The sequence below is a fragment of the Excalfactoria chinensis genome, chromosome 9 (assembly GCF_039878825.1).
Source record: "Excalfactoria chinensis isolate bCotChi1 chromosome 9, bCotChi1.hap2, whole genome shotgun sequence".
In the NCBI taxonomy this organism is placed as follows: Eukaryota; Metazoa; Chordata; class Aves; order Galliformes; family Phasianidae; genus Excalfactoria; species Excalfactoria chinensis.
In genome coordinates, this window is record NC_092833.1 from 2,671,227 (window position 1) to 2,737,288 (window position 66,062).

General features: G+C 37.5%; 2 protein-coding genes across 3 annotated transcripts; both read right to left on the minus strand.

Moving 5' to 3' along the window:
- Positions 1-10,613: 10,613 nt before the first annotated feature.
- RBP1 (retinol binding protein 1) lies at positions 10,614-26,380 on the minus strand. The gene is made up of 4 exons (XM_072344650.1): positions 26,308-26,380; positions 25,620-25,798; positions 14,297-14,398; positions 10,614-10,738 (listed from the first exon to the last, which is right to left on the minus strand). The coding sequence occupies exons 1-4, from the start codon at positions 26,378-26,380 to the stop codon at positions 10,685-10,687; spliced, it is 408 nt and encodes a 135-aa protein (XP_072200751.1). The 3' UTR covers positions 10,614-10,684.
- A 3,670-nt stretch (positions 26,381-30,050) lies between these two features.
- On the minus strand, positions 30,051-46,785 carry NMNAT3 (nicotinamide nucleotide adenylyltransferase 3). 2 transcript variants are annotated; one of them, XM_072344561.1, is made up of 5 exons: positions 46,663-46,785; positions 37,132-37,311; positions 33,870-33,979; positions 31,022-31,081; positions 30,051-30,838 (listed from the first exon to the last, which is right to left on the minus strand). In XM_072344561.1, exons 2-5 carry the CDS (start codon positions 37,287-37,289, stop codon positions 30,420-30,422), a joined length of 747 nt encoding a protein of 248 aa, XP_072200662.1. In that variant the 5' UTR covers positions 37,290-37,311; positions 46,663-46,785; the 3' UTR covers positions 30,051-30,419. The 2 variants fall into 2 exon arrangements, with proteins under 2 accessions (XP_072200662.1, XP_072200663.1); XM_072344562.1 differs by lacking the exon at positions 31,022-31,081.
- Between the last annotated feature and the right edge of the window lie 19,277 nt (positions 46,786-66,062).

Here is a 66,062-nt window from a genome sequence, read left to right on the forward strand (position 1 = left end):
TTATGGAAATTAATCACTTGAAATGTATTCAGTAATGACTACTTTTGCAAAAGTGGTCAAAAGTACTATCTCACCAGGTCTGGGGTTCTGTTTAGAACCAGCCGGAGCAGTCACATTATAACAATTAAAGCAAGTTGAAGGGAGGCAGTCTATTTCTTATCAACATGCAAAATGGCTTGAAGGTCTTGAGGATTCAACTGAGTAAAAACAGTCATCAGCTGTGGGGCAGAAAACTTTCTAAGAAATAATAGAAGCAGTAGGAGAGAGAAGTACAGTAGAAGAGGATTAAATCACAGGTATTTGCAAAGTGGGCTCAGCAAAACAGTATTTAATTGGCTAATTTTTAGTGGTTGTTGTCCCCAAATAATGGATGGCACTAGCCTTCTTGCATAATACTAGCTTAAAAGCTTTCTTGCCAAGTCCAATGCAACCAACTGTAACCAAACCTACCTCATCTTCCTTGGGTTAGTTAGAGTCTTGGCTTCCGACTTTTAAGTTTGTTTGTCCAGGAGACTAAAGAGATATGAAGCAAGTTTGTTCAGTTGCACGTGTGGTTGTTGTCTAATTATTATTAATTGTTTAACATTCGTTTTTAGCGTCCAAAATAGAAACCTGCAGTAAAAAAAGATTTGTTGAAGCCAAAAAGAAGGGAGACGAAGCAACATTCACATCTGACACCTATTTGACAGAACAGTAAGCAACTATAAGGAACAATAAGGCTTGCTTGCAAATGCTGTGGTAGGGTGGGAACACGCACAGCTTTCAGTAATGCCAGTTTGATGCATTTTGTCAGTGTCTACCTAAACTGAAATCTAAACAAAGAAGTGCAAAAATCCATTTCTAACCAATCTTCCAGAAATAGAATAATAGACCCTTGGATATTTTTTCTTCTCTGGTCAGTGACTGTCTGTCTTCTGTCTGTCTTCAGTCAGTCTCATCTCTCCTAGTCCTTCTGCTCCATAATTTAGAATACTAGAGTTTTGCTCTTTATTAATCAGAAACCTTCATCCTCTCTTATTAAGGACTTTGGCTTGGTCATAGAGACTTCATAGAGACTTCATAGAGACTTCACTAGTGATCATGAGACTAAGTTTGGTAGTAAGAAGAAATCATCCAGTGAATGCTACCTGCTTGAAAACTCACTTCACTAAAAAATTGCATGCATCATGAAATAGTATGTCACAGAGCAAAAATAGCCAACCTTAAAGCTTACCTTGATTTTCAAAACAAATGAGAAATACTGACTTATTTTCTGCTTAAATTCTACTTAGCAGTTATTCGATGTTGTCTACCCACAGGTCTCAAGGGAGGAGGTAAAAATCATTAGCTGTTATAAAATCAGAGAAACTTAAGGAACAATGTGGTATGGTCAAGGTCATGTAATGAGCCACTAGTCAGAGCAAGTTATAGAGCACAATCATTTGTTTTATCCATTAAAGCATGCTTCTTCCTGAGCTAAGTTTAATGTAGATTGAAAGCGTGTACCCAGTCTGAGTGCTTTGTCATTGACATTAAGGCTGCCTAAATCTTTTCTTGAAAGATTTTTTCAAGATCTGAATTCCTTGCATGAACAGTGCATTAATATATCTAACTGTAATCTATTACTTAATTGCATTTATTCTATGGTGAAGTTTTGTAATTGCAACTGCCGCTTCTTATCTTCATCAGATAAAGATTGCATTACTGAGACATTGAACTGGAATACTGATTGATGGCTTTTGAATTGAAAGAATCTATAGATAGCAGTGTGCTTTATTTTTCTTTGATTCTTCTGTGAGCATAACTCAGATGAGAAACTGTCTATCTCCTTTAGCTTGTTCATTTTAATGCAGGGCCTCATCTATTAGCATAACATTTTGCCAAGCAGAAATATTCATATTACCTCATCTGGAGAGCACTTTAGAGAGATACTTTCAAATACCTTAAACACCAACTTTTCACATACCTCATAACTGGTATAATCTCATGCTGGGAAGATTTGTAGTATATAATCCCATTTTGCTTAAAGTTCTAGAGTCCACATGAACAGATAAAACCATGTCAGATGTTGCAGTTAGTATACAAGTTTGAATTCATGGTAGCCATTTAAAACAAGATTAAAACCATTCTTTCATAATCATCAGAATGAAAGTCACTAAAGGTAAATTAAATCAAGATATATTAATAAAAATATGTAATTCTGTTAGTTTGCTTCCTTTTTTAATTTTTTTTTCTTTTCTTTTTTTGCTACCAGCATATAGTGTTTACAGAACTGTTATCCTAGTCCTATAAACATTACTAGAAAGCTGAATCTGCCTGCTTCCTGAATGCTTTCTGACACATCTTTGCCGTAAATCAGTTTAATGGCTTCAGTGAAGTAGAAAAAAAAGTGCCAGCAACCCAGAAGGAAAACTCTCTTCCAGGGAACTGAGCGTTATTACCCTGTGTTGTCACATATCTCTTAGAATTTTGGCGTAAGTCTTTATTCCCTGTTGGTTAAGGGATTTTCTGTGTTGTAAATCTCATACATTTTGTTTGGAGTGCTGTGTGGTTACTCTTTTCTACTTGCATCTCTGGCTCCACAGCAGCACTCCTGCTGAGGCAAAGACTCGGGCTTCGTTCTAGCATATCGTGTTTGAGAAATGAAGGCAGCGTGTAATTCCCTGATGAATGAATTCCCTGATGAGTTCCAGAATTAATTTTAAAATAATCCAGCTTAGTAATAGAGGTGTTTACTGCCTGCCTGTCCTTGTGATGATTTTCTGGCTTTAGGTTGTGGACATTTGACAGAAACGGTATTTAAGCTGGAAATTTTTAGTCATAATTAAAAAATACCCAAAACATGTCATTTATGAAATCAAAATATTGTCTGATGTAGTTAAATGAATTAGTTACTCTGTGCTAATAAGATGCAAGTGCAACGTACTTGAGACTGCAAGATGGATCTCTAAGCATGTATATAGTCAACTTAAGACCACTAATGGTATGCCACAGAATATGCCTTGTATGGTATATGAAAGTTAATTTTTCAAATTTCCATTAAAAGCGTCTTAGTAATGGTACGAAGCATACCAGTGAGGTTTTTAATGTACTAACTGGGTTTAGCCTGGAAAGAAAGAAAGCAGAAAGAATCCTTATTGATGGACATAGCAATTTATTTTATCTGTCATCCATTATATAATTTGTGTAACAGCTTGTCTAGAATGCTGCCAAAAAGATAGCTTAAGGAAGCTGAATGAAGAAGGCAGAACAGCCATACCTTCCCAAAACTGTGCAATACTTTGTGATTAACAGCAAAATGAAAGTATATGCACCAGTTTTCAAAGATTTTACTCACTTGACCCTTTTGGACTGTATTTGAAATTTTCATTATTAGTTGTTTGGCTTCACGCTGTTTGCATACCTAATGGGAATTTCCACATGGTCTGAGATTATAGCACAGAAAGGACAGAATGGAAACGAATCTATCTGTTCCATGAACATAGATGAGAGTGGTGTCAGTACCACACCAGTTTTGTCCTCCATGGCGACAACACTGAAAAAAAAGAGCTTGAGCTGGGAAATATTTCCACAAGACCCTCACGCTCTGGAGTGTACTGCTGTTCATTTCCTGTAAGTTCAGGTTTCCATACACAAAATCTCTGCAATTGTAAGCTATTGTGTCTATTCATAGGAAACTTGAAGTAAGTGGGATTCAGTCCCATGAGACAGAAGTCCTTACATCATTCAGATTATGCTGAGCATTCCAGTGAGCTTAATGATCTCTCTTACAAATACAAAGGGATGGATGTTGTTACAATACAGATATTTTTTAACTTACAAAGCATAAATAAGACTACATCTTCAGCAAGCGGTGTTAAAGATTCAAATAGCGCTGTGATGTAACGCAGACAGTAGCAAAGTACAAAGTGATTGGAAGGCAGCAGAGGCCTACTAATGGGCAATTGTAAATTGCTTTATGCCTGTCCTTCTCTTGGAATACGCTCAGTGCCTTTGAAGGCTAATTTGCTATCTCTGTTCAACAACTTATCCTTCCATCATGTGAGTAAAGGTTACATTACTGCGTGGCATTCAGATATGTCTGCAGTTTCAAGGAAACATATTGTAACAGCTTTTTATATAGTGTCTGTTAAACAAATTCTCATTAGACTGAGTCTGTAATGGGATGCTTTAAAAGTTCAGATTTAAGGAAAGCAGCCCCAAATTGTTCCTCTTTTCCACACTGATACATCTTTCATTCGTCTGACCATGCAGGCTGCTGAGCAATCTGCCTTTTGTTTAGCCAGCACATCTGCGTGACTTTTTCTGCTTTTTGTCTGCTGTTTTCATTGTGTTTGATACCAAGGTAGAAAGCTCAGTATCTTGCAGATCTCTTTTCAGGTTTATTTGTGATGTGTGATTTATGTACAATGAACTTAGGTATGTAATTAGAGTAAGTAAGTGTTTGTATTAAACCTGAACATGCAGATATCTACTTTTAAAATCTGAAGTGTAATTACAGGGAGTTTTGCTGTCTTTTCAAGGAAAAAAAATAATGGAAAAAATGTTATTTCAGAAAGTGCTTTTTTTTGCAAAGAGATAAAATCATTAGTAAATAAGCGCTTAACTGGCTCATGGCTACAGCATTACATGGATGAACTTTCTGGAAAAAGGGAATACTTGAACCAGAAAGGAAAAGAATATGAAGAAAAGGAAAATTTTTTGCTTTGCTTTTCACAAACAGGGTTTTTTATTTTTTGTCCTGTGTAATGCAGGAGTTGCACAACAACTCATAATAGACCCCCAAAAGGTTGAAGTCAGTCCAGGAAGAGCTACACAGAGAAACACGTCCTACAATAAGAGCCCTTTACTGTGGTATCTATTACCTTTATTTTTAATATTGAATTATACAGGCATTTTTAAAGGGAAGAGTGATCAGGTGAGAAGTCTGCCATCTTGTGTTTGGCAAGAGACTCTGCAGAGAAGGCAGAAATTTTCAGACTGAATGTTTGAGCTGCATCCCTTTTTCCATTACAGACAAAATTCTGGTGTTTTCCTATAATCTCAAGATGACATGGTCCTTAGCATTCCTCTCAATACTAATCAGTGTAAATAAGCCTTTGATGTTCCATTAATGGAATACATACATCAAGCAGGTACATCTTCTGAATTATACCAGGAATACTTCTTGGGATTCATTTACCAGAAAAAAAATAAAATGTATCAATGGAAAGCAGCTTACTTGATTCTGAACTATCTAGTCTCAGCATCATGCTAGTGATTTCTTTAGCCAGCTCCCTGCCACTTGCTGCAGCAATCCCAAATTAGAATTCTGCAAAACCTCTTGTCCATTAGTCTATCCAGATGCAGTGGATGTGCTCCATCTGTGGGCCATTAATTGCCTTACATGTGTCTTCCCCAGTGCAGGGAAAAGGCTGATAGTTGCTGTGCAGCAGGTAAGCAACATCTTATAAGACAGCTTGCTTGAAAGAATCTTGCTAAAGCCCACTTGTTAGTAGTAGCTTTTTTTTTTAGTTATAGTTTCTCCTTGTTATACAAGCAGCCCAGTGTCTTCAGCCTTTATGCTTCTCTGAAGAGAAGAACTGTGGAGAACCTTTGGTCAGCTGTGTTACTGAAAACTGTTCTTGGTCACGATAAGATGGAGATGATTATTTTGTTGTGATGAAGATTTTTAAAATTCTCACCGTGAAGGTGGGGAAGAACTGTGTTATTTGTTTTAATTGAGGATGTACTTTTCACTTGCTTCCACTTCTCCAAAATTATGTCATTCCTTCAGATCTGTAATGTCTGATGAGAGAATGTGGTTAACCCCAAATCAATGGTTTTTGTGCTAAATCACATTGACTTAGGGGGAATATACAACTGAGAAGGCATTTAGCTTTTCTTCAAGTTACACAAGCTGAATTGGGAGGTGCTGCATTTTTCAGAGCGTTAGTATGGTTGAAGAGGGAAAAAGGCTGCCCTAAAATATCCATGTGTCATTTAAACAAATTAGGTACTTATTATCCAGTAACTTCAACTTACAGTTAAGCACCTGGCAGGATTTTTGAGCAGTATTTAGCAGATTAAATGCCTATCTGCCTCTGTAGTCACCAAAATGCTTTTGGAAATACTGTCAAAAATATCTGACATCATGTTGGGAACTGGAAACGGAAATGGAACTTGGTGTCAGGTGATGCTTCAAATGTTTATGAGGCAGACATTGTATGAGAAAAATATGTCACAAAGCATTGTACATATGTTGAAAAAACCCATTCTGTGAAATGATCCTGCTTGTAGGTTCTTGGGATGGAGACACCTTGCTTTTCATTACTCCAAAAATGCCAAAGATTTTTTATTTCTTTTTGGTGTGATGATGATTAAAGAGCTGGAGCTGCGGTACTTGGAGATTTTTTATTTATTTATTGCTGAAAAATTCTGGTATTCTACTTATTTTCTGTTTTGCAGGGAATGAGTCATCCGCTTCTGCATCATTTAGGGCAGCGTGAAACGTAGCTTGCAGATCTTATTTGTCTAGCTCCTAAGTCAACCCCCGTGTCTGAGACTGGTTTCAACAAACCTAACCAAATTAGCACAGTGTGTCACTGCTGTGGTGTTGTGAAAGTCTGTTATGAGTTTTGTGCTGATTCTTAGGTACAAAAAGTCTAAAACTCATGAGTAAATCTTTCAGAATTCTTTCAGAGAGTGATCTGTGAGCAGCTCTTGGAACCTGAGAATGTCTCTGTGTTTATGTCTGAACTACTTGAACATACGTGTCAGAAAAGAAGACTAGCGATGACTAGTTTTGTAGCTAGTGGCATTTTAACACCACAGTGGCTTTAAGGATTGTCCTGAGTGACTGGCTGTTTCTAATGAATGCTGGCATCAGTGAGACAGTGGAGAGGACTAACTGCATTACGGTGAGCTACATTGTTGTACCTGAAATTGGTGTCTGGAGGAGCTGCTGTGTTTGAATAAGTGCTTTGCTATGTTACTGTAAAATATATAAAAGGTGATGTTCTCCCCCTTTCCTCTCCAGAAATAAACTTAGAAATGTCAGCATCAAGAATGGCAGCATATTTCTTGACAGGATGAGTGAAAGACCACAGTTATTTCACAGAAGTATTACTGAAATGTGTTAACTTCTTTAACATGCCCAGCTGGAGAGAAGTGTTAAAAGCTGTAATGGTTATGGATAGTAAGCATCAGTGTCTTGGTAAGAAAAGATAAATTGAATCATGCTGATTTTAAATTAGAGAAGGGAAGTGATGAACTGATGTAAGTCTCGTTGCATTTGATTTAATGTGAAATTTCAGCTTGTCCCGTATGCAATGCTTCTAAACCCTAAAAAATGTAAATAGTGACTCCATAGCATTATAAGTATCTCTTTTTATGTAGCAAGGACACTGACTAGCAATTGTGAAAAAATGACTGGGAACATCAGGATCCTCCTGAGGGACCTTTCATTATAAATTCCAGTACAATTTTGCATTACTTTCTTTGCTTTTCTTATATTTAATCTTTGCACTTCTGAAATACTGCTTTGTGCAGCCTGGGGAGGGGAAAGGGGAGGGGAAAGAAAGGAAGTGATGTTGTTGCATAAAAGTTGTTCATATGATCCTACAATGCTGATAAAAACATTTTTAAGAACTGCACATATTTGCAGATTACTACTGATATAATGCTAGATGTATTGCTACAGATGCACAAACAAGTTCTAAATGTTACCTGCTCTATAATGATTGTGCACCCAATAACTGTGCACCCTAACTGCTGTGCTACATGCTTCTGCTACAATCTTGAGCTCTCAATTAACAGAACATCTAAATGAAGTATTTTAAATTTGAAATATTCTTATCACAATATTGACTTTTTAATTGGCTGAGCATTAGAGCAGTGTTGTATGAACCTGCACAATTAGATAAGTGCTCTCTTGTTATGTAAATTACTGTTGAATCAATAACCACATACTGTTTTCTTTCTTCTTTCTTTACCTACTATAAAAAGAATGTGGTTCTTGAAATAGACTTTAATTCTTTGGAATAGAAACTTAATCTTTAGGCAGACTGGTTGAAGGTACTAAAAAGTTATGTTGCTTAACCATTCAGTGTGGATACTTCTGGCTGTTTATGCAGAGAAGAGTGCATGTGTTGTTGATAAATCACAGGATACTGAAGGAATTCCACTGTTTTGTGCATTTTTGATAGACAGAAGTCAATTACTTCAATAAACATTTGCCTTGAGGGTGAAAATGTTCTTGAAGTACAAATAGCAGTAGCACATAGGTACTAAGAGGAAATGTTTTACTAATAGAAAATGAATGGCCATAAAATATTTACATGATTACAGATGATACTGTCCAAGAAACAGCACAATATGATACATGCTAGGAAAGTTTTGTCAATGTTCTGCTGAAGAACTCTTTTGCTTTACTATCCACTTACAAAATTTAATATAGTGGAGTCAGTCAAATGATAGACATTGATGAAAGGGGATGTATTTCCTGGAATGCACCTTTCAGGCCATCCTAGTGAATTGTTACTCTCTACTGCTCCATCTCATATAAGAGGCTCTAGAAATCTAACACTCCTTCTTGTTACATGATATTTGCCATTCAGACTGCTCCTTCTAGGAATTAAAACATTCAAATTTATACTCTGGAATCAACCTAGTGAATCTGATTCTGCTAGAGTGATTATCTCACCAAGGGTACAGAAATCTGAGCGTCATGGCAGAAATAGGGGATGGTGATTTCATATCTCTTGCAGTACAAGAATTAGAAGTAATTACTTGATAACAGAAGGCAGCAGGTTCAAGCAAACAGAAGGAGATATTTATTAAACAACTGTTTGCTAAATATTTGCATTGATCTCAAAAATGACTTGAGATTTTTATGAAAGAAAAAGATGGTGAAGGTTATTAAATACTGAGATAGCATCTTCTGGCTTGAGCCAGAGATTAGAAAAGACTGGGAGAACACAGTGGTATAGTCTCAAAGTACGTGGAAATCACAAGGGTTGATGTACTTCATTTGCATCACTGCAGAAATATTTGAAGATTAAACTCTTTACTGACATTATAGGTGTTTCACAATACCATACATTTCATATTATTAATTAATATTAAAACTACCTCTTCAGGTAATGCAGTCTGATTTGTATTCCTTTGTCTGTGTAAAGCATTTCGTTAACAATTAAGAAATCCTGGATTTCTAGAATAAAAATATAAAATATTTAATATGTATAAAATAAAAAATTAACAGCCCTTCTTAGGCTTACATATATTACATGTATTTTGTATAGGTCTGATTAGATTTTTTTTTTCTCACATCAATTATTTAAACTTCAAATACTGAGATAATTATTTTACACTCATTTTCACCCACTAAAATTAATGTGTATATTTTGACTTGTTAATGTCAAACAGAAAAAAACACAACAATTTGCAAATGAAAATATCATCTATACAGGTCACACCATTAGATACTACATCATCAACTTGTTCAAAAAATATTTTCCTGCTCTTAAGAGAGTATCCTGTTTTCTCTCTAGATCATGTTACTATGAAGTGGTTCAATTCTCTACCCAATCCTCTGCATTTGCTGTATGCCTTAGGGTCCTTCTGAATCTTCTTTGGTCTTATGCAAGTCTTATTCCTTAATCATTTGAGGTTCTAATCCTGTATGCTGACTTAGTACTTTTCTCTTTTTTCTTCTGTAATGGCAGGGGTAGATCAGGTGGTGAATAATCACAGAAACCATGAATAAAACAGTTGAGGATCACACTAAATGATTATTGCTAAATTAAGTTGAAAACAGGTGAAAAGAAGGAAATGTATGACTCAGAAGTGCCGTTTCCTTGAGGGGCCTCCTAAATTAGTGGACATCTTACTTAAACCCGTAAGAACGTTTAGTACAATGTACGAGGTTAGTGCTTTTCTGTATGTTGCACGAGAGTATGAGCACAATGATGAGTCCTAATAAAATCTGAAAATTGTGTTGTACAAAGCACTGTTAGCTATCTCTTTTGTACGGTGTGAGTACAATTATGTAGCTACTAGCTATAACCTTACTGTTTGTTTCATCAGAATAAGAAAGAAAACGAATAGTCAGTCATTGGCTAAGGCATTTAGAAAGGAATTGCCTCTTGGCCATAATTCTGTAATTGCTGTTTTTCCAGATTATTGATCCATGGCCTTACTTAATTTAAGAAATCAAATCTTCTGTTTTGGTGGAATACTTTCAGTGAAGTACTGATCCATTGGAGCTGGTGGTAAAATTCTCACTGGCTTCAGTAGGATGAGAGTTTCCCATTGGTCACACACTGCAGTTCTCATTCACTTCCCTATGACAATTCATTGCCTGGAAACAATATTAAATTAAGGACCCTTGTTAAGGCTATAGAGAGGTTATTTTCATTGTAAGTAAAATATGTGCCCATGTGTCCTTTAACTACAGTATCTTGCTTTTTACCAAACAGCCTCAGTTTTGGTGTAGTCAAGAATTATGGTACACACCCATTTATAGTGTTTAGTAACTTTAATGGGGTTTTATTTGCAATTATTTATTCAAAATAATTTGTTAAAAATAGTTTTGGCTATACAGTTCTAATTTAATCTTCGTCTCTGTATTAATTCTCATTGCTGATGATGTTCATTACTAGTGCTTGGAGATTTGGTGGCAAGTCTGTACATTCTACAGTTCTTCACTTCTGTATCAGCAGTAGGCTCACTGCACCTTCTTAAAGACCTGCTTACATTTGACTCCACACACTCTTATTTCCTAGGAAGAGAAAATAATTTTAAAATTACATCTTTTACATAGGACATGTGCATTATATATTCTTGGGTATGTTGAGATTAATTTCAATATGGAATTTCTTATCAAATTAGATTGTATAGATTGTACATAATTTAGCCTGGTTTTAATCCTAATAGTACCACTTGGTTTGGGCTTATTTCCTGGAGAAAGGTGGAGTAAGAGAAGTTATTTGAGTATCTCAGATCTTAGAAGACCAAATGTGTTCCAGGGGCATTATTGATTATTTGTGTGTGCAACTGCTTAGGTCTTTGAAATGAGAATTCTATATTTTGGACATATAAACAAGGTATTTGGGATGGATCTAAGTAACAAATTCTGAGCCTATATGTTTATGATCAGTAGTTCAAACTTACAAACCCAGAAAAGTGCCAACAGCCCATTCTAGCAAACCAGTGGTCATGGGTAGGATGGGACAGGTAACTGCATACAAGAGCTGAACTACGTCTATAAACCACAGCACAGCAGTGAGCTTTAACTGTACTTGGCCATGTTAGATGCCTAACGCTGCCCTCTGGTCTTTTGTGTTCCAAAATAGCTTTTAAGAAATCTTTGCTTGCTAATAATTGTTATATTTAACTGCTTATAAAAATGTACATTGATTTATGAGACCTACTGTTGTTCACCTATCACTGAAGATGCAGTTTAATCGTACTTTAATATTACTGAAACTGTTGACGTTACACTTGTTTTGCACAGATTTTGTGGGAGTTTGTGGAGCTGCTGACTGGTTTTCCTGGAAGAAGAAAATTAAGGAATGCATAGAGAAAGATTATATATGATGCAGCAGAAAGGCTGTACTTCCTATTTTAAGATAAGACTTAAATAAAGTTGTCAGGATATTTTGAGGGAATAGGAGGTACAGTTAACTGGGAAGTTGTGCACATTTCCTTGTATTTCTTTATAAGTGTTAAAATGACTTATTAAGAAGAACTTACACTAGCTCAATAACCTTATTGGCATGTGTTACCAGGCAGTAGTAAAAGGAAGGTGCTTCATGATGAATTGATGAAACAAGCAGACTGGTACCGTGATTTTAGTTGAGACTGGTTTTGTTCACTGTATATATAGGGAACCCAAAAGAAAGACTGTGCAGTAAGTGCAAAGAGATCTGCTGACAGAGATAAAAACCTGCAGAGCAGAAGCAATCAATACAATAGAAAATGGCAATAAAACTCAAAAGGAAATGGAGAATGGTCAAATAAGTCACTCACATAAAGCAGAATCCAAGGAGGAAAAAGAACTACAAAGTGCAGATCATAGATTGAAATGGTAAAAATAGGAAGTGATAAACTACTAAAGGATGTGGTACTACTTTCTACAGAACCGTGGAAGGAATTAAATTAACACTTGGCTCATTGTGTAAAGTTCAATAGCATCATAAAACTATTGAACTGCCCATTGTATCAAAGTACTCTCAGGAGTACAAAGCCCAGTAATCTTGGCTGATCAAAAGTAAGATACTAAATGGAACTATTTCACTGCATGTGTAATGGAGAGAATTATATTAATGAGGATTCAGAGGAATAAAGAGGACATCATTTTAAGTTCATGAAATATAAAATGTGATAAAACATTGAGGACTGGCTTCTAAAATATTTGGGTACTTCTTTTGCATGAAGTAACTGTACTGGCTTTTGGGAGCATGATGGACAGGATCACTGTGAATTGTACAAGTGTTAGTGCATGGATACCTGTATGTGCTGGCAGGTATGACATAGTTCTCTTCACAGCCTTTTGAAGCAAAAGCATCAGATCAGTCAGGTTATGTTAGGGTACCTAAAGTAGCACTAGGCAACAGTGGCACCAGAATCTGAATTTATGACTTCTCAGATATGACTCTTGACAGGTTTAAGCATAGAAAATGGTCTGGCCTGCAGGTTCATGGCCAGGTTGCATGGCTAGTGCATGAGTCAGAGTAAAGACAGCAGAAGTCTAGACTGAAAAAACAAAAAGTGTTGGGAGTAGTAAATGGAATGAGAGAAAGATTGCAGGGGGACAAGAACCTGGACTTCCCAAAATGGAGGCCAAGGAAATCTGAGAGCAACTGGTGCCATCACTTCATGTGGGTTAAGTGCAGCAAGGAATAAGCTGAGCTTCAAGGTCAGACACAGCGTGGCTAATTGCAACCTGTTTGCTTGCAGAGATTCTGAAATGGCTTGGGGTCACAGCACCAAGTGCTGTTAATCTGGGAGGTAGTGTGGAACTGCTCTAGTGTTTACATGCAGATTGAGGGAATGTTTTGTCCTGGTTTTATCCGTATTCCATTTTATGTCATCTCGCAGCAGGCTGTTAGTTGCAGAGGCATGGTGCACTGTGGAGCTGTACTCCTGACCCTATGCTCTTTAGCAGTTTCTTATGAGTTCCAACTCTGAGAAAACTGCTATTCCCAAGAACTTCCATAGTTCCCCACATGATCTCTAATTCCAGGTGACAGGGGTGAGGCACTTCCAGGTTCCAGCAGTGATGGTAGCCTTCCTCTCTCTCCAATTTGGGCTATTAATTGAAACCACACATTCCTTTACCATTTGTAGTAAATTTGTAATCTCTCCTTTCTTCGTTGGATCATTTTTCTTTCCTTTTCCTTGAAAGGAGGAGGAAAGGGCTCCCTTCTGCTGTTGCACTTGAAACCATGACACAGAAAATTCTGCAGTCTCATTTTCATTGCTTCACCTCTACTTCTGTTGAGGCCATGACCGCAGCTATAAATTTACTTCCATCCCTACCTGCATTACATCAAGTATGTAGTCCAGATGGCAAGGTCCATCACATACATTCCTTCTCCATACTTGTTTCTGGGACCTTTACTATTTCTTATTTAGTATTAAGAGGCTTAGGGTACTTTTGCAAAGATTTCATTTATAACATTTTCTGATTTGGATATTTAGAGAATATTAATTTAGAATGTAGAATGCTAACAGTACTGAGCACAGGAATGAAATTAAAGTTGGATTTATTATCTCAGCAGGAAGAGTGCATTTTATCCTATATGATGAGTATGCTATGAAGAGCTATGTAAAAAAAGAATAGGCGTCTTCTTTCAGATCCTGTTAACTTGGAAAGATGGGAATGGTGATCAGAGAGAGCATGACATTTCAAAAGCTTAATTGCTTTTTTATTTCTCTGGGCTATAATGCAGTTTGGGCTGTAACTATTTTAAAAGAACAATGGTATATTTTCCCCTTGCAGCTTAGTGTTGGGTGTGTAATTTTACAAGCTCCCATACTGTGTATTTCACTGAGTGTACAAGGAGCATTCTGTTAAATGGTTTCCTCAGCATAAACATTTCAAACTGGTATGTCTGAACTGACAATTATCAGAAACAGTACTGTTTAGAAATGAGGCAGTCTTTGTAAGGAACATGAAAGAATAATGGTGTCAAATTAAATTGTTACTTTAGAAGCAAGTCAAATACAGCACCAGTACTTAATTATGTCAAAGAATGCCAAGATAACACAGCACTAAATCTATCCATTTCAGTAAATAAAAGGATGGCACTTAGGACCCATTATATGATCTTACCAGGTGCATTTCATCTCCTTCAATCCACTGAGTCCAACCACGATCTTCTTTTTCTCCTTTCTGTACACAAAGTAACTTATCTCCATCCCAAGAAACTGTGGTCTAAGAAAATGGGCATGTTCAGCATTACTGTGGTATGTCATGATATTTTGATTAGTTTCCTTAAAGAAAAACTACTCTCTAATGTAATAGACTAATGAATCTCATAAGAATAATAATTGTGGAGTATTGTAGTACTTAGGATAATTAGAAAAGAAATTTGCTTAAAGAGCAAGTTGCTTCCCAACTGCCTGTCAAAACCTGTGAGGGTGAGATAAAGCTGTTTAAGTGCAAGAAAAAAAATCACACAAAAACCATTATGTAACAGTGCACTTCTTTTTCCCTGCTGACAAATACAACAGCAGAAGGGATATACAGTCTAATACTGTATTTGTAAGAAGAGCTAAAATCCTGAGATTCAGGTCTTTTTCTACCACAAGGACAGCTGATCTAACTGAACACAGCGCCCACTTACTGGTAGCCCCAGTTATACAAGAAAGAATTGTAAATACTGGCTTTTTTCCCCACCCCATATCTTCATCTGTCTTCTGTCATTGAGCAGAGTCATTTAGAAGTATTAGTAAAGTGATAACATTGCCAGCATCCTGCTTTGTTTAGCTGGAGTAGTAGTTGAGCCAGGACTGGTAGAATACAAGTAAGGTGTTCAAGATGTAGCACAGCACTTTCATGAATACCTGCACTACCTTGAGTAGTTCAGTAGAACTTATTAAATTACTTAAATGTATGAGAGTGCATCCTTCCACTTGTTACTGTGGCTAGTCTTTATTAACAGTATGTTTTAACTTCTCTTTAAGATACAAAGAGCAACATTCTGTAAAGTTTTTTTGAGGGAAAGGAAAGATTAGTGGCAATTTGTGCTGCATTAGGATAGCTTAGCACAGATATTAGCACACTGCTTTAAAACCAGCTTGAATGAAATTAATCTGAGGAATAGCTACAGAATTACTGTCTACCTTGTGTAAATCGTCAGGCCACTACCTGTATAAGCAGCCAGATATGGATAAATTCTGATCTATTATTAAAGGAAAACTTAATGCATCCATCCTGTGTGTCTTCTAAGGAAAGAAGCCACCCTATGTTTTTCAGCTATGAATTAAATTAAGTTCAACATTGAAGAACTATGCTGACCTATTTATTTAATTTGTGCATATCACAAGCGATTAATTCTGAAATGATAACCATGATAACCACCATCTATAAATGAGTACAGCCAGCATTCTCCACCCATGGGAAGCTTTAGGGTAGACAAGCATGGAAAATGAATCACCGGAAAGAGTGCCAGCAAAGATGATTGTAGGCAAGGCATTGTGAGTGATCCAATATAGTCTGTTTGCACCATACAGGGTTTCTTAAGAATCACAAAATCATAGCATGACCTGGATTGAAAAGAACCACAATGATCATCCAGTTTCAACCCCCTGCTGTGTGCAGGGTCACCAACCAGCAGACCAGTCTGCCCAGAGCCACATCCAGCCTGGCCTTGAATGCCTCCAAGGATGGGGCATCCACAACTCCTTGGGCAACCTGTTCCAGTGCGTCACCATCCTCTGTGTGAAAAGCTTCCTCCTAAGATCCAACCTAAACCTCTCCTGTCTCAGTTTCAAATGATTCCACCTTGTCTTATCACTATCCATCCTTGTAAGCAGCCATTCCCCCTTCTGTTTATACGCTCCTTTCAAATATTGGAAGGCCACAATGAGGTCTCCCTGCAGCCTTCTCTTCTCCAAGCTAAACAAGCCCAGTTCCCTCCACCATTCTTCATAGGAGAGATGCTTCAGCCTCTGATCATCTTAGTGGCCCTCCCCTGGACCCGTTCCAAGAGCTCCATGAAAGCCAGACTTATTTGTCCTCACTAAAAATCTCTCTGATCTGTAAAATGAATTGGCATTTTTTCTGTTCAGTCATATAAAATGATGCATATAAACCTAGTAGCAGATAACACTTAAAAAAAATGCTATCTCCTTTCAATGTTTAAAATGCTAATGCAAGGAGGGACAACACATTGTGACAAAGCTGTAGTTAAGAGGGTTAATGTAATTGCCATTGTTCATATCCTTTTACATATCTATTTTGAATCTATGGATATCCAGGTGGAGAGTAGAAGATAACAAATAACACTAAGTATCTCAAAGGATTTCTGATGATTCTAAACCATGAATATATCAGAAAGTGAACTTTATTTCTGCCAGTGACTTACAGATGCAAGAGATACTGGGGGATAAGTCATTTGTATATGCAGATTTTCTTAGTAGAAGTACTTATTTCTATCCATTAAGCACTAGCTTAATCATAGATAAATTGTTAGATTAGCTGTAAAGTTAAATTTCGCACCATTACATGTGAGTTCCAAGGCAATAAACCATGATAAAATCAGATCCAACATTATTAGAACTACTCACATGCAAAGTCAGTTACTGTGGAAGTTACTAGTTGTGATATTTCACCTGTTCACAGTATATTGGGGACAATAGAGAAATGTTTGTAGCAACACAAAGAACTTTTTCAGCCTCTGAGAGTTTTAAAAACATTTTCATCTCAGGAAACGCACTATTTTTTTTCTCTTTGTTGTTTGTTTTTTCTATTCAAGATTAGATATTGCTTTTGGTGATTCAGTGACAACCACAGAGAATAAAATGTCACAGACTGTTAACCATGCCATTTCATCAGAATTCCCAGATGTTATCCTTTGGCTTCCTTTTCAGAAATATAACTACTGATGGGGTGGAGGACATCGTAGAGTTTCTGATTTTTGTATTTGCTATGAAGGTTATAAAGGATAGAATATATTATATTGCAAAGGAACGTAATGTTATCTTCTTGTTATCAGAAACAACTGCTTCATAACAATAAGATTAATTGGTAGCATTTTTATATTTTCTTTCTGTAGGTCATATTCTAAATTCTGATGTAAGGCCCAAATAACACAAAAGATAGAAATTTCTCTTTTAAGTCAGATCAAAGAGGAACAGTAAGTTCTTCAGTTCCTAATAACTCTACCGAGACAGTGAAGTATTAGTTGAGATTGGAATTGTTATGGCTGTTGTAAGCGCACCGGTTGCTGCTCATAATCTACCCTTTCCCAGAAGCAAGACAGCAATACTTGCCTTATAGCATTTCCAAATATTTGAGCCAGAACATAATAACATTCCAAAACTATCGGTACATATTTGTCCTTTTGTTGTAAAGAAGAAGAAGAATTGTTGTAGAGTTCTCCTTTTGGCATAGACACTCTCCTTGCTCCTTTCTTTGTTTATATGGAATGTTTTTTTCAGTGACTATTGACTGGGAGACACTGTAGCTCCAAAAAAGTAGACTTTCTTTTGCATGCATAACTGCTAATGCTGTTCATATTTTAAGTGGAAAATAAACTATTTATGTATTCCTTACCACTTTTCACATTCTCCAGAGAGTCCCTTTAAATTCCCACGTTAACTTAACAACAACATAATGGCAGCATAAAGAAAAAAAAATGTCTGGAAGAAACAAAAAATGGTGGGGAAATAATACAGGCAATTAAGAACTTGAAACAGGTGGTGCTTGAATTCTCTAAGGTCTTCAAATTCTGTATTATGCTGATTTTCTATTAAAGCTGTATTCTTGCAGCTTAAGTTCTTCCCTTGCATCACCCAAAGATGAACAGTGTGATAGAACTTGTTAGAAATGTACTACGTGTCATTAATCAGTATATATCATTTCAATGAGCTATAAAAACACTAGCACCATGCAGTCAGCAATTAGAGGAGAATACTGATCAAGGATTTCTTGCTTATGTTCTTTACCTCATTGCTTGCTTATTAGATCAAACTGAAACCTAGGACTGATATATCTTGAGAGAAATATATGTAATTCTATAGGAAACATCTGCAGAAAATGTTGATTAATGTGATTAGTGGACAGTGTGATTAATGGTCTTTCTTCAATTTGACTTATCTCAAAAATTCTAACCAACAATATTGTACCTCTTTTGTATTAAATGAGTTGTTCCTGACATATAACTACACGCTGTAATTAAGAAAGAGAGAGAAGAGGCCGATATTGTATCTTTTTCCAGAAGTCCTAAAGACTGATAGTATTTCTGCCTGCTAGAAAGAGATGGATTATTTTACAAAGAACTATACTGTATACAAGCTGATGGAAGAACTCCTTGAGAGTAGCCCTGCTGAGAAGGACTTAAGGGTTCAGGCTGGTGAAAAAGTGAACATGAGCCAGCAGTGTGTGCTCACAGTCCAGAAGGCCAAGGTTATCCTGGTTTCCATCATTAGAAGGGTGGCCAGCAAGGTAAGGGAGATGATTGTTCTCTGTTCCACCTTTGTGAGGCCCCAGCTGAAGTACTGCATCCAAGTTCAGGGCCCCCAACACAGGAAGGATGTGAAGATTTTGGAGAGGGTCCAGAGGAGGACTATGAGGATGATCCAAGGAATGGAGCTCCCCTCCTGTGAAGATAAGCTGAAGGAACAGAGCCTGTTCAGCATGGAGAAGGCTGTGAGGAGATCTCATTGCAGCCTTCCAGTATTTAAAGAGGGTTTATAAACATGAGGGAATTCAACTTTTTACATGGGTAGACAGGGATAGAACAAGGGGAAATGGTTTTAAACTAAAGGAAGAGAGATGTAGAATGAACCTTGTTGGGGGAAGTTCACTATTGAGATAGCAGTGCGGTGCTGTAGAGGCTCGGAGAGGTTGTGGATGCCTTGTCCCTGGAGGTTTTTAAGGCGAGCTGGATGGGGCCCTGGGCAATCTGATCTAGCACTAGATCAAGTGGCAGTAACAGCAGTGAAACCTTGTCAAATTACAGTAGATAATAAGATAATACTTCTAGCTTCTGGTAGTAAGGCACACTGACCTACAGCCAGATGTACTGAATTGTTTCATTTATTGAAATACTCATCAGACAAACTGATTTATCAGAAAAATCTGCATTTCCCAGTTATGTCAAATTGCATAAACATTTGATGTTGGCAGTGCACAGTGTTTCACATTCCCACATTGGCTGTTCCTTATGTGCTAGCTTGTGTTGTGTGCTGTCCAGCTGAAGATATCTAGTGTATTTTACAGGCGAATGAAATGCAATTTTTTCCTTAAGTATCCAATGAACATTTTTTGCTGATGCTACATAGATTTTTGACATACTACATTTACAAATATGAATTGCAGCTACCATCTTTCATCACAAATGTTATTGATTTCCCATCTTGGGGAGAAACACAGCAGTACAGTTTCCATTTTTCTTCTGCTTCCCTTCACAGTGTTATATCTATATTACAGCACAGCAAATGACCGCAGTGCCCTAAGACTGCATGATACAATCCATGCTCTGTCTCAACTCAGTAATTCTGTGCCTATGGGAATGACTAGTCATTTTACAACTGTAATTACGATTTAGGAAAAAATTAACTATGGAAAGCAATTGTTTGGATCAGATAGCTGATACGGGAAAATCCACTTTGAGATGTGTCCTACATTTCCAAATAATGCCAAATAATGTATTCTAGAATTTCCAGTCAAACACAGCAATATATAATATTAGATACTAATTGGATGCTCAAGATAAAGCTTTTTCACCTGAACTATCAAAGTGATATAATTACACCTCATAAGCAGTTCTCAGGTAAAATATTCCCCATTTGAAGTGTTGATGGAATAAACTTCTGTTGATATCACAGCCAGTGTAACGTAATGGTGAAGGCACATTCATTAACATCATAGTCACTACCTGTGGCCTTTTGCATAGGAGGCATGCTCTACATTGCTAACAGGAGGGCAACAATTATGTTAAGCATCTGTCACCTCTCCAGCCAGTAACTTGTTTGATCTCACCAATCTCTATCTGGCAGGTTGTTGACAGATAAGATACTGAGAAAAAGCACACTCAAGCCAAAAAAAAGCACAAAAAACAACAACAAAAAAACCCATGTTTTTCTGTTGCTCTTTCAATTAGGTGCTTTCCAATTAAGTGCAGTTAGTTTTCTAAGAAAAGTCTGATCCAGAAATACTGGGAACATGTACAAACCAAATCAAGGAATCAAAACTATGGGTAATTTTTCAAAGAACCCCAAGTTAGACAAGACATCCACCATAACAGTTTGGAGATTCTAGAGTAAAAAAGTACATTTGTCATTACAACATTCAATTACTTTCCAGTGCTACTTAAAGCAATCTTCTATCTTCTTGCAATTATTTTTTCAAAGTGGAATTTTTTTTTGTTTAGGTCCATGTTTATCTCAGTCATTTCATGGACTTCTGAAGCAAATCTTACTAAGTTGGGTAATTTCCTTTCTCCTTCTCTACATGCGCTATGACAAATTGCAGCAAATTTCAGTAGGTTTAGATCATAACAGCTAGAACTGATTTGAAGTTTTAAGGTTCAGTAACAGTTAAGCAATATTTGCCATAATTAAGATTTTTTTATTATTTTTTAATTATTATTGTTATTATTATTATTTGAGTTTTGATAGATTTGGGGAAAAAAAAGACTTACTGAACTAAATACTTGGAGTTAGGAAATTCCAGTCACCTGCAGCAAGAGGGAATTGCACAATTCCAGGAAGGTTTGCCACATGGGAAGACAGAGTAATAGCTCTGGATTCAGGCTCTGAGTGCCTGGCTCCAATGTGATCTGCAGCAGCCAGGCACTTCAGATGTAAGAAAGCTGCTGTACTCTTCTACTGTAACCCACTCATTCTCAAACTCAGCCCATCTTTTTCATGGATAGTTGTTTGCAACCCAATTGAAAGGCTGGGCAGTGGTATATGAGGATTTTAGTTGTGGCTTTCCACACTTCAGTGAGCCTTTATAGACTACAGTTGTAATTCTGAAGACTCTTGCTCAGACCAAGTTGGGTGGCTGAAATGTAAAGCTGAGAGACATGGGACATGGGACAGTTCAGACTGGATGAAGAGGATGGGGGTCAGGCACTTTTCAGCAGTGTTCAGTGACAGCACAAGGGGCAACAGGCACAAACCAGAACATGGGAAGTTCCACCGTCTCAGATGCTTACAGAGCACCAGAACAAGCTGCCAATAAGGTCACTAATGTAGTTAAGAACTTAAATGGAAAGAGACTGTTTTCATAAGACATTATCAACATACATTGGTTAATGGGTTCCAAAGTACAAATTATTTGAAGATATAGATGATCTTAAAATTTGATTCAGAAATATGAATGGCCTACATCCCATTACTCTTCCTCTTACCTTAAGTTTTAATTAAGATACTCAATTTTTCTTGTCTACATAAAAGCAGCTTAGGATGATGAAGACAAACACCTACAAAAGAGAAGTATTCTAAAAATAACTGCAGAAACATTCCTTAATTACTAGGATGATTTACCTATTGAGAGAAATAAACTCCTTGTTTGTTTTGTTTATGATCATCCTATGAATTCCAGTCATTCTTTCCAAAATCTAACAAATTATTCTGTTTGTATTGAAAATTAAGAAATCAAGTTATTATAGTATTGTAACTCAGGGATCCATTTGAAATAAGGGTTCACTGTAACATCTTCCAAAGAGACAGAACTCCAAAAACGAAATATGTGGGCTTGTTTTGTCTTTGCAACAGGAAAACGTCTATTAAACATCTTCCAACAGAAAAAGGAGTGATAGGATTCCTAGACTTGATAGCAATATATCATTTCTGGAGAGAGACTATACGTGTTTAGCTATCCTGTAGCTAGGGAGGATGCTAAACCCTTTATCAGTCTTTTGTTCTCATACCAACTTCAGTTCTACCCAGTAAAAGCAGCTATAAATCTAACCTCCCATTTAATCATTTCTGCTGTAAGCCAAGCAGCAACAGAAACTCACAGAGTTAACTAATAGGAAAATGGTGGTAGCACAATATAGAACATTTCTCAGCTGTTTGTGGTGCTGGCACATGTGACATATCATAATGGATATCTATAACTATAGAACTCTGAAATGTGTTTGTGCCATTACAAAATTGCCCAGATCATTATGAAAGACAAGCTGGTTATAATGTGGGCATTCTGTACCTCACTGATAAGCTTACTGAAGTTCACTATAGTAAAAAATATATATATAAAAAAAATGAGATTTTTAGAAGCTTTGCTTCAGCGATTGTCAGCATCTTCATTCCTAGCAAACAGAATTGCAATGACATGTTTTAAATCAAAGGGGATGCTGCTGTCAGGGTCAGAACTTAAATGTTCAAATTGTTTATTCTGAATCCTTGCTTGTGGGAGCAAAGAGGGAAAGGGAGACACATTCCAGGCTTTGGAGGAGGAGTAGAATAAGCATTCTGGTTAGTACATCATGTTTTATTTCTTAGTAATGGTTATTTTGTTATTGAAATAAAACCGTAAGAACCTTAAAAAAAAAAAAAAAAAAAAAAAAGATGACTTGCATATATCCTATTTCAGAAAAAGATTAGCAAACAACAAATGTAATTCATTTTGTGCAAGGATCAGAATCAATTCTAAGACACTAACTGTTTAAATTAATGTCCATAGCCGATTTGCTCCCTGTGTAAATTTAGCAAGATGCAATTGCACATAACAACTAATGGTTTGTCATTTAAAAAGGAGTTTGGTAAGTCAGGTTCTCAGGTTTTCATCTGATTACTTCTGCTTGCACACTGCATTACTATCTCCCACAGTTTTCCAGATACATGTAAAGCTGGAATGCTAAGCCCACTCGAAACCAACCTGCCCACAAAGTCTTCAGAATGTTAGAAGTGTTTTTGTGAGTAACTGGCTCAAAGCCTGCAGTTAGTCTCAGTTAGCAGACATGAATCTAGCACTGCGACATTTGAAGTTAATAACATCTTAATGTGTAAGACAAAATATTCTAGAGATTTCATCACTTACTTATAATGTGCAGTAATGCCAAAAAGGCATCCAATATAAAACAAACAAAAACAAACAAACAAAAAGGAACAGCTCCTCTACTTAGGCACAGAGACTGAACCAGAGTTTGAGAGAGCCTGAGACAGATCCTAAACTGGAACTCTGTTTGCTGGAGCCTCAGAGAGGTTTACTGAATTAACGTTCTTTACTAGGAACCAGTAGTTTGTAAAAGGTCAGAAACACAAAACTACATGAAAATTACTTCCTCTGAATTAAAATCCCTAAAATGTAGAGATCATCCCAGTAAGAAGCTGGGAATATTACTGCAGAGAGAGGGAGTGGTAGATCTGAGAGAAGACTAGAATATACACACATACACAAAGACATCTCCCATCAGTTATCATTCTAGAACAAAGCTTTTTCCAGTGTAGTAAATGAGAAAATACTTAGAAGCCCAAATGCTCAAATTGAAGTAATTTTTAAAAAGAAAGTGACAACATTTGTGGAGGTATAGAAATGACAGGATTGAACCACGGGGATCCAGTAAAGACACATATTGCTGACCTTCTGTCTTACTAAAAAGAAACAATTCATTTTGCATCTTCTCATCCTGTGAGGACTTCCTACCAAAATTCCAAGTATCACTAGTGCTTGCTTTTTCTAACAGCAAAGTATTCATTGCAATGCCTACTCTAAACCAGATTAACAATTGTGGATTCCATTTGCGGAATTAAAGGAACCCTGCTGAAATAACAGTTTGAAACAGTTTAATGAGCCATGTAATGTTAATAGGAGTTTATTCTGACCTTGCAGCAGTATGAATCGAATTATGCTCTGAGTACCTTAAGTTCAATGCATTTTTCCTGAATACAAACTAGACAGGAATCATTTCTTGCTTGGAATACAGGCAATATCAACTGTCTTTTTGGCAGCACCTTGCCTTTTATTAGTGCTTTCTCCTGAGTGGGCAGCTCTCCCAAAGCTTGGTTTTACAAAACAGAGAAATGTTATGCTACTAAGCAGAAAGTTTTCACTTTCCAAGATAAATAAAATCATAGAAGTACTGATATCACCACTGTCCTTTAAGGAAATGGAGTCATCCAAAAATGTTCTGCTGAAAAGAAAGTGATGGTTAAAGATGGAAAAAACCAAAACTGCTAAGGTTTATCCATCCAAATTATCTCAGATAAGCTTCCAGCAGTAACCAAGTGACCAGCTACTATAAGGAAAATAATGCTAAGTGAAATCAAGAAAGGCAGCCTATACTGTCATAAGACTATCAGTATTGTCATATCTTTGACTTATAAATTTAGACCCAGCAAAACTTTTCAGCTTTTACTCACTGCATACTATTGATTTTGAAATACTGTAATTACATTGTACTCTGACAGATTCAAAGATGTGTTTTACAACTGAAAGGTGAACAAGACTTCAGTGACTTATACACAGGAAGATCATTCTGCCATGATAATCATATATTAGGCCACTTCTCTTTAACACGTACACTTCCCCATTCTGCAGTTTTTTTTCCCTGTGCTCTGTCATACTCTTACCCTCTGTAACAAGTAGTACAAGAGTGATTAGTTGAGAACCTTGCTTACTGCTCACCTGTCCCTTTTTTTCCCTGTTCTTCCAGGTCATTCACTTTCCTGCCATTAACAGAGCAAAAGTAAGTCAGCATAGTCTAGTGTTAGAGAATAGTATGCTGCATACAGAAACATCTTTCTAAGAACGGAAACCCATTAATTCTATTTTGTATTACTTTCTATATTCCCTGCTGAAATAATTTTCTTTTGCTTATCATCTTCACTGTAGGATGTCACAGGCATCACACTCTCAAACATGAAAGAAAGTGTCCAGCTGTATATATCTAAAGAACTTGGTATTCTCCAGTTCTCCCTGATAATGGGTATTTATCAATCATAAGCTGGAAAATATTGTCTCTTTTGCAGGCAGATATAGCTCATAAGGCAGAGACCTCAGTGTTTGCTTATTGATTGTGAAGATTTGTTCCAGTTAGGCTAATTAACATGTCAGCTCTACCACATACACCCAGAAAGGAGTGAACATAAAAAAGCAACAGCTTTTGAGCACCTGACCATTGTTACAGATGGGGAAGGATACCTGGCCCTGCAATGAGTTGATTTCTTCTGCTGTAATGCATTTGTCAGTGAAGAGATTCTGAAAATCGGAATGCAGATGTCTTTCAAACTCACAAATATTTCAGAATAACTGAGAATATTGAAGTTGCTATTCATTAATTGCTAGAACTTTGTCATGATTCTAACTACAATCACTTTCCATTAACATAAAGGCATGCTAAAAACTGTGCATGTCTCAACAGATTGAGAAGTATAATTTTGGAAATAGCCACCAAAAAATGGCTTTAAATGTTCTCTATGCAAAGCCTTAATAGCCTTGTTTTTATTTTGTCGGTTGTTACAGTTCTAATTCTTACCATGCATTTGCGATCATCCACCCCAGCTAAATCCTCCTCAAACTCCTTTCCTACATCAAATTCCATGATGTAGTTCCTAAAAGTGCTTAGCGTTTTAATAATCATATGATCTCCATTCTGAAGGATTTCTTTGTCAGGTTTTAGCAAGTTTGCTATTTTTCTTACAGCAACATTTACATCTGAAAAAGAAAAAAAAAAAGACTTTAATCGAGAAACATCTACCACAGAAAGAGGCTTGTAACTCTTGGGAGAAATGAGGCGAACAATGAAAGAGTCCACAGCCTAGTTCTGTTAATTGCATTCATGTCTTGATTTGCTGCTTGTATTTGAGTTAATAAGGGTACTATTGTTTCTACAGGAATACTAGCAATTTACGTATTTCATCACATGCAAACACACGAAACTGCACCAAGCACATTACCACCTCTTTTCCAAATTATTTGGGTTTTAAATTTGAAGTCTGCCACTTACCTCTTTCAGCTGTGTAGTTTAGTCACTACAAATGGAAACTCCGTGATGTTAAAAAGTAAACTGCTTAAGAGAATTTTGACAGAGAATTCTTAGCACCTGAAGAAACTGTTTTGCACAAAAATGCTTTATGACCGCACAAGTAAAATAGATTCATGTGAAAATTAAGATGGTTTGCATTTATTGATTGTTTATTAAAGAAACATGAAGGTAACCTTACCCAGTGCTTTGAGATACTCCTCAAAATTGTCATTGCTGATCATTTTCCAGTAACCATTGAAATCTGCAGGCATCCCTACTTCGGGTGATTGTCAAAATCAGCCTCAGGTTCTGCACCTTACAGCTCACTGCCTTTCTCTGAGGCACATCTGAACTGCAGTTTCTTTTATCTGGTTTTTAGACCATGTAGCTATGCAAGTCCTTCTAATCCGATTATTGTTGAAGTGTTGCATTTAAATCCTTCCACAAGGCTCAACCTCTGAGATTTCTACTGACAGCGGGATGACTTGATTTAAACAGAATGAAACATTCATCTTCCCTGTAACTTCTGTAAAGCTACTGATTACCTGAAAATTCATTTTAACCAGAACAACTTCTTTTTTAATGCCACTAGGAAATAAGATCCTTTAAATGGCTTTAGTTTAGGTTATTAGCCAAGGCTATACAAGAGTATATCTTGTGTGCTTTTTTGAGGGATATCCTACTTCCTTGAGTATATTCACGTATTTTATGCCTTCTCTATGGAAAAGAAGGTTTACACACATGCAGCAATTTGCGTCTGTATTAACTTATTCCATGAGCTCCTTAATTCTGCCTGTGGAGCTGTTTGGGCAGCTGAGAACTCAAAAATACACATTTAGATGTAAGAAGCAGTAGTTATTTCCATACATGAATAAATGCTGCATCATAACAGAATGCATACTTTCAGATAATTTAAGCAATATTGGGGCAAAGAAGCAGCACTTCATAGTGATTAACTTCTCATACGCCTTCACAGCAGTATTTTGTTTCCTAAATATATATATATATATATATTTAAAAAATGCCACTAAGTGATTGAAAACAAAAAACCCTTAGAACTAAAAACAGCATCCTGTTTTAAGGTGTAATGCTGTAGTGGGACAAAAAGTACTGTGATTATAGCAGGGTGGCAAAGTCTTTGGCTGCAGCAAAGACAAGCCCAAGTGCAGCAGCAGATGCAGAAATGAAGGAAAAGAGCTGCTCGCCTTTGGAAAGCCTCAGGTAGGACCTCTGGCAAGAGATGCCCTCACCTCTACTGCCAGCCCTTAAATGAGGTCTGGAAAGGAGTGGATTCTGGCTCCATTCTTCTGGTCATGTGGGTACACTGCATACACCTGCCTTCCTACCAGGCATTCAGTCATTGTCTCAGGCCCTGACTTAGCATTTCCACTATGTAAGAATAAGAGCAATCACCAATTTCGAAGCAAGAAAAATTCAAACAGATTACTTGTATATTGCATCTAAGTACTTCTAGAGGTTTAAGAGTCAAACAATATAAGACGTATGTAAACAACAAATGCAGCTTGACTAGAAAGAAAATTCTTATCTACAAAGATATTGAAATGCCACAGGTTTGGGATTTCAGCACAAAGTACCCATCACATAACAGAAGTCTGTCTTGGCAATATAAAGGTACCTAACTACCATGACCTACAGGAAGCAAGGGAACTTTTGCTTTATAGCAGACTCAAAAAGCATTACTGCTTTGCTTTTGTGTAGAAATGAGAAAGTACAGAAGAAATGAGTCTGATGTCTTCTTACCCCCTAGTTAAAATGTTAAATTTGGAAGTCTGGAGATCTCTATTCACTTTGCAGTAAGCAACCCTCTTTCTTGCTGAAAACCATAAATAGAAGTACAACCTAACATTTTATCTGACAGCAATATGCAACAAGTATCTTAGAAATCACCTTTGTTCCTTGTGGAGCAACTTCAGGGAAAGTGTGTTGATATTTTTATTGGAAGGGGAAACATTTCTCAAGAATTCAGACATAAGAGCACAGAAAACTTTTATTCAGTTTGATTATTCTCCCATAGAATACCCTACAGCAGGGAGCTAAACAAGTGTCATGTTGCTAGATATCACTAATGTACACTCCAAAATACTAGCTATACTGTATGATTTAGTGCGTTTTAGCCTCCATATATCACTTCATTATAACTGTATGTCAAATCTAATGGTTTAGAAGAGTAACTGTCAAATATAAAGACTGTTACTGAGCTACATTAACTGAATTTTGCAGAATCCCAGATATGGATGGGTTGAGCAATTATTTAAGGATAACAAATCTCCTCCTTCTCCATCTTTTAAAATTCACTGCTAAAAATGCATAGACTTACCAACCATAGATAGCCATCCTAAATGCTGAGATTAGAAAGCTAATATCCTTGTAGAACCAGCAGAAGAAAGGAGGTCTTGTCCAAGATGTATGGCACAGGAGACTGAATTGAATGATCTGAAGTACATACTGAAAGAATTTCCCTTCCTCAAATAAGATGCCTAGAACCAAGCTGTGTATGCCCCCACATTTCCACCTTTATCCAATACAGAGAAATCCTTCTTGAGAAGAGTTCCTTATTTCAAAGAGATAATATCCAAGGAGTTCCAGTACCTTAGACCAAAAGTCCTTGAAGTCCATAGGTGGATTTCAGACATCCTCACTTAGATTTTATTAATTCTGAGCCAAATACGTACTTCTAGGTTAGAAAAGAATTTGCATCTTAGTGGCACTGTAGGAAATGTCAAATGCTAGCACGCATTCAGTGTGAAGTAGTAGCAGTCACTTGCTTTCATACAAGAAAGTAGCTAGTTTTCCACATCAGTTGAACCTTCTCTTCTAAGTATATCATGGTTTTATGCAGTCCTGTTTAAGAAGTAAAATATGATGCTACATCTGAGGCTTACAGACAGGTTTTTTCCCGTTTTTGTCTCATTCCTGAGTATAAAAAAAATCAAAGGTAAAGCAACCCTCCAGTGCTTGCCGTTAATTCACAGGATAGCTGAAGGCATCCTGTTAAAAGTGAGACAGAACCAAATTAGGCAACCTACATGCCAGAGAATGGATTTGTCTGGCTAGCATTGGCATTCAAATACTAAGAAAGTCTCTTAGGTATGTCATGTTTTCTGTCATGTGTTTTCAAATGGTACATGTTGAGCTTCATGCCATTATTATCAAAGTACTCCTCCATTTTGGCACAAGACCTGTATTATTTTCCATCTTACTCATTTACTAAAAGATTGCGCTGAATTAATGGTTTTCTTTACAAAGAGATGTACCTAAACCAAGTAACACTTCTGAAAAGAATGACTTATCGTAACTTGAGGTTTATATTCAAACTAGAACAAATAATGTTTTGGTTTCTTTTCTTTGGTTATACCTTTCCATATCATTCAAAAGTGAAGTCCCCTGATCTATGAAAAAGCACATGCATTTTAATATTACTTGGGCAAAATGGCCATTTTTAGGTTTTGGTGTTTTGCTTCGGTTGTTTTGCAGAGGTTTTTCTTTTTTCCTTTTATTTTGCATTGCTAGACATCTAAAATGCAGCAAGAAAACACTACATTCATCCATGGAAAGCAACTGCATTTTGATGTACCTAACATGTGACCAAGAACATTAGTAGCATTTTTTTTATTATTATTATTTTTTTTCTTTACTGCTTAGAGAGGGTTAATGTTCCACAGTCATCTTGGAGAAATGATCAACAAGGCTCTGGAATAGATCCTACCTGTAGACTTCTTATCAGAGAAGTAAAGAAATCCACTTCAAGTTGCAGGACAAGGACTGTCTTTCATGTTTAAATCAGGAGGCTTAAAACTGATGAGTGCTGCATTAATTTTTAAGCACTTGCTTTATTTCAACCTCTCCAATCTGTCAAAAAATGCACTTGTAGCTTACCTTACACTCTTTAGAAATAGAAATTCATTGGGGTCCTAGGAAATCAACATTTAGAAGTATTTTTATTTGTAAGAACAATAGGGAAGTTACTGTGCATTTCCATTTGCTGCTTCACAACAAATACACATCTTCATCCTTTAACTGTCCATAGGATTAAGGAATTTCAAATCCAGAAAGTACTATGTTCAACCTTTAAATATTACTTGAGATTATTATTTATTGCTAAAACCTCATTTCTATTTTTATGGTATTTGATTGCGCTGAATTTATTGATGCACAACGATAGACATAAAGAATAAATTAAAACACCACAAACTCAGGAAGTTTTGGGCTGATATATTTTCCTTTTATCGAGAAGAAACATCTTTCAAGAGCTTCTCCTGAAGAAAAGGCCACATCTGTCCATGGCACAAACTATGGACATCTGTCATTTAGCAGGCTTACTGCTGCTTTATGCAACTTCAGAGGCTGAAGCAATTCACCTTCGTTTTTCCGTTCACTTTCTTCTGTGTAAATATTATGGTAAGCAATGTAGTCTATGACAGAATCCGGTATGAGGTATTTTACACTTAATCCTCTGCACAAGGCATAGCGTATCTGCGTTGAACTGATTTCATTTTGAATCCATTCTTTCACTAGAAATATATTGTGCTGAAATTTAGTTAGAAGTTTTGATTCATTGATATACTGGACAGGATCAGAGCCAGCACGGCTTATACAGACCAAACCAAACTGTTCTACGATTTCTTGGATGTGCTCTTTCTTCCAGAGATTGGGTGTTTGAAACGTCTGTAGAAAATCAGCCCCACAGAGCAGCTTTAGTTCTGGTAGAACTAGAAAGACAAAAAGAAATAAGGGATTTCTATACTTGCTCTGTTGTATCTGAAGATTAGGAACGTTATACTTACAATTGTTTTGATATCAAATATTTATCTTTTACTTCAGTTTTCCTTCAAAAGGCCACGGGAATAATTTAGCTTGGGTTTTATGTGTCTGGTCACAATTAGTTACCATACCTGCTTCATCATCACTCAAAGCTGCATTAAAGGGGAAAATGATTCCTCTGCTCAACCAATCTAAAAAGGGCAAGGAACAAACAAACACGAGAATGATTTTAGGATAAAGACCAGGCAACTCCAAAACTCCAAAATAACATCTATTCTTCCAATAGCTGATGAATGATCAGGAACTGATAGGATTCATACAACAATAGATTCAATCCAATGCAGAAATTCAAAAGGAAAAGACCTCTATAAGCTAGAAACTAAAATAAGAGATTCTAAGCTTTACAGAAGGCACTTCCACATCTGTGCCAACAAGAACATATCTTTGGCCCTTAAGGACACTTTGCTAAGTAATGATTTGCAGTTTCCACAGTCTGGGTGCAAAAACCAAATAGTTGCTCTTCATTTCTTTTTAGATAAGTACTATAGCCTTAATTTCAGGATATGGCATGTCTTAATCAGGGGAATTTTTGCTGGTTTTTTTTGATCAATCAAGATCAATCAAGAATGTTGGATAGTGTTGTACAAAGGAATGGGGGATGTAAGCCAAAGGTGAAAAAATTCAAAGAATCCAGACCCTAGAATGAGGAAGGTCTAATGAAGGACAACTGCTGTTGGACTGCACCAGGGAAAATCTTTTGCACAATGACAGCAAAGCTGGCCATATGAGCCAACTAAGACTTGGGGAGCAGAGAAATCAATATTAAATGAAAACAGTTAACCATCTCTTGTAAGTCTGTCTAAAGGAATTTGTAATTCAGCAGTTTCATTTGAATAGCTTAGCCATTGCTTACACTAGTTAGTAAGCTGCTTTTGAAAAAAACCAAAACGCTCAAGTGACAATATGGACACCTAATTCTATCAGTACAGCTATCCATATTATGCTCCCATAAGAAAATTTTCAGAAGAGGAGAAGAAGTCTGAACTCTCTGGGGACTTTACCAGAGAAATGTAGGCATTATAGACTATCACAGCAGAAGAATAACCAGAAGAAATTAGTTTTAGCTGTTTCTGATATTTAGAGCTCAGATACTGAAAAATAAAATGAAAATAATCCAAGTCTTCTCTGTTTCATCTTTGTTCTGAATGGATAGCATCAATAAGTTACTCCAAATTTTAAAAGCCATAATAAACATTCCACACATGTCCTTAATGAACCTTTTTATTTGCAATATATACTAAAATTACCTGATTCTTATATGTAGGGGAAAAAAAATCAAATCATGAGTCAGCACCATACAAGGCAATCTTGTAGTTCAGTAAGAATACATTTAGTAGGAAAATAGTATGTAATGGAATCTTGTGCCACTAAATTCAACCTTTTCTTTGCAAAAGATTCATTTTTATAGGAGAACTTTCCTGCAAACTCCAGAGAAAAGCCTGATTCAACAGATTTCACTGATCCCTCAAGTGGTTTTGTAGAGAAGTTTCTGTGATGGGAGGAAACTGGGTGACAGTCACCTGGCATTAGGAAGTCTGTGCTAACCAACACATTTTTGAGAAAGAAGAAATTACACCCCATTCTAGAGTTTTCAATAGCAATTGTTCTTTCCCTTTGCTCCACCACTTTGCTTGCCACCAGAGGAAGCACAGAAAGTCTGTTCCATTCCTCCTCAATGGTGTGTTTAATATAACCAAGCCCATATTGTGGCTCAGTCTGACAGGGTGCTGAAAGCGGAAAAGGAAAGAAGCAACAGGTTGCTGGACTTCTTTCTGTTCACACTAACAGATTGTTCTCTGGAAATAGCTGTCAGGTAAAATACATATAGAAACAAATAATTAAAAAGAACTAGGCACTGTGTTCTAGACAGGGAGATCTATTTCTTGCCAGTCCTTCTTTTCACTCAGCTTCTGTTTTTGACTTCAGGAAAAACAAAACAAAACAAACCACAACCCTATGCTGATGACTGATTGATTCTAAACCAAGACACTTAACTGGAAAAAAAGACGAGTTTGAACAGAAAATGCTACAAAACTTGAAAAGCTAAAGAAAGCACCCAGAGGAGAAATTGTACATAATGGGGAATCAAAATAGTCTTATCTACTTTTACACTTAATTTTCTTCAGTGTGATAAGGAGAAAAATGTGACTTGCACTTTTGACCATTAATTCCATTGGGGAAGATTCAGTTGCTGCCTAAACACCACTGACTTCTTCTCATCCATCTCTAATGCTGCAGTGTCCCATATTTTGGAAACTTAAGTATGACCACAAATAAGAAATAGATTATTCATGTCCAAGTGTCAGAACAATAAGGGAGTAGTGTAAAGTATCAGATCAGCCCATACTTTAAAGAAGTTAGGGAACCAGATAAAATAGGAAAGCCAAAGCTGACTTTCCAGAATCTGTCATAAGTCTGATGCCAGTGAAGCTTTTCTATCTAGAAATGCAGTTAAGAAAACAAAGCAAATAATAATTAAAAAATATAAATAAATAAAAATCAGTGCATTAGGTTCACTGGTATTGCAGCCATATACTAAAGTAAATTGCATAACCATTACAATTATGAATAATTCCTATATTTATATTCTTTATTAATATACTCTATACTGCAAAACAGGAGAGTCACAGCGTATATCTTTCACACAGCTCAAGTGATGCTTTATAAAACCAAAAAGTAATACAAACCCCGAATAAATCTTATTGGGGAAGAGCTGTGGAAATCTCCTTATTATGTGTTATTTACTACAAAGTAACTACACAAGCAGACATGCTGGCATAACTTGTTCTTGGCAGGTAGCCCCAGCCACTCCAACCATCAAAACCTCCCAGCTACCCTGTCCAATTAATTCATTGTAGTTCCATAAAGTTACATTGTTTTTAATGCTAAACAACGTCGTTCTTACCTTTATGAACTAACCTGAGCACTGTGAAGAAACTGAATTCTCTGTAGATCTTTCTGTGAATTGCTTGTTTTTCATGAATTCCTTCCTGGACTGGAGTAGTCTGACTGACTCATTGTAATGGTGCCTGCAACAAAATAAAGGCTTTGTGTGAGATAATCCTCTCAGAGGTGCACAAAGCGATTACCTGGCACTTTCAGATTCAAGAACAGTCTGCTTTTATACACTTTGGATTTGAATACAATGTGTTAAAATTTTATATATAATAAATCACTATATTCTTTCTACTATGAGATTAGTAGAAATGTAGTTAAATTTTGGAGAATTCACGAGCAATCCATGTAATGACATTCTGGTTTTCAATTTGTTTTTGAAGTTCTACCATTACGGAAATTTTTATAGCAACATTGAATTTAAAACATTGTGTAGGATTTTGCATGAAAACACATTAAATCACACTTGAAATTGCACTTGAATCACTGCATTTAATTTATCGATTAAATACAGCCCCTCAGATACAATGTTTCTGTAACACTCTTGGAAAGTGTTCAGAAGGAAATACTGTTGTTCTCTCTCATCCTCCACAAAAAAACAAACAAACAAACATTTCCCGAGTTTCCACTTTATGTTTTAAATTAATCACATTTCAGAGAAACTCAAATTGCACAGTTCTGTCATAAGATTTCTGCACACTTAGTATGCTTCTTAATTCACTGAATTCAGGCTCACGAGATCATGAAAGGATCCTTTCATCAGCTGTTCCAAGTTTCGCTTACTTTACTCTTTTGCTGCTCCAAACCCTCGGTGTCCCTCTGTGTACTAGTACTATCACCTCATAGTAATGCCCCCTTAGATTCTTAGGGCAAGCACCAATTTTGTATCCATACATCTCCGCTCTCTTCCTTCAAATCAGCATAGCTTTGCCTGTGTAAAACAGGCCCTGGCTTGCCCTGTCATAAGCCATGCTCACATTAATTGGCACAGCCAAGGACTCATGCCAGCATCACATGCCTGCCTAGTATTTACATATCCAAAGTGACTATGAGGTCTTATACAGCTCTATCACAGCAAAGATTGTGGGCATTAGTGTACAGCTTTGCCCTTAACTCTGTCCGAATTCAGAATGTGTACAAAACTATAGATAACCTTTTGAATGCCTGGCCTAAGGAATTAGTTTAGTGATTTAAGTGTACACTCTTCAAAACACACAAATACTTGGAGCCACAGTAATAATTTGCATGAAGGCCAAGAATATGCAGCTAGCCAGGCTGCATAATTACCTGCAGTCATTTTCATTGCTCAGCCTTTGGCTAAGGGAACTGAATAGACAAGGGGTGTGGGACATATGGCAGGAGAAAGTAGGTAGCAGTAGCTTGGCCTGAGCCTTCCTACATTTCTATTTTTAATCCTGCCTTCTTGTAAACAGGCTGATGCTATGTATAGTCAAGCACAGTAACTTCATACCATGGATTGACATTCTTGGGCCTCAATTCAAAACCAAGATTTTTTGGCAAAGAACACACTGCAGGACTCAGAGCACAGGCAATGCAAAATCTTAGCTGCCAAAAGGTCTGTTCAGCAGGCGTTTCAAATGCTGAGGTGGGGAGGATTATGTTATTTGAAAGAGATATCAAAAAGGACAAGCCAATCTGTCAGTTTACCAAGCATTTTCTGAAGTCTGGATGAAGCTTTCAGTTTCTATACAATTAAATCACTCAGCAGAACGTGTGGGGCAAGACATAGTATGAATTAATTTGGAATTAAAAAATGTCTGTCTTTACTGCTATTAAGTTTACATTGCAAGAGGAATGAGTGTAGTTCTTTGGATATTACAAATACTGCTTTCTTGCCTAGGAATATTCAGCCATGGCAGCTAATGAGAAAATAGCTCTATCATGCTCCCTCTTCTTGTTTTAAGGAAAACTAATAAAAAAAATAATAATAAAAAAAAAACCACACACACACAAAAAAAAAAAAAAACCCACAAAAAAACAGCCTTGGGATAGCCTCCAAAATTTTTATACTCACTTAAAGTAACAGGCAACTAATGACACTTGCCACAGGTGGGATACAGCTCTGGGGCTTAAAACTCTTTTGAGCCAAAAATATTTGTTAGTCTCTGCAAAGTGCAACGATTTTGATGGAACGTGACATTTCTTCACACTCAGAAGTACTGTAGGAAAACACCATTCATGACTACACACAGTTCTGATGATGTGTACAATTCAAAGTACTGGTAACAGAAGGCATTCTCAGAGAATATTCAAGTGTAACAGTAACAACATAAGACCCAATCACTTAACTGTGCCATTTCATTAAGGTACTGCTTCCATAATGCTAAGCTTTGTCCCTGGAATAAGTTGTTTTCACAGTTTCCAGTTAGAAAGCAAGCTAGAAAACGTGCACAGAAATGAAAACTAATTAATACTTCTTACAACATGCTTGCTTTCCTGCAGTCTTCTACTTTCACAGTACCTGTAGACTTTCATAGTACATGTGCTTCCAAAGAAATCAGCAAACGAAGTTTATGTTTTTATACCTTTCCCCATATTTCATGTTACAAAGATGAAGCTTAGGGGAAAAAAAAAGGGTATATTTCAAGACAGGTTTCAGACAGATTCCTTCATTTTTCCTTCTAGCACCATAACAGCAAACTCAGTCGCTTTGAAGAGTCATTATGGGCTTGGGTTTAATGTGACATTAGAGTTTATAAGGAATTTTTTAATCGAGTGTGAACAGATAAACCTGCAGGCATAATATTGCCAAGACAGCTAACCTAGAATTAGCTATCTTAATAGATCTGTTTGTAAACTCCTGAAATTTTGGATTAAGATCTCTCTATTACCTGGTTAGAAAGTTAAAAATTACAGAAATAACACAAGAGCCAAGTGCTCTGCATGCTGAACCCAAATTAATGACTGCAGTTTTGCAGGGCCCATTCTTGTCAAAGGCTTTCAACACAGTATCTAATGACTTAGCACAAGAGCCGTATTTGGGGGTATAGTGTTGGTGTGGGCAAAGCCTGTCTGCTTTGCCGTAGGAAATGAAAGGCTCAAAAAGGGGAAATAATGATTAGGACATTCCTTATGAAGAAAATGACACGGATTTTTCCACTGTCACAGATGTACTATTTTGCCTCCTAAGAGGTGATACCATAAACGGACATGTTCTGCTTTTCTTGGATGTTTTATATGAGCACATTACATGCATTGATCTGACAGTCTGACTGATTTCTGGCAGTCAGGAAATTCATAAAGAAAGAAAAAACAGTTTAATTACCTTAACACTTTTATTGTCTCTGTCCATGACTCCTGCTCAGTCTCCCATGGATCAACTCGAATCCAGTCAGATGTCTCCAGTGCCAGTTTGGCCATTGCTATCCGATGCTTTGCTGAGACCAAGCCTTTCTTTCTGTAGTCATCACTGACAGGAGACATTATGCCTTCAATCACTTGGTATCTTCCTTTCAGAAGGAAAAAGAGTAGTCATATTGACATTCATAAGCATTTTGAAAATTTAGAGCAGATGGAATATCAAGAGCTCACCTAGTGTAACCTCTTCCTAGAAGCATGGCTAACTTCAAAGTTACAGAAAGCCATGAACAACCTGATTTAAGTCATTTCTTATAAGAAAATAGCAATTTAAAATAGTTGAAAAACAACCTTCCTGTTCCTCTGAGCTGCTCACAAGTAATACCAAAATATTTATCCTACTAGACAAAAAATGGAGAGGTAAACACACAGCTTTCAAGCAAACGAAGACATTTATAATTTCTGTTTCAAACTGTCCAAATTGCTGGGTAGAATTAAACTCTGTATTTCAATAATTGGATCAGTACAGCTTTTAGACAGCCAGAATACTGGATGACTTAACTGACCAGTGCTTCATTCTTAAGTGCCTACTGCTTGTTAGTAATCAAAATCACTGTGCCTCTTCAGAGTGCTAAAGCAAGAATTACAGCATATTGAGATGTAATTAATACAAGTCATACAATTAAGATGATTCAAAAACAAAGGTGGGCTAACGGGATTGAAGATTACTTAGAAATATATTGTCCAAACATCAGCTGAGATTACATTAAACAGCTCTTTTGTCTCACAGCATGAACTAAATTTGAAAATATGTCTGTATTTTTCCACTGTTCTAACGTAGACATTCATACCAGCTCTTTGTTACAATTTGTAACTCTGGATTTCTCTCAAGAAACAAAACAAAACTAGAAACACGTAATCTTAATAATCAGACAAAAAGTACTAATGAGAGTTGTATCCCTTCAACCATGAGAAGGGAAGAGGTGTTTCAAATAAACAGAAATGAAATGGAGGACTTCTACCTTAACACACACATTTTAAGCAACTACCATACATATAATAGTCAATATTCAAGTTTTTTTTTTGTGTGTTTTTTTTTTGTTTGTTTGTTTGTTTTTGTTTTGTTTTGTTTTTTGTTTTAATTCAGTTGTTTCAGCAAAGAAACTCAGAATGCAGCAAGTTCCCTCTGGTGCTTCATAATGAAAATGACTGCCCTGGACTCGTAGTTTTTGATATTAGGACATGATAATTTAATATTTTTAAATTAAAAAATCCAAATTTATTTTTCTAAAATAGGGATACAATTTTCAAAAGGAGGGAGTTGAAATTTAAATAGAACATTAAATTCCAATAGGATTTACAAACCCGTTTCCTATGAAAATGACAGTCTGCCCCATCCTCTGTTTTAAAAACACTTTCAGGATAGGTAAAATGGTCAAGAGAGGAAGTTAAGACTTCCCAGGAACATGCAAAGATGTGTACAGAAATAAATCAATCTCTTGACCTGAAACAGGAAATATTTCCACTTGACATATGAATAACGATTATTCTCTGATATATTGCTAAGATGCAATGCTATAATAAATTACATATTAGAGAGGAAAGCATTTACAGTATTTCCATTAGCATTTTTTTTCCCCTTATACAACAACTTCATCTTCTACATCTCAGTTCCTCACTAGCCAATTTCCACAGAAACACATTGCTCCACTGTATTTCAAATATATATATTAAATGTAAAAATTAAAATGGTGTGGTCATGCTGGCTAATGAGTGCAACTCTACCATATCCTTGAGGTCTGTGAACATTTCAGTCTGAAGCTTGGCCTACAACTGGATAAACTTGATGGGATGAGACCCTCTGATGCTCTATCAGCTTGGTTGACACTAGAAATGAAACCAACTGAATGAGGAAAAAAAGGAAGATTGCCAACACTTCAGGTACTGAAAATCAAGGACAGTAACAGTTAGAGGTGATTAAAAACCCATCTCTACTCAAGCATAATATAAGAGAATCTACAACCTAAAAAAAAAACAAATGTACAGATCAAAATTACTGGCACTAGTAATTTGTGTCCTCTTCTATAATTCAAGAGATCATGTGTTCAGATGTGCTTGAATCTTGGCAGCACACAAAGAAGAAATCATTACGTTCTGCCACCTTCTTTCTTGCCCCACCAGTCATTCCAGGCAGTTTCAAATTTGTCTTGACTCAGAATTGCCTTCACATCATACTTCCTGAATGTGATCAATTGTCATTTGAAATTTGTTTTATTGCCTGTTCTGATGCTACTCATTAATGAAAATACAGTTAGCTACAAATAACAGACTAGATGAGAAAATTTTGTTTTTCTCTAGGTTAAGAACCTTAGTTCTTTGGGGTCTAGATGTCTTCATATATGCATGTATACATGTTTCACTGACAGTTTAAAGCAGGAACATGTGAAGACTTCAGATAATTATGCTGTATGCATTTGCCTTCTGAGCTTTAAAGGACTCTTGGTGTTTCTGTTATTGGATTTAAGCAAACATATTGTTTCCCATACAGTTTTACTCTGTTAGAATTTTTATCTTTTAACAGGGTATTACATGGCTAGAGTTTCTCTACTAAATGGATATGGGTAAACATTTTTTGAAGATAAACTATGAAACTATGTCATTACCCATCTTCCTCTCAGCATCATATAAAAATCCATGACAGGCTTGGAAGCTCTGAAGCTTCATGGTGTTATCCTACTCAGTGAGCAGAAATGACCCTATCAGCATTCTCCCTTTCATCACCACTGGAGCAGGCTGCAACAGGACAGTCTGACCATTGTTTTTATCTCATTCCTCTCCCAAAATGCTACTAAAGGCAGCATTGTTTTAGCATTAACAGCTTCTGTAAACTTCACTCTCTGCTGCACACTTCCTGCAGAACTTAGCCTTTTACTTTTTCTACAACTAAGAATTAGACCAATCCATTTAGCCAGCCTCATTAGTTACATCCAATTACCTGCCCCAATTAAAGTCTACAGGATAAGACTTCAGATTTACAGGACACCACATTTACAGGCAGTGCCAACATATAGTAGTTACAAATAATTCATGTTAGCTTTACTGTGTGTAAGATTTTATGCTTTCATATGACTGAAAACAGCAGATGAATCATTTATTTTAATATCCTTGTTAAAACTGCAAAACTTTACAAATTTTGCTGATGTAGGCTTACATAAAATTATTATGGACTATTGCTAATCTCATCTCTAGGCTGCAATGAAACTCCTTATCAGTTTACACTCTATAACAGGAAAAGAACAGGCTCTCTGTTAGCATTTGTGGCATTGTTTAAACAACTCAAAGCCTGGAAATATGCACATTTTCGCTCCCTGCATACATAGATGTTAAAGACCATACAGATCTCAGCCTATACAAAATTTTTAAGCTGACAAATTCTCACTCATTACTTATCTAAGCATAAGCCAAAACAAATTTTCTGGGCTTGGCTTTTCTTCCCTTCCCCAGACTGCCCCAGCTCCCTTAACAGCAGCTCGGGACTGACAACTGACTGGTATGATCCACCAGTGTGAAGGGCAGGATTCAGCCTCAGTGGCTGAAAGAACCAGTGCTCTTGATCGCAGGGGTCACAAATCGATGTAGGCATGCCTGAAAAACAGAGCAGCTGCACAAAGCAGGAAAGCTCAGAAAAACCACACGTTCAGGTTCAACCAACTTTAAAAATGTATCATCCAGCAGAATATCCTGGGTCATTCTACCCAATTCTATTTTTACCAGGTCATGTTGAGTAAGATAGTTTAGTGGCTTGTATGAACTTAGCAGCATGATTATTTGTACTATAAATTCCCTTGGACTGAGCTAAACCCACCCCCGATTTTTACTATGAAGGGGGTTCTTCAAGTTCATTAAGAGATCAATGGAAGCTGATGTTCAAGAAGTAATATGAATGACTGCATGATGCAGGACTGCACATTTTTAGTCCAGAGTTCTGAAGGTTTGCCCAGGAAATTAGTGTTTTCTCTGCTTCATTGGGCCTACATTACCCACATATCTAAAAACAAAATGAGACTGATAGGCAGTTTGAATTTTACCAAAGTATTTACACAACGTCAAATACATAAAGCAAATCACTGATTGAGTATGGCCTGCTTTGTGACAAAAATGGCAGCTATTTCAAAAGGCAGTACAGTGATATAAAACAGTATCAGAAGTGAAGTGTTGAAAATAATTAGTGTCTCATTGAAGCCATCTAAAATGCAACAATAGCTTACAGTGAAGCTTAAATTTCTTTACTAAAAGACAGACATTTGCATTTTAAAATATGATTAATTGAATTATTTAATTTCTTTAATCCATCTTCTGTGAGTATGCATATATTAAAATCACATAATACCATTCTGTATCAAAGTAATAGTAATGGTTTTCCTTGAAATCACAAGAGATAGCAGTTATCCTCCCAGAGCTCTCAGACTATTAATGTTAGTAAAACACAATAAAGCAGCTTTCTAACTTTTCCATTAAAATCAAAGTATTAGCTTTATTTATATACTAAAATTAACTGGGGTGGGATGTCTAACATCTTCGTTCTGATGCCATGAAGCACAGAAAAATGAAAAGAAAGCACCAAATAACTAGATAAAGAAACCCCATATATGACTTGTTCATAACTGTTCACAGATAAAACATTGAAAGGATATAATCCTATGCTTACCTTCCCTTCACATGTATGTAGATATTGCCAAGCATGAAAAAAGGAAAGAAAATAGTCAAGGCGTTTTACTTTGTTCAGTAACCTTCTGTGAGGAGAATTCAACAAAAGAAAAATCAAAGGGGTAAGCAATTTAGCTGTCATTGCACTGAAAGTCAAAGTAAACAACAAATACATCAGAACAATAACAGACAGTCTTTTGTGATAGCTCTTCATAGGATGGATGGCTTTACCTTCACCACTTCAAAGTGCTTAAAGATGCATTCACTGAAATAGATGAGGTGTGCAAAGATTGTAGTGACAGATGCCACAGGAGTACCTAGACAAACATTTATCATATCTGCCTGGCTGCATGAACAACAGGGCCTGAAGATGCAGATTCACCCCTATAGTTGGACAGCTGCTCTCAGATACACTGAGACTTCAGTTACTCCTCTACTGGAGAAGAGTTCCTGGGGATGTACAATGATCAGCCCTCAAACAAATGCTGTATCATCTCCACACATCACATCTAAAATAATCGTTCATCCATGCTGCCTTTTGCCATTTAGCATAGAAGAAATGGCTCTTTTCAGAGAACACTAGGACTCCAACCTCAAATGCAGGGCATAACCTGTTTATCAGGGGATGCCCACCCCCTCGTTCACTGCATTTGTAAGACTGTAAGATGCCAAAACTTCTGCAGCAGGAAACTTATAAAAGCATTTTTTAAATTCAGAAAAAAAGATTAGGAGCTAAACTACACGCATAGCAAGAACCAAGAGTATGTACTGAGTGTCTTCTTCAGAGGTGTGGTATATCTTTAAATGCATTCAGCTGCTTTGATTTGCACCTCTATATGGTGCAAAAGTAGTGCATAGAAGGAATTAAAGCTAAGCCACACGTACATCTCTCCATACAGCCTTCTAGGACAGAGCCTAGCACAGTTAAACAAATTCCTGCCACTCTGTTTAATGAGCAATTGCTATAAGCCTGGTAATGAAAACAAACAAACAAACAAAAACCTACAAAGAATTGTTTCCTTTAATTCAAGTGCAATGAATTCTAAGTTCTATTATTATCAATTGCATGTGGAACAAATAACAATTGCAGATCTGATCCTATTCCAGTCATATCTGTGATGTTATACACACCACCCAAGCAGTAGGATCAAACCCTTTTTTTGTGCTGTTTTTAAGATCTGGTTATCAGAATCATTGCAGGAAAACAGCAGGAATGCACAGACTTTATTTGACTTGCTGCTGTTACAATCTGACCTCATCCCCTTCTTATCAGTCCCTTTTATCAAGATGCAACCATTGAACAGCAGAAGCTTGTGAACTCCCAAGACTGATGAGTAACTCCTCAGATTTCTGAACTGTACTGCCCAGAACTGCATCTAACAACCAGTGCCTCACATTTCTGTAAGTGTAACAATGTGAAAAATTAACACAGTGGAAGGGCAGTACAGGAATGGAATAGCAAAGGGACTAGTGCTGATAGGATGGTATTTCAAAGGAAAAGTAAAGGTCCATCTGAAGGTCTAGGCTCACAGGAAAGACTCCAAAAGGGAGGGAACCCCAATCAGAAATCCTTCCACACTGGTGGTCAGACCTTAATTGGGTCTAAGAGAGGGGCAGCTAGGATCTACCCCTTCTTGCCTCACAGCTGAGTTACCTTCATCTGTGAACCCAGGGCTGACTGGGTCCTATTGCTAGGTACTCAATCAGTGGTTCAGGCCATGACTCAAGTTACCATACAGAGAATAACTCATTTTCCTTCACTTCTCCCTTGTACCTGTGCTGTCAGAGCCAGACATGTCTTTCCCTTCGTTGGCCTGCATCCTTTTTGGTCTTATCTGGAAACTTGATGTGATGTAAGTGTTCTCCACTGGCAATACTCGGCAAACAAGGTTTTAAAAACACCTTAGGCAGGTATTTTTTAGTACTTGGGAATTTATGGTCAAGAATGAGACATACCCTCAAAGAAAAAAGCATCCTATGGTAGGCATTAACAGACTGAAAAGGTATTTAACACAGTCAGTGTAACTTTCAAATGGTGAAACAAAGGATTGAATCTCAGAAAGGTTTAGCTACATGTGAGGATGTGTGAAGAATCAAACTGATATGGACTAGAGACAGAATTCAGATAGAAAACAAAAGATAATCATTTACATGTAGACATGTCTGTTGTATTTAGAAGGTGGCATTACAAGATTTATTGACTGGTAATAGCAAAATATGAATTACTTGACATGCAGTAATGAAACTGCAGATGCTGCTTAAAGTATCAAAAAGTCAATTAAGTATCCCACTTATTTTTTCATACATCCTTACTATAAGATTAGACAGCATTTGGAACTGAAATGACAGGCAAAATGCTGGCAGGCAGAATTACTGCAGATGTCAGTCAGGATGCATGCTGGGGTAGTCACGTCATTCAGAACAGGAAAACTCGATTGTGAACTTAACTGCAGCCAAAATATTGCATAGGTCGTCAATTCTGCTTGACCAGCAGCTGAACAGAAGTACTGAAGAGGCACCAGCAGTAGGCAATGTTATCAAGGCTGGGGCGTCACCTCCTCACAGTAGCTGATCTCATGCTCAGGTAACTACTTTTTCCAGGCATTCAGAAATAACTGAGAGACTGGATTATAACATATGATGAAGAAAATCAGCAGTTGGTCTCACCTTTCCTTTTGCCTCTTCACACACCTGGACACCTGAAGGAGTTATAAAATGAAAGCAGGAAATGGAAATTCAAGTCCATAAGCCTTTGTTTCTACTCCTTCAAAACAAAATCACTTTACTTTTCCAGGACAATAGAGTATCAGAGGCAGTTCTCAGAGCCAGATATGTAATTATTCCTCATGAAAAGTATTCTCACCCTGTATGATGTTTACACAGCTGCTGCTTTTACTGCAGAACTGTACCAGAGGGTTACCAGATTCCCTCCTGCATCCCACCTCTCTTCACATTTGAGGACCAAATTCATTTTTATCATAGATTTGTTAGAGATAGAAGGGACCCTTGAAGTTCATCTGGTCCAACATCTGCATTTAGCAGAGAGACCTACATCTGGATCAGGTTGCTCAGAACCTGGTCTAGCAGGGCCTTGAACACCTACAGGAATCTCAGGGCAACCTGTTCCCATGCCCTTATTGCCCTCACTGTAGAGAGCTTTTTCCTTATGTCCAGTTTAATTCTCTCTTCTTTTAGTTTGAAACCATTTACCCTTCTTCCATCACAGCAGACCCTGCTAAAGTCTATCCCCTTCTTTCTTGTGGCCCTCCTTGACATACTGAAAGACCATTCCCAGGTCTCCCCAGAGCCTTCTCTTCTCCAGGCTGAACAGACCCAGCTCTCTCAGCCAGTCCTTGTAGCGTAGGTGTTCCACCCCTTGAATCACTTGTGACCCTCCCTCCAGATGCCCTCCAACAGAATAACATCTCTCCTGTCCTGAGGACTTCACATACAGAGTATTACAGGTGAAGTCTCACCAGTGCAGAGCAGAGAGGCAGAATCATCTCCTTTGATCTGCTGGCCACACTTGATTACGCACAGGATACAACTGGCTTTCTGGACTGTAAGGGAACATTGCTGACTCACGTTCAGTTTATCATCCACCAGTATTCTTTAGTGTTTTCTGGCAGGGCTGTGCTCAATCCTTTCATCCCCCAGCTTCTATTGATAGTGAGGGTTGAGTGTGTTGACCACATCACACAGCTTACTGTCATCCACAAACTTGCTGAGGGTGCTGTCACAAACTTGCTGTCAACATCACAGATGAAGATATTAAAGAATACTGGTCTCCCTACAGACCTTAGGGACGCCACTCATTATTGCTCTCCATCCAGACATTGAGCCATTACTCTGTGTCAAAGCCCTTACTGAAGTCCAGAAAAATGATATCAGTGCCTCTTCCTTTGTCCACTGATGAAGTCGTGCCAACCCAGAAGGCTGCTCCATTGATCAGGCAGGACATACCTCTAGTTGTCTTGTATCACCTTCCTGTCTTCCATCTGCCTTACTACAGCTTTCAGGAGGACCTGCTCCTGGATTTTCCCTGATATGCAATGAGGCCAATAGGACAACAGTTCCCAAGTCATCCTTTCTACCACTTTTCTCAGGTTCATATTGCACTACCTTTCTAGGAAGGTCTCTGTCAGGTTCCAATGATCTATGATTCCCTTCAAATCAATTCCATATGCATATGCTTTAGCAGCCAGAAGGAGGGTAAGTGTCAACAATAAAGACATTACCAAGCATGGAGCACAATGCTCCTCCATAGCTTTTCTTATTCTTGCTTAAGTTCCTGGTGTTACCCACTTCTCTCCTTTGTTGCTGAAACTTTCTAGTCATCTGAAATCTAGCTTATCTCATTGCTAAAGACGTTGTTTTGCCGGAGGAGATAAGTTGTTTCTCTTAGAGAGGATGGATAATGAATCATTAACATTTCATCATTTCTCCAGTTTCACCCAGTTGTCAAAACTTCCAACTGTAACATCATATAAGGATGAAATGAAAGAATGTTTATTTCCAGTTTCAAAACTATTAATGTCTTCCACAAAACTCAGTCTATCTCATGATATGATTCTAAAACTGGTGATAAAGTTTACAGTTCACTTGCATGAACACATGTACTTTTCTACATTTAGTGCTACCATTTCTATATTGAATGTGCCATAAGTGTTTCACATTGAATCACCAATAATGAAATTAAAATTAAGCCATCTGTAGAGTTACAGATTAGCTATACCAACTACTAGAAGTATCTTCCTGTCCACAGCAAAACTCCTAACAGCCCATTACTGACCTGTTTGATGCAGGTGATCTCTAGCCAGCTCGAATAAACGCATATGCATATTTGTGATGGGGTTAAAGGATCCGCAAGCTAGAAGAATGAGAGGTATCCTGCTCTTCACTGACATGAAGATACTGAAACTCCACCCTAAAGAAAAAACAGCATAAGTGAAAGACAAACTTGACTAAGTGCAGTCTTCACATCATTCCTCAAAATAAAAGGAGCACACTTTTCAGAGCCACATATTCTGGACACATTGGTAAAGTACCAAATGATCGGTTTGCTGTATCATCACAACACACAAAGAAATTGCTCAAAAATGCAGGTTTTTTGACACTAATTAAAAAATTCTTCTCTATATTCAGAAATAGCTAGAAACTATTTCTAGAAATTCACGTACTATTATTATCAAGAACTGTCAGGTTTTGACTTTATTTTTAACCTGTTTTTGTCAGGAAGCAACTCCTCATACTGACATTCTGTCAGCCTCCTATTAATAACTTTAAAACCTGTAGGCCTGTCAAAATCAAATTCCTAATTTTTATTTTTAAAGTAAGTTGGGACCTGTGCAGCATATGGCAAAAACCCACATGCAGCACCCAAACCTACAGGCCTGGTTTCCTCAGAGGTAGGCAGGCAGCCAGTCTGCACATACTTCATTAGCAGTTGCCTGTATAGTTTCTTCATTGGATGGCAGACTAGTGACAGCTCAACGATAGGGAACAGAAGCTACAGCTGTTACACAGGGAACATAAAATCTATAGACAATGGGTGGGGAGAAATGCTTGAACTGGAAAATAATCTTTATACATTTTAGCCAACTTCAGTCATCTCAATACAAAAGCAGTTTTAGTCGCTCTGCTTAGCACTACTTGCTTGCTTACTTATTTTTACAACTGGTCTACAGTTTATCAGGCATGATTCCAGCAGTTACGTCCTACATACGTATCTGCAATTATGCTTTTTAGGTGTGCTCTCATTGCCTTGCATTTGAACTTCACATACATACCCAACAGCACTAATTCAAGTCCTTGTATTCCCTTGATTCTTCCCCCCTTTTTTTAGTCTTAGAATTTAAAAACAATGGTTAAAACAAAGCCTCACTGAAACTCCATAGTTACAAATTCTATCAGTTGATTTATTTCAGAACTTATTTATTTCAGGACTTAACTCTGAAGACTAGAACTGTACTATTTGCAGCATTCAAGGCATAGAGCAACAGTTTTTAAGATTTTCACTTCTGAAATGTTAACAGAAATCTTTTTTTCATAGAGAAAATTACTTGAAGCATGTGCTCAGATTTCATTACCTTGTACTGAATACACATTAAGACTCCCCCATTCGCTTTTTACATTTCTCATATATCCCCTACCATCCTAAAGATATACCACAGGCAAGATCACCTTGTGGCTGGAGAGCCATTAGAAGCTTACAGCAATATTATGGTCTACAACTGTAGTAGCTGTAGGAAGCACACTCTGCAGCTCTGTGACCCTCTTCCTTGGTTTACTAACCCTGCTGAGACACTGACAAACTCATACACAAAGGCTGTACACAAACTTTACAGGCTTCTTATTCAAAAGGAACCTGAAAACAAACTCAAAAGTGCTCTTTGCTCGGTGCCAGCAATTCAGTAAATCAGTAAATCTACCATCATTTTATTAGGAATGACTTGTTGTTTTTTTTACCTGTTTCAAGGAAGAAAGATACGTGATTGACTGAAAAACAAGCTGTTACTAAAACGTTTAAGCATTCTTCCCTGTTCTGCTGACATGCAGTTTATGCTGCCTTTGCACTGCTTTCCTTGGCCATGTTGAAAGTTATAAACTGAAAGATTTTTTTTGTTGTTGTTGTTCACTTTTAAAGCAGCTTTTTATCCTATGCACTTTTTTCTCACCTGAAAAAGATGCCTTTGATTGTTGGATTGCAGCTCCTATATATAAAACGGAAAAGATCTAACAAGAGATAAGCTAAGAGGCATTTCAAAATATATTTATATGGAAATGAAAATATGAATAATAATCAAAACAGCAACGCTGTTATTCTCAGTACCCATATGCAGTGTATCCTAACTTACTCAGCAGGTACAGTATAGCTTTTAAGATTTCAAAGAAGCCTTTCAGGCTCAGCTGCTCTTCCCTGGGTTTCCTATTCAAAATAGGTAAATCTGGGCTTAGAAGACTATCAGGTATGGATCATCTCAAGCTGGAAAGGGTGAAAAGCTGCATTCCCAAGAAAGCATTCTAGGTACATCTCATCTTTTAGACTGAGAAAAAAGGATGACTGGAAAGGAATTCCAGCTGGAGTGAACACTCCTCTATTTTGAAGATCATATCTTAATGCAGCTCCTAAGCATAGCTGAAATATGAAATACGTTTGAGAAAGTACACAGATAATTGAACTGTTCTACTTCTGTGGTAATTCTGATGAAGTAAATACTAATTAGGTCAAGTATGTATCTTGTCGTCTAACAGAGATGAAGAAATATGAAAAACATAATGTCTGTAAATTGAGAAGGGAGGAAAGGACTGAGTGTACCATCTCAAATTGGGTTGCAACCAAGAAAGCAAATCTCTTAGGGATTTTGGTAACTAAACTTTAGGAGCACTTCAATGTCGTGATGCTATTAATCAGCAGAAAAAAACAATTGTTCAGCTCTTGTAGAATTCAAATCTTCATTTCTGCTCTTCCACTCCTGTAACTGTGAGAAAGGAAACAGAATCCCCTGAGAATGACTAACTGTATAAAGGAATAGTTTTTGTACTTATAATTGTTCTTGCATTAAAACGCTCTACCTAGCCAGAAACTGATGTGAATAAAGAAAGCCAATCACCACCAGCCACCACAAACCTCAACTACACAACAAACTCAGAAAAGATCAGGTGGTGTTTATTTTGAACAAACTCTAGTACTCTACTTCAAATGAATGTGCCTTCTGTATTACAAGGAACAAGGCATTGTTATGCACATGCAATTTTAGGCCTTGAATTTTCTGTCTGATCCAGGTGAGCTGTGTACTTTCCTAGTATGTTTAGACACTGATTAAGCACAGGCTCCAGAAGAGGAATCCTAACAAGTCTTCCAAGAACAAGTGCTGTGTTTCACATCAGCTTCTTTCCAGCATTCTATTATTGAGTTTACAAAGCAGCATTGTTACTAAATCAAGTTTATTATTAAATAAACTTAAGATAAACTTAAGATCTCTCTCTTGCTAATAGTAATCATTTTTATTTTTTTTAAATTTATTTATCACTGCTTGGATTTTAAGAGTTAAGCCTCCCACAATCTTAATTTGCTGTAACTGCCAAAGTCCCATATTCCAAAAGCAGAAATAGCAAATTGTGCAGTAACTTTCTGTACTGACTGGGCACTCACCACTGGGCACTCAGTTTCAAGTCTTCAGTATTTTGAGAAAAGGGGCAGACAATCACAGATATTTTACATTTGTAATCTTCCACCATAACAACTCTTGTGCGTTTGAACTGTCTTCATGCGATCAGAGTGACTTGCTGCCACTTTGCTGTAAACCAGCAAGGTTTTAGCAGTCTGCTTTGCTACTCAAGTGCTTGCTGTATTAGTGCCATCTCTGTGTGTGCACCTCAAAACATCAAACCAAGTCAAAGCACCTGAAATCCCATTAGAAAAACAAAACAAAACAAAACAAACAAACCCACAAAAACAGCCCATCCACAAACCTGTATTTCAGAACTCTGTAAGCATTTATAAGGCATTAGTGAAAAATGTGTTAAAGAAACAGATACGAGACTGAGCTGTAGGAGCATTACTGATAAAACATCTTTATAACTGTCTGTGCTAGATCTGTAGCAGGACCTCATATTCAGCTTTCAAGAATTGTGAAACATTTAATAGAATGCTTGGGAACAGGTCATTTAACATCACATTTATCAAGCAGAACTAGTATGCTAATTTGTTTGTTTCTTTGTTTGAGTCTAATATGTATTTTCTAAGATCAATTCTGGATTTAAGGAACAACTAAGTTTGTTTTTTTGCATAAAATGAGTGAATTTTATAAATACATCTCCTGCCAGTTTGGCTTCCCTCCTGCCATGACAGACCCTGCCTTTTGCCATTCTTCTGAAACATTACACAGCTTTTGTCATCTTTGCCATCTTCAGAATTCAAAAATGATGGAAACAAGCACAGCTCTGACCGGACAGTGTGGAGGTTTTGCTTTTAATGACAAATGGGATGATTCCAAGAATAAGACTCAAAGAAAACAATTAACAGGTTCGCATTTCCTGCAGCAACTGTCTGGCACCCGGTGAGCTCTTCTGATTCAGAGCTACACATGCTCTGCCCTGAGAAAGTCCCAGTAGCCTTGGCCAAACATACCTACTACACGGTAGCTGCTATGTTACTGCCTGCATCATAGAAAACAATATGGCACACCATGCAGCTGTGCATAAAAGCACAGATAGCTTCAAATGAGGAAGCCTCACTTAATGCAATAGATTATATGATGGAAAAAACGGTTATAATTCTCATTAAAAAAATCCTACAAGTTCTTTTTCTATTGCTTATATTCCTAAAATACATCAATAACAGATGACATTACAGATGACCACAGTTAAATTCTGCTGAAAGTCATTAATTAGAGCCATATCTGATTAATTATCAGAAGCACAATGGAGTGCTGAGCAGTGCAGTCTGATTCAAGAGCTGTTAAATTAGTAAACTGGAGGAAAAGACACTGATACGTGCATGCTGTGAGGCAGGCTCACCCTTGAGGTAAGACTTCTATAAAGAGCAGAAAGAAACTGAATTTCAGCACAGGATGAAAGTGTTATCTCCTCCTGTGAGGGCAAATCTAGACTAATTTATATAAAATTTTGATTTTAACAAGTTCAAAGCTGCTCATATCCTTTCTTTCATGGGGTCACATGGTTATTTCATATAAATTTATGTAGGTGCACTGAGCCCATCTGAGTTACACTAGGTGATGCTAAGGATGTTATGGCTGTAAGACATTCTCAAAGTCTGAGAAAAAAGTACATTTTTACCAGGTAACTAAAATCACAGAAGACCATATTACACAAATAACCCTTAAAAATATGATCAGGTACCTGAGATTTTTCTCATGCTATTACTAATGGGAACTATTGCTATAACAGAAGTTAGTACAGTCTTTATGTTCCCAGGATGTACTTTCTGTGGAAGCAGTCCTCCATACATACCTGTGTATCCAACCTTTCCACTTTGATAATGAAGATAACATAAATATCTGGGTAAGAGAAAAAATGAAAAATGTATAATATAGGGTGGTTTTTTATTTGCTTATCAAAAAGTTACTCGCCCCAGCCAAGAAGAATTTTACAAGATGGCTATAAATATTATTCACTGCTTAATATGACACTCAAATCCTCTAAAATGGCTTTTTCAGGGCCACATGATGGATCACATAATTGTTAAATTCCAGTGACTCCGGTGTACTTCATTTCTTTGACTTTCACTGAAGATTCATTAACAAAGTACATGGTAGGATACATGATTTTTGATCATATTCAGCATTATCCAAAAGATGTTCAATCTCCACATTAGAGTTGTAAGTCTCACCACCATTTCTAAGTCAAAGAAACCTCCAAACCAACTCCAAGCTTGTTGCAGGATCCACCAGAGCAACAGCGTATGCAGCTTGACAAAAACCATCTTTTCTTCCCCCTTCACATATCTGTGAAAAGGACCCAACGCACACCAAATGCTGTCCTTCGTGGTGTATGGAGTTATTGTGCTTAAACAGAAGATAAGCTTTATTTTGGGATAGTCACCATTTTTCCTTCTGCTTTGTGCAAGCAGTAACTTCCCCATCAAACTGCAGTGACCAAAAAGCTAACAAATTTTTAAGCCATCAGAATGAATGCATTCATTTCTTATTCTAACACATGAATTTGTCTAGTAACACCAAGGACTGCATGGCAATTAAGTTTTTTAAGTAAATGGTTCCTAGGCAAAGAATTTCACATTGCTTGTTGTCTTTATATTTCTATTAGTTGATTAACTTAGAGTTTCTACTTGCTTCACCTTTTACAGTCAAAGAATTCAAACCAAACAGACAAACGTGTGTGACTTATCATCCCTCCAAATGCTTTGCTTGCTCCTGAGAATATTCCATCTGTACAGAGATTTCTATCTAACCAAAGAAAAAAGTGGCATTCTGGAACTGACGCCCACTGGGCTGGACAGACCTCTGGTCAGACACATTATGGCATTTCTTAGGGGTTTTGAGATTGCATAACCCTCATGGCTAGTTTCTTAGTTTCTGTCTTAGTATTGAGAAAAGTGCAGAATGCTTGGTGGATACAGAGGCTTCTACAGCATTTTTCAGTGATGCATTACAGTGAACCAAGACAGGAAAAACTCAGGCTGTGAAATCGCTCTGGAGATCTGGCAGCCTCAGGGCAGCAGCACCCTGCGGCCGTGGAGTGGGCAGCTTCCCCCAGCTGCTCCAACCTGCCCTGCCAAATGCTGCAGTTGTTGCTAAAGCGTTTTATAAAATAAGACCTTAGAAATCATCACTGCAATGACATGTGATTTATCTCATTAAAGTACTTTAAAAGGCAGAACCTCAAATAGTTCCAATTTGCCTTTGACAGGACTGTCACCTTGTGCCCTCGTTGCCCCTTGGGCACCTCCGGGCTTCCCCAAAGTCCTTCACAAATATTTCCAGACCATCTGAGTGCTCATTAGCTCATTATCTAACCAAACCTAAGCTAAATTCTGCAATTTGCATTTCTGAGGTTAAAGGCACGAAGTTAGTTTACTGCTAGAACTGTGCAATGTGACCAGTCCTAAACTGCAGCTACTAACGATCAGGAATGAACTGACTGCACACTGTATTGCCACAGAGCTTAAGGAAAACAAACACAGCCATGCCATGGCCCGATGCCTGCTGATGTCTCTGAATAATGCAACTCCAGGGATCATTTATAAATCCAAACACCAGCTGCTGCGTGAGAGGGGAGACAGACTCGGAGGCTGAAGGAGAGGAGACAGGAGAACGGTTACACGGGGAAAGCTAGGGATTAAAACGTCTGCTTTAACTCACTGACACAATACGAAGCGTTTGGGGAAAAACAAACAAACAAACAAAAGCCAAAGCTCATTTATCAGCTTTAATTATCGTTCTAAGTATCCATATAAAAATATATGGATGTGTAATGTTCCTGTATTCTTCAGGGACAGCGCCGTACTTTCAGTGCCTGAGCTCAGACATGCAACAGACACCGCCTGCTGTGCCGCTCCGGCTCTAACCCGGAGGAGCAGCTGCTGCGCAGTCCCCGGCCTCCCGGCCCTTGCCTGGCTTCGCAGAAGTCAGGGAAAGCCGCGGGCTCGGCGCTGCCGCTGCCCCCAGCCCCGTCTGCCTCCCGATCGCACCGTGCCCGCGGCTCGACCCTTACCGCGCTGCCGGACGCTGCAGCCCCCGCGGTCCCTGCAGCACCGTGTCCTGCGGTTGGCAGCCCGCTGCCGTTCCTGCTTGTAAGGGAGAGCAGAGCTCTGCGGGCCGCGGCTGGCACCAACGGGGTGACGAAATCGGGTTACAATCGAAATATCTGTGCGTTCTTATGGCTTCGCTGAGGCTGTAGGCCTTAAAGGGAGCTTATAAACAGGAGGGAAATCGACTTTTTACACCGTCTTATAGTGATAGAACAAGGCAGGATGCTTTTAAACCGAAGCAGGGAAGACTTAGGCTAGATGTTAAGAGGAGATGGTTTCCCTCGTGGTGCGGTGTGGCACTGGCACAGGCTGCTGAGAGGTTGTGGCTGCCACATCCTCAGACATACTCAAGGTCAGGTTGGATGGGGTCTGATCAGGTGGATGGAAACCCTTCCCACAGCAAGCAGTTGAAAACAAGTGGTCTTTAGGGTCTGTTCCAACACAAGCCAGTCTGTGATTCTAAGAATGCAGAGACCTGCAGTGGTGCAAGGGTCTTTAAGTGTACTGGGGATGGAAATATTAAAATCTCAGTCATATTAAAATCTCAAGCATCTCAAGATGCCAGAATGTCTCTAGCTGTGTAATCTACCCCAAAACCTCTAATTACCACAGTGTTGATAGGGAGCACAAACACTCCTCTTACTTGACATATAGTAAAATATTAAAAAAAATAAATTATGGGATTATGGAATGAATTTTAAACTTTGCTGTCTGAAACACACATGCAAAAGGTAGAACTTCACTGCTGCACTGGGAACAGAAACTGTCCTTCATGTCTTTGTCTGGCCTTGCCTAATGCTGCCTCAGGGATGGTTTCAGCATTTGGAACTTTGGCTTGTGACTGGAAGCAGAGTATGTACTCTACGCACTTTGGAAGCCTGAATTCATAAATTAGATTCCCCAGGAAAGGCACAAGCTTAAAAATGTAGTTAAGTATAGAAAGTGTTCTGTCTGTTGCTTTAAAGCATTTATAAATTCTAATGTTTCCAGGCCTTTCTTTCTAAGGCTAAATCTACAACATTACAGAAACATTAATTCTCCCAACTTCCTTTGAGGGAGAAAAAAGCCAGTTAAAAAACTTCATAAAGCTGACATCCCAAAGCAAAATTGATCATTTATTTCTGCTGAGCAAGCCTACTGAACATATAAAGCTTATTCAAAACAAGAATAGCTAGAATTAAAACCTCCTCTTTGTATATTTTAAATTACTGTTATATATTTGGGGAATAAAGAAGATTTCCTATAAGGGGAAACATTGTGCTTCATTTACAAGAAAAGGAAAAAAGAGAATCAATCTTAAGATTAAATCTTGTACATCAACCTTGAAAACTGAGGGCAAGAACTCAAGTTAACACAGTTAGTGCAGCAGCACTGATGGCAGTGGTAGCTGTGCTTGCTGAGGAGCTTCACCATTTTTGATGCAAGCTGTCATGGTTGTTAAAATAAACATTTCTTCATTGTTCCCTTTGAACATAAGCTTCCCATTTCTAATTTTAGAGGCTGTTCAATAAATAGAATGTTTTCTGAACTGAGTGTATCTGCAATAATTTGCTGTTGGTAAGCACACAGACCAGTCGGCTTGATCCTAATTGTGTTCTCTACTGTGCCCTCCTGACATCAAAGGAATTGCAATATTGTGTCTGCAGTGCCTGGATGTGAAAGAGATTGTATGGGAAAGAGAAGAGTATCAGGCCAGAAGATGTGCAAGAGCAGAAGCATTCTGCTGCCCTGTAAGGGCGCAGCAAACAACCACAGAAAGTATCAAGTCAGCTATGAAAGATGAACTAATTAAATCCTGTCTTCCAGCACGTAAATTAAGACAAAGTTACCACTACAAAATCATACAATGTTCTGACAATTACTCAGACAATAGATCCCACTCTTTTTTACACTGGTGTGTTTCCATGGGTTTCAGTTCTGGTCTGCTTCCTGTGGGGGTTTGAAGAAACCCCACCATTCTGTTACTGTCCCATTACTGTGAAGTAGAACATGAGCTGGAACACATCTAGGTGTAGAACTGTGATTATGAAATTCCAAACCAAAGTTGCTCCAGATGCTATGAATCAGCTTCTCTACCAGAATTTGGCATTAGCTGCAGCTCTTGAGACAGAAAGCTCCAAGGGCCTTACAGAAGTTATGCACACATCAAGGCTGTAGAATTAGGCCTTGTAATTGTAAAATGTGCCAAAAGAGCAGCACAGCAAGTCAGCGTAATCTGCTGGTTCTTGGCATCTAGCCCTTACTGATGTGTATTTCAGGGCAGAAAAAACATCAGTTGGGAAGAGATGGAGAAGAGAAACATGAGAGAAATGTTCATTAACCTTTACCCTCCATAATGGTATTGGAAAGCATTAGCTTCAAGTCTTGGCTTGGACAACAAGGCAATCATTCACTCAGCTTAATCTATGAAGTAAATACTCAAACTTTTATATTACTTAAATGCTGCAGTTAACCCTAGTTTGAACATTACATCAAAAATTACAAATGGGGTAGAGAAGAAAATGTTTACTGCCTGTAAATGGGAAGTCATTCGGTTACTTGGTTGCTATTAGAATTGAAGGCAAACATTAGCAAATCCATTATTTCTGAGTCAGACAGTGGAAATCAAAAGGCTAAAATGCTGTACAGAAACAAAGCACAGCAGTCTCTGGTATACTCTAGTTCTCTGGAGCTGCAGAAGATAAATGAGCAGAGGTAAAGCAGAGGGCAGCACACAATGCTTTATTTGAAAGCCAAGAAAAAAAAAACAACTTAAAGGGACTCAAACAACAATCATAAAAGTTGACTTGGCTGCACGAAAGACTTATCTGAAAGATAAAAACAGTGAAAGGCAGAGAAATAAAAATTCCTCTCAAGTTTTAGGCTTCACAATGATAAAAGCATTTTATTTTTTTGTCACAGGTGAACTAGATGGAACATTTGTGCTTGGTTCATTTCTTTCTTTTACTGGAGAATCTGCTGTGTATTTGTAAGAGTTTGTATTTGTGTGGGTTTTTTTTCCCCTTCTCTCTCTAATCCTCCAATGTTAGTAAAATTCTGTTACTATACATCAATTGTTTTGTTCTGTCTTTTGTTTTTGGTTGTTTTTCTTCCTTGTAGCTTAAACTTCAGCAAAATTAAAATAGCTCACTGCGTTTGCAGTGTTTGCATCAGATATCATTACAAATTATCTTCCCAGAATAGCGGTATTATTGGCTGATAGAATCTCAGCAATAGGAATACGTTGGGCAGTGTAATCACTTTGACAAAGGGACAGAATATTATGTGGAAATAACATCTATGCAGAGAATTAGCACCAGTGTTTCAGTGTAAGAAACTTAGTGTTTCTTTCCAGTGGATTTTAAAAAGGCATTGGGGGACCTTCCTTTTAATTCTCACAGGATATGAAGTATCTGTTGATGGATTTTGTGTGCTACTGTAATCTTCCTCTATAATATACAGGTGTTTTTAATCATTGTACTGGAAGCCACAACGTCGTTCTTGTTAAATGTTTACTTTTCTTGATGTAAAGCATCTAAATCATTGGAAATTTGGTATCTAGTATTTCTGCTGAGCTGAAAGTGCAAGTAATACTACTACAAAAAGGAACGCATTATTGGTTAGCTGATATGTTGGTGTTAACTCAGAGAGGACTGAGACAGAAAACACTTTTGCTTTAATGTGCTTTTGCCCATCAAAGTTACTGTACAGGAAAGGTGCTGTAATGTACCCACTGCTGTATTTGGGCAAATCAACAGAGAAGAACTTCTCACTGTGGTTTGGAATCGGTACTGGGCACACCCTCTGTATGCCTGAGGTCTTCCAAGGGTAAGCAGTTTCTTTGTTTCTGTGGCTCTGCTTTTGAGCAAATCCTTACTTGCTGCAGATTAGGACTTTGTTACTACCCTGTTATTGCTTTGTTTTCTATCATGTTATGCTTACACAATTTCTTTTTACAATGATAATGAGATAATTATGGTCTTTCAGTGCATTGCAAAGAACTTTTTGCATTGAGAGCCTTGAGAATTTTCATTATTGCTCATCTGAGCAGTATCTTATTGTTTCCTCACTCGAAGCAATGAGAATAATCCAGATTTTGGTTCCTGCTGCCATAATCACACGTGTTTGTTGATTAAGTTTGCTGACACTTTCGGAGAACCAACAGAATTTTTGGTCCTCAAGTAACTTCTCTTTGTTCTCCTTTCCTATTATTTAGTAGTACTTCTTCTACATTGTCTACTATTTATCAAGCTTCTGGATTGCATGCCAGAATGCTTGTAGTCAACCAAGGAAGAAAATGCATGATTGGTCTGTAGCATACTTTTAGTATTTTGAGTAAATACAACAATATCACTGTTCTTGCAAGGGCATCCTCTCTGTGCACACAATGATTGTACTCATTCTCATTGGAAGCCTCTGTGTTTCAGCAGCAGCAGAAAGTGTTATGCAGGTGTTGCTGAGCTGCAATGCTTTAATGTCTTTCTGATGCCTTTCCTGTGTTGTAGTCCCAGTAGTCACTGATGCACAACATGACTTTAATTAAAAAATGTAATTAAATTTGTGTTCATATTTGTACACTTTTAAAAACACATAACGTTGTACCTCAAAGAAAATATTAAATGTATTCATTTACATTAAATGTAAATGTAAGTATCACATTTACCTATTTTAACATTGTTCCTCTTATTGATTTCTTCTATCATTTTGTCGGCTAAGGAGTATCTCTCAGCCCTCATTAGTCTAGATTTCAATGGCTTAGCTAGAAGATTATTTAAACTGTTTTATATACACTTGAAAATGATATGATGAGATATAAATATAATGCTCAAAATCTTGATTTTCGATGTAATTTAATATAAAGAATCTTCTAAAAAGCAGTCCTGTGCAGCTCAAAGCATCTAGGCTCTCATCTATCTTTATTGTTTCTCATTTAAGCCCAGATCCACACTTACATGCCAGATGGCAACTGCAGAGGAGTTTCAAGTTATAGCTGCAGTAGATGAAGATAAGTGCCTCTTGAGAAAGGCAAAGCCAGATTGCATATTCCTTTCAATTGCACCTGATGACTTATTGCTAGTCACTAATTGGCTTGTCCATACGCAAGCAATTCAGAATCTGACTGCAGTGCCTAACTTTATCAGTAATTTTCTCCTTCCTGCAGAGATCACTGATGAAATAAACCCTTACAGCAAATAATACTTTATGTGAAGCTATGCAAAAAGCAGACCTACAATCTTTTCTCTTATTGTTACTGCCATGTAAAGTTTTATTTCTTCAAGATAGATATAAATTTTGGTGTAACTATCATTGTTAGTTATAATCTCTAAATGGAATAACTGTCTGTGATCTGCTAACACCAACAGGACAAAGTATGCATTTTAGGAAGAAACAAAACTACAATCAGCACATCTTTGCCATTGAAAGAGACACATACTCGAAGAAAAAAAGGACAGTATTTTCTCACATATTTTATGAGTGCATTTTCATTTTAGTCCTGGGTGGGACATTTGACAGAGAACCAAGAGAGATAACTAAGAAAAGTAAGAGACAACTCATGAATGAGAAATTGCTCTTTTTATTTTCTCTACTTAGAATCTATCAGCACTGAAATGCCTCTAGAGCTTTAGAACAGCCTGATTGCTTTCTGTTGTTGATGACGGATGAAATTTGGGTAATGGTAGAGAGTATAGCCAGCAATGTAATGAGCCCTTTAAAAGGTGAAGTATCCACTTAGAAGCCAGCATCCCTCGTAAAATGAGGTGTCAGTATTTTCTAACTAATGCGGAGCTTGCATTGTCCCCCAAAGTCTTCAAATGAAAGTGTTTTCCCTAGATGCGTGTTGCTAAATGTGGTAGCAGCAAACAGGAAAAATGGCTTTCTGAATTAAAAAATGCCTAGCAGTTCTCCTGAAGGAAAATAAATAAAGTCAGATTGCACAATGAAGAGTAGTCTGTGTTTCTGTTGTCTGTGTGTATATAATTGTAGTCCAGACAATAGCGCAAGTGTGTGTGGGAAGGAGTGCAACACTTTAGAACTGTAGCATCATGTAAGTAGATAGAGAACATGGAATTCACTGTTATGTAAGCTGAAGTAAGATAAACCACTTGGAATTGATAATACTTAAATGTATTCTCAAGAGTGAGAAAGAGTTCAAATATTCTGAAGTACAACAGGGTCACATAAAACATACAGAAAAGCAATTGAAGTGATTATAAAACTTGAACAGGGGTATCAGTTGTACCTTCTGACTTACTGTTGCTGAATCCTCTTTTCCTGTTGCGGGCTTCATAAATAACATAAGGGCTGCTCACAGGCACCCAGTCAGAAGCATCTGATCACAAGTAAAGCTATGCAATCAAACCAGTAGTTATTAGGAAAATGAAATTTAGGTGTGTTCATGATGTAAGAAGTTAGCATAGAGATCTCGAGTCTTTTCTATGTGTGCTATTCAGACTTAAATGATGATGGGGCAGTTCTGCTACTGTGTCTGGCCCAACATTTTGGCAGCTGACAAAACTTAAAATCCTTTCTGTTTAAGCAAAGGAATTTCTTTGCCCATCAGCAGCCATGCATGGGTGAAATGCCACCTAATTATGAGAACACAGCAGCTCTGTTGGTGTCTTAATGGCAGATGTGAAGTTATATTTGCCACTGAAAATATGGGACATATTTACGTAGCTCGAGTTGTGTGGAGGTGTGTATACACTTGGAACTTTTGTGTATAAGTTATTGTTGTGGTAGTGTTCTCCTTTGAATCAGACTTTGTAATAGCAATCTGGTGCTTGCATGAGGGCTTTGGAGAGCAGCTCTGGTAGTGATTTCTGCAATGACCTTGGCGAAACTTTGATCCACTTTAGTACAGTGCCTCTTGAGATACACATACAGATTAATGGATAAAAATGTTCACAACTTTCCTTTCATCTTTCAGAAGATCTTTCATCTTTGTAGTCTGCAGCATTCTATAAAACCCTCTGAGGAAAGATAAATAACTGCAAAGTAAGGGAAGAAAGTCTGCTGCAGTTTTAAGTAGACACTTTGTGAGGCTAAAATCTTAGGATCGGGTTGGATGGCTGGAAAGACAGAAAGAATTACAGCTCAAGAATACCTGGCAGTTGTCAGAGAATAAGTAATTTCTAACAATGGTAATATAATAGCGTGTTCTGTAATCATCACTATGCTGGGGGAGCAGGAAGGGAGAGAGTTCTTTTAAGGTCTGGATTGCTGGCTGATCTGTGTATTGTTACTGATTTTGCAGACCAGGATAGAAGTGCTTTACTTCAGGAAGTACTTTCAGATTTGTCAAGGGATAGTATAGAAGCTACCCCCAGTAGCTCTTCTTGGCATTTACTTTCAAAGCATTAGGTATCAGCAATAGTTGGAGGAGACTGAAAGGATCCAAATTAGTGCAGTTCTTATGGTAAAGTGATGTATTTTAATGTGAATTTATTGCTTTTAAAGATGCTGGCTTGACTGACGTATGACAGACCAACTTACCTGTAGAAATAAAGCTTCAACGAGGAAAGGGCGGCTTGGTTACTGTTTAGCTAAAAGGTCATTTAAATAACATAGAAAAAATTACTGCTTTTTCTCCCTGAGATGAAATGTTAATTGTTGAGAATTTTGGATTCTTTATTCAGTCATGCTTTCTTCTTTCTCAGCTAGCACTGTGACTGAATTCAGTGGTGGTTGTGTGATCCTTATCAGTAACTTCATGCTGATAACTACCAAGGCTTGATTGGCATTGGTCAGAGCGTAGAGGGGATGCGGGTTTCTTACTTTTTGGTGGGATGGAACATCCTGTATTTGTGAGTAAGCACTTCATTACAAATCATGGTTTTTTGTTTGCAGAGGTGGGATTACAAGTCTGCATGGAACAGTGGGGACTTTCTTAGTGCTTTCTCTTTCACAGAGGTTTAAATATATGAGTAAGAGCAATTTTCTCTTTGCTTTTTTCAGACTTGATCTCTTAAGTACTATAACCACTGTTTTGGTTTGTTGGTACACCATAGCATACATATCAGCAAGTATAGCAATATGTAATTCTGTTTTCAAGGTCAGGCCTGTTATAGAAGCTGCTGTTTTCCAGATAAAGGTTCAAGGTGCTTTTCAGTGAGTCACTGCTTTAATAAATCATTTTGTGTATATATTCTAACTTACACAAGTTAGGATATTAATTTCCAAGTGGTGCTCGTCATGAATATGCAGTTTAAAAAACCTGAGCTGAATAAAGCATACGACCATTACAACATCTCGAGACCATATCTGTAATTCAGTGTACATTCCTGCTGATACACAGACGAAGGTGAATTAGTTCCAGACAAAAACATGTCAATGCTCTATTGAGCAGTCAATTATTAATCATATAGTGGAATCTGATATCAAGACATGCTCAAAATGTACTTGGGATGTGTAATTTGTACCAGAGTGAAGCTGAATTAGACTACTACTAAAAAATCCAAGTAGAATTATACTAGTAAAGGATTAGAATGAGTTATTGCTCTTGATGTATGCTGGATGATGATACATGAGTTGACATTCAGTTATTATTGACAGATTGTGCCTCTAAATAGGAATTGTGTGATGCAGGCTTGTAAGATGGAATGGTACAAAATGGTAACAGATATTCAAAAGGTTATTTATGAGGAAAGCTCACCAATATGGATACCTTTGCTGGGGAAATGCTGAGGCAATCTCCACCAGGGGGCAGTCTCCAAGAGATGCTGCCTTAGTGGTGGTCAGCCCTTAAACGAGGTCTAGAGGAGATGGAGTCAAGCTTCACCCCTTCCAGGAGCACAGCTAAATTACTCTCACCTGTGCTCCCACAGCTGACCTGACACTTGCCTCAGCTGATTAATCAGAGGCTCAGGCTGTGATTACCAGTTTCCCATACAAGGCTTTAAATGTATCAATTGATATATCCAACAAGCAAAGCAGAAATTGCTTAACTGTAAGATATCAAGAATGTGCTGGCTAATGAGATTGCAAGGACAAGCTACTATGCATTTATGAAAGTAGAGGAATTTGGGACAGAAGCTCAGAAGTTGAGGCTATCTGTGTATCTCTTTCCTATGTAACCTTTTCTTCTAGATGTTTCTTCTTGAAATTGAATGTAAAAGTGAGTTCTTCATTCTGAAATCTGTAGTTCACTGATACTGTCCTAAAGATGGTCAATGTCACTACATGATGTTGTTAAGACCATGAGGACTTATATGGCTATCTGCAAATAGCAGCTGAGTTACTTGAGATGTAGGAATAACAGGAAAGCTTACAAAAGAGATGGGATAAGATTTCTGAACTTCTAGATAAGATTTTTAAGTGCATCTCCATGCAAACAGCACAAGTGTGAGCTTTTACTGCAATCAATACACAAACAACATGCCATGATAAAAAAAAAATGACACATTGTGCTTTTCTTCATGCTATAACATCTCTCATATTCATTGTAACAGATTAAAAGTACCATAACTTCCTGAAGTTAACTCATGTGAAGTAGGCTTCAACAAAAGATTTTGATGAGAAATGAGCAAATGAATGTATCTAAAATTACTGGTCCTCAATTTAAAATGCATCATTAAATCCCAACCTTCCTAACACTGATATTCTAACAAAGATCTGCAAAGAAATATCTTTGTCACTAACCATTTGTACTGCTTCAATCTTTAATTGAGGCCTTCAAGTGGAACCCTTATTATTAAATAACTTCCAGCACCTGTGGCCCAGGCATTTGCTCCTGCTGTCACTCTGCTTTGTCTTTGCTGATGAGCTCTGTAAGGGAAACGGTTGATCACAGCCTGAACCTCTGATTAAGCATCTGAGGCAAGCGATGAGTCAGCTGTGGGAGCACAGGTGGAGGTAATTCAGCGGTGCTCCCTGAAGGGTGGAGCTTGACTCCATCTCTCCTAGATCCCATTTAAGGGCTGACCACCACTAAGGCAGTATCTCTTTTTGGAGGTGGTTTCTCTGTGGTGGGTTTTTTGTGGTGAGTCTCAACATTGGTGAGTATCCATCTCAACTGAAAGCCTCAGCACTGGTGAGTCTTTTCTTAGATACTCTCTGGCTATTTACTATGTAATTGCAGGTATGTGCTTGTATTGTTCCTACTATACAAACTCATTCATCCTTCTGCTCCAGTCGGTGATCAAGAAAATTCTGATGTTGTTTTTTGACTTATTTCTCAGAAAAGGTGGTCAGGCACTCGAATGGGCTGCTCAGGGAGGTGGTGGAGTCACTGACCCTGGGGGTGTTCAAGGAGCAATTAGATATTGTGCTGATGGTCATGGTTTAGTTGGAGCTATTGGTAATAGGTGCATGATAGGACTGGATTATCTTTTAGGTCTTTTCCAACCTTGGTGATTCTGTGATTCTTCTTGATACCCCAGCAGGTTTAATTGCTTGTTATTATTCATTGTGTTTCTTCTATTGAACTCTTAGTATTGTTTTGTTCCTCCAAGAAAGGAGGCTGTTTTGTTAGCATGTGATTAATGATGTGAGTATGGTGAAGACTGTCTGGCATATGAAACAATTTTGGTATGAGGGAAGGGTTCCTTTATGCAAATGTACTTTCATGCTTCTATTTTTGTAGCTGCTGCTGCGAACCTCAGAATGTGCCTAGATCCATGTAACAAAGGTTCAGGAAATAATTCTGTTGTTTTAAAGAAAGAAACAAAGAAAGAACACTCAAAGAAACATTCAGAAGGGGATATAATTCCACAGGCTTTATTTAATTTTAGATTTTTTTTTTGGGGGGGGGGGGAGGGGGGTTAACCTGTGTTATGGAAAGAGAGAAGATGGTAATGGTTTTAAATGTTGCCCCTGGTGTTTTGCTAAAACTTGAAATTTCATTCTCTCCTATATTCAGTTCTCCTGTATTTATGCTGAATGTGAAGCCAGGCTGGAGTTCTTTGGGCTGTTTAAGGGCCAGATGCATACTGGCTACAATGCTGCTAGTGCTATGGAATCTGGCTCTGTAAACCCTAGAGGAATTAAGATGATTTTCTATGTAAAATAAGTTCAGAGCCTTCAACATAGCGTATGGCATTGACTAGTTAAAAATAAACCTGTGATTATGCATGAGAGGAACAGCATCACTTTGGAGGAAATGTTACTTGCTTATGTGAAAAGGTTAAAAACACTTATGTTTGTGGTCTTTAACTTTTGTTTGTGTGCAATACAGACAGCCAAACAACTATAGAGGGGGCAGACTCTGCAAAAATGAAAGAGAATCACAGAATAATAGTAGAAAAAGAAGAGGGAAAAGAAACCACAAATGCTCTAATGTATTTCTGTTTTGAAATGCAGTGAGTTGAGTAGTGCTGTATTTAAAGCAACTTCATTTTTTTTGCAGTTGGCAAGGAATGGCACAATGTGAATGTCATGAAAGAAGGAAAGGTATGCCTTATGTTTTCATAGAGGTAATGGACTTAAGAGAAGCCTTAAACTCCAGCAAAACTCCTAGGAAAAAGTAAAGAATAGATGTCTAGGGAATGTAGCGTATGACTTCAGTCACTTCTCAACTAAAATAAAGCATCATAACCCAAAAATAGTTCAACCATCCACAGATATGATATCACTAGAAACTGGTGTATTAAAGGAGAGGTAGCTTACAAGGAACACAATTAGTGTTTAATTTATTCCTCTCCAGAGTTTCCTGAACCCATACATAGTAACTGATAGTGAGCTAGGCAATAAACAGCTCCTCTTGTAAAACTTTCTGTAGTGAGGATGCAGGTACTTGTTATCTCTGGAGTTGCTTTATGGCACTGAATTCACATTTCCTATTAATTTCGCTTTCTTTAAGCATGAATAACTGAATCAAAGCAGTAGTAGGAAAGGTGCTTTTTATTTGCCAAGTTTGCAATTCAGTGCAGTTAATAATGTACTGCTTTATTCAAGAAAGGAATTTGCCCTTAAGTTAAAATAAGAATTTTTCAAATGAGGTGCTTTAAAAACCTAAGTAACTTTTTCTCCTATCAATCATTGGT

Coding starts and splice junctions, on each gene's coding strand:
- RBP1 (XM_072344650.1), bottom strand. CDS start 26,380: ATGCCTGCAGATTTCAATGGTTACTGGAAAATGATCAGCAATGACAAT. Junction 14,399..25,619: donor TGGATGATCGCAAATGCATG/GTAAGAATTAGA, acceptor CCATTTTCTTAG/ACCACAGTTTCTTGGGATGG. Junction 10,739..14,296: donor AAGGAGATGAAATGCACCTG/GTAAGATCATAT, acceptor TTCTCTTCCTAG/GAAATAAGAGTGTGTGGAGT.
- NMNAT3 (XM_072344561.1), bottom strand. CDS start 37,289: ATGTCTCCTGTCAGTGATGACTACAGAAAGAAAGGCTTGGTCTCAGCA. Junction 33,980..37,131: donor GAGACAATAAAAGTGTTAAG/GTAATTAAACTG, acceptor ATTTTGTTGCAG/GCACCATTACAATGAGTCAG. Junction 31,082..33,869: donor AGTTTCTTCACAGTGCTCAG/GTTAGTTCATAA, acceptor TGCCCTTTTTAG/ATTGGTTGAGCAGAGGAATC.